Genomic DNA, 60,988 nt, shown 5'->3' with positions numbered 1-60,988 from the left:
TTAGAAAAGAAATAAAACGCGTCGCAAAAAGTATGCGATGTCGGCAGGATTCGAACCTGCGCGGGAAGATCCCAAAAGATTTCTGGACTATCGCCTTAACCACTAGGCCACGACAACTTCACATCAGTGCAACCTTAAACTAGATATCCATAAGTAAACAGGTAAAAAGGCTCGTCGCTCTTTGAAGAAATTGCGAAATCGTTTTTTCAGATAATAATTGGATCAAAGTCAATATTTATAGTGAAAATAATATATTCTAAATGAATTAGGTAAACACATATCAAAATTCAAAGTTTGAAAAAAATAAAATGCATCTCTCGAAAATAACCGATCATTAAGATCGGCAATGATCGTAAAATAAATCGCGGGAAATCATTAGAGGTGCGCTACCTTAAATCATACTAAATATCAAGGGCTTTGTTATGCCACAATTCTTTGCTTGCTTCCCTGGATTATCTTAAGTGCTTGTTTTACTTTGTTTTCTGTAATTGAGGGGTTGAACTCATTGAAATTAAATGCTTCTATCATGTGCAATAATAACATCGAAGCATCGATAAAGAAATCATATTCCCTTGATTTTTATGCTCCCCAAAATATTTTTTGAGGGAGCATATAGCCGCCGCTTCGTCTGTCCGTGTGTCCTTCCGTCCATGCACATTTTTGTCCGGGCTATTTCTCAGCAACTAATGACCAGAATTCAATAAAACTTTATGGGAAGCTTCACTACCATAAGGAGATGTGCATTTTATCAGCGGGTTCTGGTCGGATGATTTTTCACAGAGTTATGGCCCTTTGAAATTTTCCATTAACTGTACATATAGTGCAATTCTTGTCCCCCCAACTACTAGACATTCCTTTATCTGAATACATAGTGCAATATTGTGCCAAAAAAACCTTTGGGGAGCATCACCCGTCTCCAACAGTTTCTTGTTTTTTAATGAAATGAAGTAGCTTTTTAAGTATGTTTACTGCATATGTCCAGCCTATAAGTGGGTAAGGTAGGATGAGTGATATTTATTTTGCTGCAGTTACTACAATTTGCAATGAAGCACAACACAAAATATAAAATGTTCAAGATAAGACATTTTAAAAATAAAAATTGTATTTTAAAAACCTTTCAGCCCAAGGGGATTCTGGAACCTGACCGTATGAAAGCCCCTCCTGACCTTACCATGCTGCCAGGTGCCCCGGAGAAGCCGGTTGTTAGCGACCTCATGGAAACCAGTATGCGGTTGTCATGGCAGTTGACCCGCATAACTGATAACACCCCGATCCTCGGTTACCAAGTGGAATACTTTGCCTATGGCTCCACAAAGGTGCTTTTCCTTGTGTTATATGAGCTGCGCTTTGGGAAAACTGGGCTTAATGCATATGCGTAAAGTGTCAGTTAAGCGCACAGGATGACACTTTTCCGCATTTATGGACTTTTTTGTTTAAAGAAAGTCTCTTCTGAACAAAAATCCAGTTTAAGCAGAAAATGCCCTTCTGGATTAGCCTGTGCAGACTACACAGGCTAAATCTGGGACGACACTTTATGCACATGCATTAAGTCCAGTATCCATGAACAAGGATCATATGCCTTGCACAAGGGTTATAAACCCATTTTATGCCTTGTGGACTCTCCCATCCTTCTAAATTGGATCAATTTATTTCAAAATTAGGGATGTCTAGTATATTTATTTCTATATTTAGAATATTTCTTACAAACATTCCTTTAAGCAAATAGCGCAGACCCTGATGAGGCGCGGCATCATGCAGCGTCTCATCTGGGTCTACGCTGTTTGCCAAGGCCTTTTTTCTAGACCCTAGGCATAAATGGGTTAAGCAGAGTGAGACTACCCTCAAACTTAAATAGGAACCAATGAGAATGTTAAATCTTAGTGTTAAGTGTTAATTTCCATTGATTGATAATAGATAAAAACTAAATTTTAACTTTTGCATGTTTTCAATATAAAACCAAGTTGTTCACTAATGTCACCCTTGGTATGCAATAGTGGTTTATACATATAAATTTATCATTTTCCAAACTAGTTCTATACATTTCAGCCTTATTGCAAATTTCATCCCATATTTATATACTCATCCCATATTTATATTTATATTCATCCCATATTTATGTATTCATCCCATATTTATATATTCATCCCATATTTCATCCCTTCTTTAGCCTCGTTCTGGGAATACGGGGCTTAATACTTGTGCGTAAAGTGGCGTCTCAGTTTAGCTTGTGCAGTCCACACAGGCGAATAAGGGACAACACTTTCCACCTACACTTAATTTTTGTAGGAGGACTACCTGTAAACAAAAACCCCCGGAAAAAAGCGGAAAGTTTTGTACCTGATTAGCTAAACAGGCTAGTCTGAGACAATCCTAAACGCGCAAGCACGAAGCCCAGTGATCCCACCACAAGACTCAATTATGGTTTATTGAACTAACAGTTAACCCATGTATGCCTAGCGTCTAGAAAAAGGCCTTGGCAAACAGCGTAGACCCAGATGAGACGCCACATGATGCGGGGTCTCATCAGGGTCTGCGCTGTTTGCTTAAAGGAATTTCTGTAAGAGATATTCTAAATATAGAAATAAATATACTAGACATCCCTAATTTTGCAAATAAATTGATCCAATTTAGAAGGATGGGAGAGTCCACTAGGCATAAATGGGTTAAATGTTTTAACAACTGGATCTAAAACTTGTATAAAAACCTCCATTGCAGTCATGGCAAGTGAGTGGGCTCCTGTACACAAAGACAGATGTAACCATCATGGACTTGGCCCCAGACACGACGTACGTGTTCCTTGTGCGTGCTGTCAACATGTACGGCATGGGCGGACCCAGTCCTTTGTCAGACAAGATTCGCACTCTCGGTACACTTATTATTTTTCTCTTTGTATACTTATAATTTTTTATCTTGGTACACTTATAATTTTTCTTTGGTACACTCATTAATTTTGTTTTGGTACAATTATTATTTTTTTATAATTGTGTTATACATGGGTCCACAAACAGAGTTTGACTAGGATGTGTGATATTTGTGTAACTCTGTCAGTTGGTTTGTAAGAAGTCAGTCCGCATAAAAATCTGTAAAGTTTGTGAAGGTAACTTCTTCTTTATTTTGCGAGTGATTAATCATAAATATTTTGTCACCATGGGGTGTAAGATGCAAAAGGAAACATAAATTAATGTAATATTCTTTGTAAGTGTGAATATTATAGAAAACATAAAGTAAACAAGAATGGGTATGCCCCAAAAATAGTTTGACGTTTTTTATTTCAAAATTAACAACCAAAGAAGTAAAATGAATTAAAAGAGACCAGAACAAGTAGGCTGATAGTCAACAAATGATGTCAGTTACAAAGTGTATAAAATATCTAGCGAGCTTGGTGGTGAGCAACTGAGTAGAATTTGTGCCAAGCGACCAGAGTAGCATATTTCCAATATTTTACTGAACTTGCAGTGTTCGCAGAGGCCGCAAAATTTGTATTAATCTTATAATTTGTACAACTGTCGCCAAAAAATGGTCAAGTTGTGATTTATGGCAAAATGTATTCTATTGATAAAGAGTGCTTCATGTTAAGATTGACTTGTTCTATTGATAAGTGTTAAGACATATACGGTTATATTTTTTAACTAAACCTCTTGCCCTTTACTTAGCTTAATTACGCGCTTGAATGTTTTTCCCGTATCAGTGTTCTGTGTTGTTGTGTGCATGTGTTCGATCAGTTGATTATTGTTCAATGATTTCAAAACAGAACATATATTGCAATAAGCTTAAATCAATTAATCTTATTTTCATACCTTTTTCTACATCATGTTGCTATAAAATTCAAGTATAAAGTTATGTGAGGTCAAAGTTGACAAGCTGTAATCCAATCAAATTGTCACCTTCGATTCCAGCAAAAGGTGAGGCGTCGTTATCTGTCCCACCGATCGTTAATCTCCCAGAAGACATGGTCGATGAGAGGCTGAAGTCGGTCGGGGATTCGTCTGCTGCGTGGAGAGGCGGTCAACGATAGCGCCATACGCATCAGCTGGACTGTGAGTTAACGATAGCGCCAAACACATCAGCTGGACAGTGAAATGATATGGGCCATGTTCTAGGAAAACAGGCATTAATGCATGTGCGAAAAGTGTCGTCCCAGATTAGCCTGTGCATTCTGCTTTTATGGAATTTTTGGTTTAAAAGAAAATCCAGTTTATTAAAAAAGTGTTGTCCCTTCTAAGCCTGTGTGGACTTCACATGCTTATCTGGAATGACACTTTATGCACATGCATGATGAACAGTTGTTTCAGGAATTAGGCTCATACTCAGGTCATGTGTTTGACTTATAAATGGTTATTGGCCTTAAATGGCAATTTTACTCGTCCATGAAGGCTCCATTTTAAGTGACATCAATGATATTAAAAGTTTTTCAGGAATTAGGCTCATACTCTGGTCATGTGTTTGCCTTTTAAATGGTTATTGGCCTTAACCCTTTGCATGCTGCTAAAATGTTGTCTGCTGAATGTCTAAAATTACCATTTTTTTCATGGTTTTCATAGAATACTATCAGAATAGCAAAAAGAATGGATCCTGATGAGACGCCACTTACTGTGGCTTCTCATCTGGATCCAAACTGTTGGCAAAGGCCTTTAAAATTCGGTTCCAGCACTGAAAGGGTTAAATGGCAATTTTACTCGTCCATGAAGGTTCCATTTTAAGTGACATCAATGTAAACATTGGTGGCATTTTATTTATTTTTATGTCAACATGGCTGGTGAATTGTCTGTAAAAATCCATGGATCTAACTTCCCAGGGGTCGCTTATGAGATTGATATTAATCCAAGGAGAAAAAAATGGGGCTTGAGTTATGTTGACGATTGGTTAAGTTACATTGACAGTGTTATCTATAATTATAAGATGGTGACAACTAACACCCAACGGATTATCAGCTGAGTTTTGAAGCGTTTATTCATGTTGTTGATCTAATAAGGTTTGTTTCTTAAGATGCCTTCATTGTTGTCCGTTAGTTGATGTTGATTTTCATTTTTGACATTGATTTTGGTTGTGAACACCACAAAAATTAATGGCAACTATGAAAATCAAGTTGAAATAAAATGAAATGATCAATGTATCATATGAATGTTTTGTGTTGTTGCGTTTTCTTTGTTATATTGCCAATATAAAGATGAGCGGTATAATAGAATCACCATGGATGTATTTCCTGAGACACAAACGTGTCTCACAAAGTACTCCTTCAATCAAAAATATGTACTGAAACCTTCAATTTTGAAACATACCAATATTTGTTTAAAAAAAAGGGGCATTCACAAGTTCCTTTTATATACATAATTAATATTTTGAGCATTCTTGTAACTCTTCCACTGCTGGAACAGAATTTTGAAGGCCTTTGCAATCAGTTTGGATCCAGATGAGATGCCACAGAAAGTGGCGTCTCATCAGGATCCAAACTGTTTGCTATTCTGATAGTATTCTTTGAAAAAAAATCGAAGAAAATGCTAATTTTAGAAATTCAGCAGACAACATTTTAGCAGACGACAAATTTTCCAGCATGCAAAGGGTTAAAGTTGAGAGCCATTATTGTCCTTCTGCAGGTGGACAATGACATGGGTGTGGTCACAGGCTTCCTGGTCGTGTACAAGCCCATCCTCAACATGGGTAACCGTGACAACCTGCAGTACGGCCCCACCCATAAGCACCGCATTGCATACCGACCCCTCACCCACACCATCACGGGGCTGGACAGTTACACGTACTATGAGATCTGTGTATCGGCAGAGAGTGGTGTCAAAACATCCTCTTGCAGTCAGCCGATGAAAATACAGACCGGTGAATCAGGTAGGATTTTCTGTGTTATAAAAATTGCAAACATAATTATTAAATTTTATGTAATTTTACTTACGACGGATTTTATGCTTTTTTAAGTCTTCATCTCACTAATTCTGAGAAAAATTGCACAGTCTTTGGTATATTTTGGTTGAATGTGCCATTATTTTGTGCATTATGGCAGGTATTTTAGGTATGGGCAAATGTTTTTGTATCACTGATCACTCGTAATGTGGGTATTAACAAATATTAATTTACAATATCAATCATGTAGGGGCCTTAGACTTTTTGTTTATAAATATGGTCAGTTGGTATTGTTCTACTATAAATTGAATTGTATACTTAAGCGTTATTAAAGTAACAGAAATGATAAATTAAAAAAACAGCAAACTCTAGGTTTGATACCTGTGATAGGAGGTTTTAAGTGCACTCATTTGTAACTTATTCAAACTATTTTTTTTCTTCATGCCTACTTTTTAGTGATTTTTACAATTTAGAAAATCTTTCCAAATAGAATTTGCTAATTAAACACAGGTAAAATGGTCATTTAAAGACCTATATTATTTGTTAATTGATGATTGCTTCATTTAATATTTTCACCTCTTGCATAGTAAACAATCATTATTAGAAGATCCGTAAGAAGAATTATAATGTTTTTAAAGATGAGCTATGTGCTGTGAGAAAACCCAGCTTATTGAATGTGTTGAGAGCATCGTCTCAGATCAGCCTGTGCATTTTTCGCAGGCCTATCAGGGACGACACTGTTATGGTGATTTTGATTTTTTTTTAATCTCTTCTAAACAAAAATTCAGTTTAGGCACAGGCTAATTCGGATTATTTTTTTTACACAAATGCATTAAGCCTGTTCATTGTTCAGAGACCAACTCAAATCTCTTGAAGCAACTCCTGTGGTATTTGAAATTTCAAAATAGGTCTACATTAAAAGAGCGACTTTAGAAGTTTGATGTTAATACAATTTAACAAAATCAATTAACTGTATGATGTGTTTTCCAGTTCCATCCAGTGCGCCACTGAACCTTGTCATAAATCGCGAGGGTGACACCACCATCCTGGTCACATGGTCAGCACCAGACGTGTCAAAAAGAAACGGAGAGATCATTGGATATATGGTGAGGTTATCCTCTGGATACTCCAGTTATATTCCATTATGCAAAGACCACACCAAATGTGGATATAAGCTGTGCTATGTGAAAACAGAGCTTAAGGCATGGGTGTAGAAAGTATCGTCCCAAAGTCTGCTTAGACTAATCTGGGATGATACTTTCTGCTTTCATACTCAGTGACAAGGAAGTCTCTTGTAATAAAAAATCTAGTCTTGATGGAGAAGTCCTCTCCTGGTAGATACTTTCTGCTTTCATACTCAGTGACAAGGAAGTCTCTTGTTAACAAAAATCTAGTCTTGATGGAAGAGTCGTCTCCTAGTAACCAATACATACATGCATTAAGCCCAGTTTCCCCAGAGACAGACTCATGTATTGTTTTGGTAAAACTAGGTTACTGTGATGGGATTGGAGAATCAAAATGCTCCCAGACTTCTTATGAGTCAATTGATGTTGATCCTTTCCCGCTTAGAAGCAAAGTGAAAATGGCTATGTGCAAACTTTTCTTGCAGATCAAATGCCTCAGCGAGGACGGTCAACACAACTGTAGCCGCAGCGTGAATGGTTCTACCCACAGCTTAAGACTCGAGAACCTTGTTGCTGGTATGAACTACAACATTGAGATGGCTGCTGTAACTAGTCAGGGCACTGGGAAATGGAGCTCCGTCTTTGCCATTGGTTAGTGGATGATATCATCATTTGGGTCGTGTTCTGAGAAAACTGGGCATAATGCATGTGGGTAAAGTATCGTCCCAGATTAGCCTGTGCAGTCTGCAGGGACAACATTTTCCGATTGTATGGTATTTTTAGTTTCAAGGAAGTCGCTACTCAAGTTTAGGCAGAAAGTGTCGTCCCTGATTAGCCTGTGCAGACCCGATGACACTTCGCACATGAATTAAGCCCAGTTTTCTCAGAACACGGCTCATTTATATTACCAACTTTTAGGAAATGACACCACATCTGATGCATTTTAGTGTATTTCAAACTCTTGTTTCCCAAAGGTCCTAATTATTCGGCATCAAAACTGAACCATGGTTAATCAATATGAATTAAGATAAAACATATATTGTGAATGTATTCTCTTAAAATGACCCATTGAATGGTTTCCACGTCCTCAAACTTTTTTTGTGTGTCTCCCCTCATCAGTCCGGATTATTTTGTTATCACATAGGAGGTTTGGAGTATCTTATGAACTTTGCAATCAGAACAATTAGATGTTAAAGTAAAATTGAGCCGCACTATGATAAAAACGGGGGTTAATGTGTGCATAAAGTGTCATCCCTGATTGTCCAGTTCGCACAGTCTGATCATGGACCACACTTTCAACCTACGGTGGATTTGCTTTAAGAAGAGAATTCCTTTAATGAAAGCGGAATGTGTTGTCCATGATTAGCCAGTGAAGGCTGATTTAGGACAACCCTTTATGCACATGCACTAAGCCATGTTTTCCCAGGGGGAAGCCTTATTATATTTTGCCCCCTTGGTGCAAAATGGTACCATGTGACATTGAAATTAGAAGGAACATGGTACCTTTTTGCACCAATGTAGCGATTTCATAAATGCAGTCTTGTTTCTAAAAATAATATGATGATTTCTTTATGTGTCTGATCTCAAAGGTCCTGATAATTCCGGAATCACAAAGGAGCCGTGGTTTATTGGAATGATCGGCGCTCTGGGCGGCATTGTGTGGCTGGGACTCTGTATCTTCACTGTGTGGCTGTGCCGGAACCGACAGCGCCGAAAGAAGCTAAAAGAGACGTGGTACAACGCTGGTGGTCAGAACGGCACAGATAAAGTGAACGAAAGGTATAGATTTGTTGATTATAGGAGTTGGTAAATGTTGGTCCTCACTATGGCTTCATGTAGGATAAGATGACATACCATTATACCCCCACAAATGAAGTTTAGGGGGGTATATAGGAGTGAGCTTGTCTGTTGGTCTGTCGGTCGATCTGTCTGTCGGTCCGTATTAAGTGTCCGCTCTCTTATTCAAGTTGTTTGCATCCGATCTTTACCAAACTTGGTCAGATGTTGTATCTAGATGATGTCTAGGTCAAGTTCGAATATGGGTCATGCCGGGTCAAAAACTAGGTTACAGGATCCCTTAGTGCGTTTTAAACATTTAGCATGGTGTCCGCTCTCTTATTTATTTAGTTTTTATCTGAGCTTCACCAAACTTGGGTAGAAGTTGTATCTAGATGATGTCTAGGCCAACTTCGGACATATTCTTTGCAGGTCAAAAACTAGTCATGGGGTCATGCGTTTTAAACATTGCGCATGGTGTCTGCTCTCTAATTCAAGTAGTTTTCATTGCATCTTCACCAAACTTAGTCAGAAGTTGTATCTAGATGATGTCTCGGTCAAGTTTGAATATGGGTCATGCCGATTAAAAACTAGGTCATTGGGTCACTAAGTGGGCTTTAAACATTCAGCATGGTGTCCGGTCTCTAATTCAAGTAGTTTTCATCCGATCTTCACCAAACTTGGTCAGAAGTTTTATCTAGATGATCTTATGGCCAAGTTTGAATATGTGCCATGCCAGATCAAAAACTAGGTCACTGAGTCACTAAGTACATTTTACACATTCATCATGGTGTCCGCTCTCTGATTCAAGTAGTTTTTATCCTATCTTCACCACACTGGGTCAGAAGTTGGGCCATGGGCCATGCCGGGTAAAAAACTAGGTCACGGGGTCACTTAGTGCGTTTTTTACATTGAGCATAGTGTCCGCTGTTTTTTGTGAAGACAACATGCAAAATATTCTGTGTCAATGCAGCATGTGGGGGTATTCGTCACGTCTGTGACAAAGCTCTAGTTGTGCTTGTTTCTATTCAAAACCTATATTCATGAATGATATTAAAATGATAGCCAAAAGCCAAAAAATAGCTGGTACAACTGTTCAGGTCAGAGAGAAAGTAAATGAAAGGTATGCACTTGTTTAATGAAGGAGTCATATTAAAATGATTGCCAAAAGCCAAAAAATAGCTGGTACAACTCTTCAGGTCAGAGAGAAAGTAAATGAAAAGGTTTGCTATTGATGATTGTAGGAGTCGTCAAATGTTGGTCCTTACTATGCATCGTTGTCATGGAGATGTCTTGAAATGGTTCTTTAAACCATCAGTTTTCCAAGAATGAGGCTCAATAGGCCTCTTAAACCATAATTTAACCCATTTATGCCTAGCGTCTTGAAAAAAGGCCTTGGCAAACAGCGCAGACCCAGATGTGACACCGCATGATGCAGCATCTCATCAGGGTCTGCGCTGTTTGCTTAAAGGAATTTCTGTAAGAAATATTCTAAATATAGAAATAAATATACTAGACATCCCTAATTTTGGAAATAAATTGATCCAATTTAGAAGGATGGGAGAGTCCACTAGTCATAAATGGGTTAAGGGAACCCATGTTCAATGGATTGTTTCAGGAATGGCAGTGTAGCAAGGAAAGGCTATGGGAAGAAGGAGGAAGGTGATGGTGAGTGCACCCTTTCTCGCTCAAAAACAAAAGTGATAGAACATAGCTTTAGGCATACAGCATTAAACCAGAACAGCCTGCAAGAAACTTGCACACTGTTCAGGTTTTATGATGTTTGTTGCTGGTCTTTATCTTAGGGTTGGAAATGAAGCCTTTAATACTTGAATCTAGTAGGCAAGGTCTTTAATTGTATTTGATTTCTAAGGGACTACAAACACCTCAAAATGGGTGTTTAAGTGGTGAAGGGTTGAATGGTTGCAGAATATTTTTAACTTTCTATACCTTTCCTTGGCAGAACTGTTTGCTTATAGAATAGACAAAGAAAAATGTTGATAAACAGTCTAAATACTGTAGAAAAAATGCCCCTTTAACTCTTTATTTGCTTTATATTTGGAAGCATTTCAATAAAATATTTTAATTCAAATTGTTCATCTAATCTTATTACAATTTTGCGTAAAAAATAACATGGCTTGAAAACAAAACACTACGTTGTATTATGAGTTTGGTAGCATTTATTTATTTATTAATGCTGTTTTCTTTAAAGAGATTTCATCGCAGACATTGTTTTCATTTACAATTAACATGTTAAAAAATTTGCATTTAGATCTACCAACAGTAAAGATCAGCAAAACTGTTCAGTTTGCATAAATTGAAATTGTTTTTATCTTCGTTAGATTCAGGATTCCTGACATGTTTTTATCTTTGTTAGCTATGACAAATTCAGGATTCCCAACATGTTTTTATCTTTGTTAACTATGGCAGATTCCGGATTTCCGACGGAGTTGAACACACTGCTGCAGCTGTCCCGTAAAGAGGCAGACGGGCTCCACGACCCTTACCCCCAGGGCGGGGCAGGGCCACACCCTGAAATGAAGACGTTTTATCAGCAGTCAGGGCCTGTAACTCCGTATGCAACAACTGCACTGCTACAAGCCCAGGCGCTGGCACAGGCTAGAAAACAGGTGGGTTAACCCTTTGCATGCTGGGAAATTTGTTTTCTGCTAAAATGTTGTCTGCTGAATTTCTAAAATTATTATTCTCTTTGATTTTTTATGCCCCCGGATCTAATGATCGGGGGCATATTGTTTTTGGCCTGTCTGTCATTCCGTCATTCTGTCATTTTGTCCCAAAACTTGAACATTACAGTAAAGTTTTGCAATAACTTTAGAAATATTGAACATAGCAACTTGATATTTGGCATGCATGTGTATCTCATGGAGCTGCACATTTTGAGTGGTGAAAGGTCAAGGTTTCCTTCAAGGTCAAAGGTCAACCCAAAAAAAAGTGGCACATTAGGAGGCATTGTGTTTCTGACAAACACATCTCTTGTTTTCAAAGAATACTATCAGAATAGCAAACAGTGTGGATCCTGATGAGACACCACGTTCTGTTGCGTCTCATCTGGATCCAAACTGTTTGCAAAGGCCTTCAAAATTTGGTTCCAGCACTGAAAGAGTTAATAATTATAGCGGTAGGGTGGGGGAGGAGAACAGGTTGGTGGGGTACGATAGCTGGTGGGTGTGGTATATCATTTTGGTGTCAAAATGATAAGAGTTGGATCGGGAATAATATCAGGTGGGTGGGGTATGATAACAGGTAAGTTGGTCTTAATAACAGATGAATGGCAATGATAACAGAGGGTGGGGAGTGGTAACATGTGAGTTGGGTATAATAATAAGTTGGTGGGGAACTGTATACCAGATGAGTGAGGAATTATAAAGAATTAAAAAGATCTTTGTGTATTTTAGTGTTGTTATATGATTGTTTATATAGATTGATCTTACCATATTTATTCCATAATACATAAGCGTTCTTTCTACCTAAACAAGCTGTTATCCTAAAATAAAGTATTTAGCAAACTGGGTCATATAAAAACAATTGGGTTCTGTTTTCTTAAATTTACAAACAATTCAAATTGCTCTATAAAGCAACAAATATATTTGTAAATCTGAAAATCATTTGTGAAGATCTTTTGTAAGGGTTTTTAACTAGGCTCTTTTAATACACTTATTTTTTCACTTTATGAAAACTCATGAGAGTTATCTTGATTTAATGTCTAAAGGCGATTCACAATTCGTTACTAACAGACTATGTACCTGACCTTTAGTTTTTAACCTTAACAGGGTGGAGACCAGATGTTTCAGCCAATCGGTGGAGGTTGTGTTCAGCACAGCCATAGCGGAGGTTCTTGCGAGTCGAACACAGACAAGTCCATAACCACAGGTCTGTTGGGGGGATAGTGATCAAATTAAGCCTCAGTCAAGGAAAACTAGGCTCCATGCATGTGCGTAAAGTGTCGTTCTAGAATAGACTGTGCAGGCTGCATAGGCTAATCAGGGTTGACACTTTCCGCCTCATTTTTTATTTTCGCTAAGGTGAGACTTCTGTTTAAACCAAAAATACCTTAAAAGCCAAGTGTAGTCCCTGATTAGCATGTGCAGACTGCACAGTCTCATCTTGGATGACAATTTTTGTGCATGCATTAAGCCCAGTTTTCTCAGAAAATTGCACAATATTATACAAGTTTCGAGGCTAAACAAGCCTGTGTTGCTTGAGGGCAAAACATTATTTATTTGAGAATCTATACAATAAAGCCTTGTACTGAAAAAAAGTTTTGATTTATAGCAGCCAAGTTTATTGCATTGTTGGAATTTTTGCCATTTGTAGACTGTATGAAATGGTGAAAATTCCAGAAAAGAAAATTAGCCATTCTTATTTTATATTCATAAATGCAGGGCTAAAAGACTTTAGATAATTTACATCACTCAGGTAATGTGGTAAGAGATTAGTTACCCCATTTATGCCTAGTGGACTCTCCCATCCTTCTAAATTGGATTAATTTATTTCCAAAATTAGGGATGTCTAGTATAATTATTTCTATATTTAGAATATTTTTTACAGAATTTCCTTTAAGAAAACAGGGCAGACCCTGATGAGACGCCGCATCATGTGGCATCTCATCAGGGTCTAGGCTGTTTGCCAAGGCCTTTTTTCTAGACGCTATGCATAAATGGGTAAACAGTTTGGATTGGAGTAGCGCTGATGTAAATTCAGTGAATGGATGGTGATAAAGGGGATACATTCAATCATAGTTTTTTAACTGGCGTTCCGTACCACCATCACATATTTTCCTAAAAAGGAGGTACTTGAAATTGAGGAAGTCACATTCAAGAACATTGTCTTATTTGCCAATCCGAAGTGAAAGTAAAATTCTTTTTAAAATAATAGGGTCAGGTTTTTAACAATCTTTTCAAGTCAGTCAATACTTTATTTTTTGTTTAAGAGATCAAATTATGAAAAATTCAAATAGTTTTGTCTGTAAATCAGAAGTTTATAATATTTTGTAATAAGTTAACTTCATAAATTTGTAAATGAAAGATAAAAGTACCGATTCATTTTGTTTATGTTTTTACTGTTTGCCCAAGTGTATACTATTATAAAAAAATAAAATTGAATGTACTATAAAATATGTAAGCACGGATTGAATAAAAACACTAGGTGTCATGTATCCTTGAATCTCTATATCCAGATGTATCCGTTGAAATGCACGAGGGCAACAAAAGTAATAAAAGTTCCGCATGTGATAGCGGCAATCTTTCAGGTACACAATGTATACACACACCCTGCCTGTATTTACCTGCTAAAACGCTGCATTTTCCTGTTGAAACACCCCCACTGTCCTGTTGAAACACTGCATTTTCCTGTTGAAATGCTGTATACTATACTTTCCTATTGAAGCTCTGCATTTTCCTGTTATACCACTGCATTTTCCTGTTGAAACGCTTCATTTTTGGATTGATCTGCTGCATTTTCCTGTTGAAACATAGTTTTTTCCTGTGTGTACTCATCAACTTTTAAAGTAGCCAGCGTTCTGGTATATATGCACTGCCTTAACCAGTATTTTAAGTGGCATTGCCTCATATACACTTTATTATATTTACGATTTCACCTAGATATCTGACACTTTGTACAGCAGACTTTCAGTAGATTGCCATTTGTTGCTTATACTATTTGCACCTTGGATTTTTACCTGTTTGTATCATGGATTTACCTCTTTAGACAATGGATTTAATTATTTAGTATCATGGTTTGTACCATGGAATTACCTGTAAGGATCATGGATTTACCTGTTTGTACCATTGAATTACCTGTTAGCATCATGGATTTACCTATTTTTTCCATGGATTTATCTGATGGTATCATGGAGTTACTTATTTAATCGATGGATTTACCTGTTAGTATTTACTGTGCCTGTTTGTTCCATGGAATTATCAGTGGGTATCATTCATGTATTAACCTTTTTATCATGGAATAACTTGTTGGTAACATTCATGGATTAATGTTATTATCATGGAATTTCTTGTTGGTTATCATTTAATTTACCTGTTTGTACTCTGGATTTACCTGATAGTATCATCAATTTGCCTGTTTGTTCCATTACCAAAACAAATTCCTGCAAATTTAATTAATTTACTTATCTAAATCATATATTTAACTGTGTTAATGTATAGAAACTTCTTTTATGTATATCTGCTTTTGCTTCATGTATGATTAGTAGTATAGCAAATAAGGAACTAGTTTATAAAAAAAATCAATTATTTATTCAATGTTTTCTTATGTATACAAATTAAACTAAAAATTTCCACAAGTAGTGAAATTTGACAGTCTTGATTTTTAATTTTATGATAATTTTTTACTTAATTATTTATATTAATTAAGGGAACTGTAAAGCGTGACAATAGTCAAAAAACAATTATGCCATTTTTGTTGTACATGCATTTTGACAGTCATTTTGAAATCACTCTACTAAGCAAGTATTTTTTACTTTGATTTTATTTTAAGACAGAAATTAAATATTAAGCAATGTTTTTTTGCACATTAAAATGTTTGAGGCACAATGTAATTATTTGTTGGTTTCATGACATGTTTGAATTGGAATGATTAGAACAACCAACTGGCTGTGCATGTGCAGAAGTGTGATTGGCACTGCTTGGGATTGGTGATTGAATGGATTTGTGATTTGGATTGTGATTCATATGGTTGTGATTGGATTTTGTGAATAGATGTCGTGAGGAACAAACGTTTGACTGTTATAAGTTGTTGTTAAAAAAATTGAAAAATAAGTAAATATATTTTTTTTATGTGCAATATCTTTGCGGGGATAATATTTAAAACAAAATATTTTTGACTTAGTATGATAGACAATAACGTGACCAAATGAGGAATAAATCTGAGTTATTTAGTTAAATGGCAAATTGCCATAAATAATAATGTTGTAAAACTCAAATTTCCAGATGAGAACGGGATGCTGTTAAAACAGGGCCGAAAGCCTAGCGGTTTTCGTCTCGGGCAGTCCCAGAATCCTGGAGTGGTGAATTGGAATGACGTCCTCCCTCCCCCACCTACTCACCCGCCAACCGACGGGGAATACCTACAGGATGAGGGACTGTACTCAGAAATCCCGGAGGATCGATCCCGTAGTGTAAAATCTCCTGCCCAGATATCTGCTTGTTCTTGCCCCACCCCTCACGGCCCGGTTTGTTCCCCAGGTCCTTACTGTGCAGCATACTTGGACAGCTGTAACCGATGTCAGTCTCTACGGAGTTTCGATAATCGCCCATATTCACCGCAGCAGTTAATACAGCTGCATCGCCAGCACGCGCCGCTTCAAGGCGTCACCCCTACCCACACGGCGCGGGTTCCCGGAATGCAGCGCCCGGGCGGGACTCCCGTGTACATGCATGGGTATTCCCAGCCCTGGGATAGTCAGCCCTTTGCCCGGGGTCAGTATGAGTATGAGTTTGCCAATGACCCGAGGGATGGTGGGTATAAGTACACTGAGCCGGTTCAGGATGGTTTGATTCAGCATCCACATGCCGCTACAATGAATCCAACAAGGGGCATGCAAAGGCGGGCTCCAACACACATTGATTATAACGATAGACAGTTTCATTACCCGAATTCGGGTTCCGATGGTGGTAACATTCCTGGTGGGCCACCAGGCAACTATTGTGAAGGACCCTGTAGGGGGCAGACGGAAGCTGCAAATGTTATGAATGCTATGAGCATGAGTGCGAGTTACCATAGAAACTCTAGTGAAGAGAATTCTCGCAATCCGTATCTGGAGGGCTACAAGATTGAATCTCCGCCCAGCAGCGGTGGTGACAGTGCGTACAGGGTGTGTAACAGTGGGGGTAGTCTGGCAGGAAGTGGGGGGGATTCTGGGAGGTCAAGGTTGTCTGGAAATCCAGGGAGACTACTCCAAGACGGGAAGAGTGTGCCGGAAGGCAAATTTGATATTAACTACAGACATCCAGGCTTTCATTCTCGGTAAGTTGCATTAAATAGCCTTTTGTAAAACTCATTATTGCATAAACTCTATCTATAATGCCCTCTGGCGGGGTGCAGAAACTTGGCAAAAGGAGGGCTTGTACGGGAGAAATCGTGTATTAACAAGGCGATTCACGTGCTGTTCAAGTCCTGTTATGTGTTTTTCATATCCATAATCTGGTCCACGCGCAGTTACTTCCCTTCTCCAGCCTTCGACGACTTTCCAAGCATAAATGGGGAACTGAATAAGCACCAGTTTCCTCATGCATGCAGGGATATTGGCAATGACTATTTCAATGCACTTTTGAAATTATACGATCTGCACTCTCTTGACAACAGCTTTATTTTATTGGCAATGTTAATGAAGTTAATGTTATTTACTCAACACTTTCAAAAGACTATGCTATAAATGTAGGTGTTTATGTACCTTAAACGCTACTGCTGTAAATTCCAAAATAATTCCTCATTTCTTACTTTGCGCGGCTGCATTTCAACTTTGCATTAATCCACTGTTTAAACAAATAAGTCAAATTCTTGATTTCTTTGAAACAAGGCCAAAATCATTACCTTGATGCTATCAAGGCAGCAGGGGTTTTCAGCCTTATCTATAAACAGGGGCCTATTAAAGACCCCTTCCCAATTGAAAATTTCTTTGAAATCATGCAGTTTTCCCAAAAATCCTAACTCACACCAGCTTTTTCATTTCCCAAAGCAGTAATTTTAGCGAGAATTCTTCCCAAAATGAGCAGTTTCTTCCCAAAATCCATAGGCTAGGGCCTCTTCCCAATGAAGTGAGGAAAATCCCTGGGCAGAGTCCAAATAAAGATCAAATTAATCAAAACAACCCATTGTAGCATTGTAGAAACCATATGTATGGCTCAATCAGAATGAAACATGATCATAATCTTAGTCTTGACAATATCAAAGCCATGTCATGACCTCTAAATTGGTGTCAAAAACTAGGTCACCAGGTCAAGTTTCCCTCCATTAGGGTGCCTTGAACTCGGGTGAGTGCTTCATGGCGGTCATGGCCCTCTTGTTCAAGAGGACTGGGCCTTTGACTGTCTGCTCAATAAAAATCCTAATTATAACGGTACTATTGCTGGCAAAGAAATGCAAGGACCAATCTCATTATGGCATGATGAAGATGCAGACATGACTATATAGACATTATGAGGCCTGTCTTAAATTATGTATATTCAAAAGATTGCCATGGTCAAGTGGGTATGGTGTCTTCCCCAAAGGTAGCAAGTACTGATTCTACCCAGGAAACAAACTCAAGAGTGTTTCAATAAGCCTTAGGCAATCTAGCTTACATATATATATTAATGCAAATTAAGGATAATATGTGCGGCGTTTTGAGAAAACTGGGCTTAATACATATGGGTAAAGTGTCATCCCAGATTAGCCCGTTTGTCTCTTGAATCGGCGCAGATTTAAAAAACATAAACAAAAAAACTTCGTTCATTTTCGTTCATATAAGATGTAATATCAAGCAAACAAAGAATATATATACCGGTACATGTATTTCTTATTATAAGCTTTAGTAGCCTTCCACCCGAAAAAAAAAAAAATTATAAAAATAATAAATAATCCCTACCTACCCACCCTGTTTTTTTCCCAAGGAGACCAGAAACAGACCGATTTTGTTTTTTTTCCAATAGATCTGATAGTGGCGGCCCTCGTCCATGCATGATTGACGAGGGGTACACCAGGAATGCAGACTCTCCCGTTTCGGCGGATGACCATTATTATAACGACGGGTCAGATCCAGGAACAGACGGGGGCAGCCAGAGAGGTGGGTGGGGGAAATGTTCTTTTACAAAAATGTGTCTTGAATATAAATTATTCACAGCGATGTTGGCATTGTTTTTTAATTCTCTTGTGTATTTTTATGTACTTTTATTGCATCTTTTACACTTAAATACTGGGCTTTATAATGCATGTGCGAAAAGTGTCATCCCAGATTAGCCTAAGCAGTCTACACAGGTCAATCAGGAACAACACTGTCAGCTTATATTGAATGTTTTATTTAAAGGAAGTCTCTTCATAGTGCAAATTCAATTCAGGCACATGCATTAAACCCGGTTTTCCTAGATCGAGGCTCGAATGTAATCGTAAACTTTACTCCACTCGTAGACTCGCTGGTTGCAAACTGGGAGAGTATGGACGACTGTAGCGGGGAACATTCCAGTTCTAATGAGGACGATGATGCTGACGCAGACAGCGCGGACGCCGACGAGGATAGCCAGTTCCTGAACGAGGAGGACTTTGCTAGCGCCGTAGCCCGCGCTGCGCAGGAGTCTGGGCTCACTGTGGTCGGGTCAACTATCAGTGAAGCCAAGGCCTCCAAATCGGGTGAGTTGCATTTATCTTGAGCCTCACTCTGTGAAAACGGGGCTTAATGCATGTGCACATAGTGTCTTCTAAGATTATCCTGTGTAGCCTGCACAGGCTAATCAGGGAGGACACATTCAAGTCTCTTTTAAATCGAAATCCAGTCTAGACAGAAAGTGTTGTCCCTGATAAGCCTGTGAGGACTACACAGGTTAATCTGGGAAGACAATTTAGGAACATACATACAGCCCAAATTTTCCAAACCAGGTGAGCCACATTTGTTTTGGTTTCTGTTGCTTAGCAAAGATTTTTAACCAGGTTTTCCAAAGGAAAAAACTGGTTATTAGATTGGCGAATGTCGGCGGATGGGCTGGCGGGCGGGCGGAACAAGCTTGTCCGGGCCATAACTTTGTTGTTCATTGTGAGATTTTAAAATCATTTGGCACATTTGTTCACCATCATTGGACGGTGTGTCGCACAAAATAATTACGTCAATATCTCCAAGGTCAAGGTCGCCACAACTAAAAACAGATTTATTTTTAAACAAAGGGGGTTAATTATAAACAATCAGCTGAGTTTGAGCTGTCTCCCTTTATCAGTCTTTTTTCAATTGAAAACCTGGTTTTGTGACAATTTTGTCTCTTGTTGTTTCGAAAATTAACAACATGGATCAGTAAAATAACATGGTTAGTAACGCATTTCGACTAAAGAAAATATCCTTATCGAATGTTCTAGTATCTGCATTGCATGATCAGTCAAATTCCATGTTTAAACCATTTATGCCTTGTGGACTCTCCCTTCCATCTAAATTGTATGAATTTATTTCCAAAATTAGGGATGTCTAGTATATTTATTTCTATATTTAGAACATTTCTTACAGAAGTTCCTTTAAACAAACAGCACAGACCCTGATGAGACGCCGCATCATGCGGTGTCTCATCTGGTTCTATGCTGTTTGCCAAGGCCTTTTTTCTAGACGCTCGGCATAAATGGTTAAATTTCACATAAGTCTGGCCTGCATGCAGTCAATCTCCTCTACCAATGCAATTTAAATGATCAGACCAATCTATTGCTCAAAGTGATTTTGTTTATTTTGTAAATGAGAAAACTCGTCTATATTATTATCTTTCTGTTTCTTATACTTTTACTTATTATGCCCCAGGAAGGGTGGCAAATAGCATTTGAACTGACTGTCTGTCTGTCTGTCCGTCCGTCTGTCCGAAAACTTTAACATTGGCCATAACTTTTGCAATATTGAAGATAGTAACTTAATATTTGGCTTGCATATGTATCTCATGAAGCTGCACATTTTGAACAATAAAAGGTCATGGTTAAGGTCATCCTTCAAGGTCAAAGGTCAAAAAACAAAATCCAAGGGAAGTAACAAGCTTTAAAGGGAGATAATTTCTATTTTATTTCATTTGGCAGGTACAGATAATTTTCACAAGGGAAGTAAAATTATTTTAAAGAATATAATCGAAAACAAATTTTAAGGTCAATATCATCCTTCACGGTCATAAGTAAAAAAATACAATCCAAGGGAAGTAATAAGCTATAAAAGGGAGATAATTTCTAAACCTGCCAAATGATATATTGAAATTTAATTTCAAAGCGGCGCAATAGGGGGCAATGTGTTTCTGACAAACGCATCTCTTGTAGTTGTTAAAATCGAATGACATGTTATTATTTTTCTATAACTTTAAGTGATGTTTATTTGTAGCTCAAATGACAATATAATAGTGTTGTTTATTTTTTCTATAATTTAAAGAGATGCTTATTTGTAACTCAATGTTATTCAGTGTTGTTTATTTTTCTATAACTTAAACTGATGCTTATTTGTAGCTCAATCTAATACAGTGTTGTTTATTTTTCTATATCTTAAAATGACACTTATTTGCAGCACAACTTTATGCAGCAGTGTTTATTTTTTCTATAACTTAAAGAGATGCTTATTTGTAGCTCAACGTAACACAGTGCTGTTTATTTCTATAATTCTATGTGATGCTTATGTGTAGCTGAACCTAACACAGTGCTGTTTATTTTTATATAACTTTAAGTTATGCTCATTTGTAGCTCAACATAATGCATCGATGTTTATTTTGTAGCAAAGAAAACCCGTCGTCACAGACAGCAAGCCCGTCCACCAAGCCCCGGCTACAGCACGGACAGTAACTACGGCACCGTTGACATACCTCGCAATCCGTACCCTAAATCCCAGCGCAGGCGGCAGATCGAAAAAAATGGTAAACTGAGGCGCAAGGGAGACAACTCTGAGAGTACTCAAAGCAAAGATGAGAGCCGTAAAAATTGTCTCCCCTCCAGTATTAGCCAGCAGCCTTTAAAGAATGCTGGTTAGTTTAATTATTTTGCCTCTCTGGCTTAAGCCCTTTTCTGTGAATATTCAATTTTAAGATTTTAAACAATTGTCGATTTTTTTATAGTGAAAATACTTAACCCATTTATGCCTAGTGGACTCTCCAATCCTTCTAAATTGGATCAATTTATTTCCAAAATTAGGGATGTCTAGTATATTTATTTCTATATTTCTTACATAAATTCCTTGAAGCAAACAGCGCAGCCCCTGATGAGACGCCGCATCATCTGGGTCTACGCTGCTTGCCAAGGCCTTTTTTCTAGACGCTAGGCATGAATGGGTTAAGTTGTGAGTAAGAAATGTACACCAATCCAGGTTTGAACTTTTTAATTGATGTTCAAAGTGTAACACAAAGAAGAATTATGAAAATGTAACAGGTTGTGTCGACATCTGGGAATGTTGTGCCAAAGTCAGACCAGTAATCCTATTTAGTTCCTTTCCTTTTTTAACTATCTGAATCTTAACATTTCCCGCGTAGATTGAATGTAGTGCATTTAAAAATACAGATTTGTTCCTGCCTTGGTTTCTACCTGGTTCCTTATATTTCCCTTATATATGTTAAAAAAAATCCAGGGTCAGCCATATAACTGATCAGCTGATCAACAGGGTTATTATGTATGAACACTATTCCTGTACTCTTAACATCCTTACAATTTTCTTAACTGGTTATAGACTAATAAATTAAATATTTCATAAGAAAGGTTTCTTACTTGACCTGACTGCAAATAAAATATGTGACATGAATTTCACAAACATTTCAGCAGTTTTTTGTTCTGAATGCATGTATAATACCTGTACTGCCTATGGAAGTAGTATGTTGAATCCCAAAGAACTCACCATCCAATCTACATTTACCCAATATCAATGTTTTGTATATGAGCCATATTCTGACAAAAAATGGGGCTAAATGCATGTGCATAAAGTGTTGTCCCAGATTAGCCTGTGCAGTCAGCACTGGCTAATCTGGGAAGACACTACACTTGAATGTAATTTTGCGTTCAGAGGAATTCTCTGCAAAACCAACATCCAGTTTTGGTGGAAAGTATCTTCCCTCATTAATCTGGTATGGTACTTTGCGAAAATGCATTATACGTTAGGTTTACCCAGAACAAGGCTGATAGTGTAACTAATGTATGTGCCCTTCAATACCACAAAACTCTATTCCAGGTGGTGCCACTGAAGCCCTGTTTACCCGTCCCCCTTGCCCCCCTCAGACAAGCCCCGCCCCCTCATCCTATAAGACCCTGCCACCCTCCTTGTATCGACACAAGACACCCCTAGAACCTCCCACCACCACCAACAACAACAAACCTCCGACGGGAAGCAGGCCTGTCTTTCAGTTCTCTGATGATGTATGTATATTGTGTATCTTTTGGTTAACCCATTTATACCTAGTGGACCCTCCCAACCTTCTACATTGGATCAATATATTTCCAAAATTAGGGATGTCTAGTATATATTTAGAAAATTTCTTACAGAAATTATTTTAAGCAAACAGCGCAGATCCAAATGAGACGCTGCATCATGCTGCGTCTCATCTGGGTCTACGCTAGGCATAAATGGGTTGACTGTTTTGTATCTTATAAAGCCTAGTCAGTCAAAAATAATAAATTGTTTGTGAAAATGTAACTTCCGTAAGTTGGGATTTAAAATATTTTTTGATAATCATAAAAGGTCTATTTGGACAAGTCAGTTTAGAAAATAATTGTTACACTGTAGATATTTTTCATTGAATAAAACAAAGAGTAAAATAAATGTCTACTTTCTATTGTTATATTGTATATGTATATTTAGTTCAGTTCTTCATCATGATGCAGTATATATCATGAACTGATGATTGTTAAACTAAGGTTTGCCAGGGCCAAGAAGTACTGATAATAATGTAATTTTTTTGCAGATTCCGGTTGTTTGACGATGACAGGGAAATTTACTGAAAATACTCCATGCGTTTCAACGTTTGAGATTAAACTGCGCACCGGTGCAGCATTTTGACCTCTGTAAGAGAATGGGACATCAGCTGTGTGTAACCTTGATGAATGTTGAGTGTCACCTACTTGAAGCTCGAGTGGAGCTTACATGAATGTGGAGTGTAGCCTATTTGAATGTGGAGTGCAGCCTACATCCATCGGGCCATGTGTCCATAGTCTGCTACCACTTAGGCAATGTTGCACGAAAGCCATGTTACTGTGTTATAGTGCTTTGTAGCCTAAACATTAATGTAATTTACAACATCCCAGATGTTTTGTTTTAATATTCAGTGCTTTAACACATAACACTTTAAATACTGTAATTTGGTTCGACCAAATCTGTTTACAGTTATTTCTATATAAACTTTTCTGTCTTCAGATGTTCAAAAGAAATCTGCTTGGCAGTTGTTCTAAATGTTTGCTTAAGAAGAAAAACCAAAGAACCAATGTTCATGCTATTATTTTCATGCTTTTTCGTGATATATTGGTAAGATTTTTCATAGCCAACATTTACCTTGTTAAAAATGTATAACCTACAGATGGACAAAGTTATTGAGGAAAGATCTGTATTAATATCTCAGAAAATACTTATTCAACTGTTTGCCAGAAAGTAAATATTGTTTCATATATTGTACATCGTCTCTAAGTATTACGTTTGATTTGGGTGTATACTTTCTGTATTCCTAAAAGAAATCCGAGCAACAAATGCGACTGTCAGATTGAAAGTTTCCCTCAAATCATAGAGGGCAAAAATTGCTTGAAACTGAATGTCCTTCAAATAATCGTTGCTCTGCGAAAATGGAGCTTAATGCATGTGATAAAAAAATAGCCTGTCTATGCATTAACCCAATTTCCACATATCACGGCTGAAATATATTTAATCAAATCTTGTCTTTTGGCTTACCTTTCATACTTCTTTTAATTTGAAGCTATTTTTTAAACATTACTTTTCATAATTTTTTGGTCAACATATCTTTGCTATTAAAATACAAATAGTTAAGTGAGAGAACAATTGTATATTTTAACGTAATAATCCTTAAAACAGAGCTAATGTTCTCCATTATGATATATTTAAACATGTAGCTTAAGATTTCATCGTATACTGATCAGTGTGATCATATATATATGTTTATCATTCTTGATACCAAAGTTGTGCATAAAAACTTTTCTTATAAATATATAAAATATATTAAAATGTTGAATTAAATGTTGTAAATTAAGTTCAGATTTACAATCTGACATTTGATGATGGGTCTATAAAACCAAAACAAAACTTTAGTATTATTAGGTCTCTATGAAATCCAGTAACTGTTCCAGCTTTATGTTAACTTGTTTATACGGTCTTCAACAGTTACATAGAGTTAAATATCTGGTTACTTTGATTTTCACACACACCTTTCATAGATATAAAAGTTAAACTTTTCCGTAATTAGAATTTGTTTTATGCAAATATTGTTTTCCCTGTATGGCCGTAAACTGCAGTAAATGTTAATATGCTTTCATCAACATTAACTTTGATATAAGGGACTGTACACTTCTAAAGGAAAAAAGTCTGCCGGCACATAATTTGGCATTGTCATATGTCATTCATTCGCAATGGATATTTTACATGATTTTTAAAATTGTAATTTTGAGCATAATTTATATCAAAAATCATATACATTTATACGCATTTCAAAGAAACTAAATATTTGTGTGCGCTTTTTTATGGGATGACTAAATACTGCAAGGTTTCAGATACTGAACTATTCATATACATGTACATGTATATGTATCGATTATTTCTTTTTTGTATTGTCCCTCTGTATCATTTACTACCGATCAAGCTGTATTAAATTGAGTCTTTTATTTAACATATTTTGTTAATTTTGTTGATAAGAAGTGTAATTTTCAGACACAAGAGAAGTGTAAAAATTATCTGTACCTGCCAAATGATAAAAAAAAAGCAGCGCAGTAGGGGGCATAGTGTTTCTGACAAACACATCTCTTGTTTCCTTACAAAATATTTGAAAAAGTGCTACCTATATATGATTTCTTCATTCTGAAAAGACTGAACTGCAATTCATTGTTTAAATGTTAATTTTGAAAATATTAATGCTAATGTTTATTTTTTGAAATAAAAGGTGATTAAAAAGACAATTAAAAGCATTATATGCATGATAAAATAACATATTATTTGATACAGAGCTGGCTTGATATTGTTGGGGTTTTCTTTTGCAAAAATTATGGGTGGTTGCTGTTATTGTGATTTTTTTATGATGACTTTAATTAAAGCACTTTCTTGTGGAACCAAACAAAACTTAATTTTTTATTAAAAATAAGACACTACGTAGACATGTGAGTCCCTTAACCCATGTATGCCTAGAGTCTAGATATAAAACCTTGGCAAACAGCGTAGATCCAGATGAGACGCTGCATGATGCGGCGTCTCATCAGTGTCTGCGCTGTTTGCTTAAAGGAATTTTTGTAAGAAATATTGTAATATAGAAATAAATGTACTAAACATCGCTATTTTTGGAAATAAATTGATCCAATTTATAAGGATGGGAGAGTCCACTAGGCATAAATGGGTTAAAATATGATGTGTGGTGATATTTGACCGTCTGAACTGTAGTTAGGAATAGATTATGGTCTTCATTATAGTGCCAATAACATTGCTGTTACACTTGTGATTATATTTGAAACTCCATTTATGTCATGTTGTGTTTTTCTTTTGAAGTTGAGGAAAATTACTGACAGTGCAATATGTATGTATATTTAGAAAACATATGTATAAACCGTATGTATATGTGTTTAAAGATGATATCTATGTGTTATGCTATGTATGTGTAAATGACTGCTACTATTATTATTGGGTGACTGCATGATTAATGACTACTTTTGTTATCAGTCTGTATAAAGCTTATCTGAATATTTGTCACAAAAATAAAATATACATGTAAATAAAAAATAAATGTTATACCATTTAGCATTAGTCATATTGAATGACTGGTATAATCAATTCTTTATCTCAATTAATACACCATGTAACAAAATGTAATAATAACAACCTAGAAATAATGTTTTTAATTATAAATTATGTCATTTTGTTTAATAATATTATCATTTAAAATGTAAGCGTATAGTCAATTCTCTGTTTGAGCTTTACTTGTTTACATCGATCAATACTTAATGATGTAAATAACATAAATTCAAGTTGTATGCAAAAAAAAGCAGAGAAATGAAGGTTTTACTTTACCATGTTTTATTAACCCATTTATGCCTAGCGTCTAGAAAAAAGGCCTTGGCATCAGCGTAGACCCAGATGAGACGCTGCATGATGCGGCGTCTCATCAGGGTCTGCGTTGTTAGCTTAAAAGAATTTCTGTAAGAAATTATTCTAAATATAGAAATAAATATACTAGACATCCCTAATTTTGGAAATAAATTGATCCAATTTAGAAGGATGGGAGAGTCCACTAGGCATAAATAGGTTAAGTCTATTCTATCTTGCCACCAATGTGCTATGAGTGATTTTTATACAGGTATAAAAGAAAAGTATGTTATATAATTATGTTCTTATTATGTGCGAGTGTACTGTATTGTTTTCTATGTTATTTACTAAGTTATTTATAATATGTGTTGAAAACCAAATGCATAATCACTTTCAGTTGCAAAACTAGATGTCTATTGATATAATAAAATGTGAATTTACATAAATTAAATGTGTTGTTTTATTTGTGTATTAACTATAACCATCAGTGTACATGTATTTGTATACCAGCCTCCGAGTGATGAACTAATTGTTTGTTCAAATCTGTTCGGCTGTCATAAGATGCCTTTCTCTGAGAAAACGGGGCTCAATGCATGTGCGCCCAGTGTCGTCCAGATTAGCCTGTGCAGTCCACACGGGCTAAACCCTTTTCTGCCTAGACTGGATTTTCGTATATAAGAGACTTTCTTTAAACGCACAATTTTCAATAAAAAAGGAAGTTATCGTCACTGATTTGACTGTGCGAACTGCAATTTACAACACTGCGCACATGCATTAAGGCCTGTTTTCCCAGCACTTTACGCACATGCATTAAGGCCTGTTTTCCCAGCACTTTACGACACTGCGCACATGCATTAAGGCCTGTTTTCCCAGCACACTACGCACATGCATTAAGGCCTGTTTTCCCAGCACTTTACAACACTGCGCACATGCATTAAGGCCTGTTTTCCCGACACTACGCACATGCATTAAGGCCTGTTTTCCCGACACTACGCACGTGCATTAAGGCCTGTTTTCCCAGCACACTACGCACATGCATTAAGGCCTACGCACAAGCATTAAGGCCTGTTTTCCCAGCACACTACGCACAAGCATTAAGGCCTGTTTTCCCGACACTATGCACATGCATTAAGGCCTGTTTTCCCAGCACACTACGCACATGCATAAAGGCCTGTTTTCCCAGCACACTACGCACAAGCATTAAGGCCTGTTTTCCCAGCACACTACGCACATGCATAAAGGCCTGTTTTCCCAGCACTTTACGACACTACGCACATACATTAAGGCCTGTTTTCCCAGCACACTACGCACATGCATTAAGGCCTGTTTTCCCAGCACACTACGCACATGCATTAAGGCCTGTTTTCCCAGCACACTACGCACATGCATTAAGGCCTGTTTTCCCGACACTACGCACATGCATTAAGGCCTGTTTTCCCAGCACACTACGCACATGCATTAAGGCCTGTTTTCCAAGCACTTTACGACACTACGCACATGCATTAAGGTCTGTAATCCCAGCACAGTACGCACATGCATTAAGGCCTGTTTTCCCAGAACTTTACGACACTACGCACATGTATTAAGGCCTGTTTTCCCAGCACACTACGCACATGCATTAAGGCCTGTTTTCCCAGAACTTTACGACACTACGCACATGTATTAAGGCCTGTTTTCCCAGCACACTACGCACATGCATTAAGGCCTGTTTTCCCAGCACTTTACGACACTACGCACATGCATTAAGGCCTGTTTTCCCAGCACACTACGCACATGCATTAAGGCCTGTTTTCCCGACACTACGCACATGCATTAAGGCCTGTTTTCCCAGCACACTATGCACATGCATTAAGGCCTGTTTTCCCAGCACACTACGCACATGCATTAAGGCCTGTTTTCTCGACACTACGCACATGCATTAAGGCCTGTTTTCCCGACACTACGCACATGCATTAAGGCCTGTTTTCCCAGCACACTACGCACAAGCATTAAGGCCTGTTTTCCCAGCACACTACGCACAAGCATTAAGGCCTGTTTTCCCAGCACACTGTGCACAAGCATTAAGGCCTGTTTTCCCAGCACACTACGCACATGCATTAAGGCTTGTTTTCTCAGAGCGAGATTCAATTTAATCTTTAGATTGGTAACAAGTATGGTAAATCTTTGGATTCAGCCAAGAAAAAAAACACGGCAATATTAATTGAAAATCTTTATTATGCCTAAGATTAAATCGTGTGACACAGACACAGTCTGACTAGGCACTATGCTTTAAGTATCATTGGAGATCGAAGAACGTATTCACCAGTCATTGCGTTGACTTAAGAAAAAAATGAATATTTTTCAAAATATTTTGTCCTCATAGTGTCAAACAGTTTAATATTACACGAATTTAATGCCTCTAACTACGCAATTTTTTATTTAAACTATGAGCGGACTCGTGTAGCTTATGAAGTCCTGATATGATATTTCGTCGCATAGTTACGGAATACGCCTATTATGGTTAATATAGTGGAGAGTTATTTTGTATTAGAACACTACAACTTTTTGATAATACATGTATTATCATCGTGTTCCCGCAATAAAAAGTCCCGTCGCGCTGGGTAACGGACACAACGTAGCATTGTAATAGATTGGACTGGTTGGTTCCTTTCTCATTGGAATGTGCGCTGGATAATACAACACAGATGTCTTTGGTGACAAGTGGCAGTGTCACATGTCATGTCTCTCGGCGACCACATTTTTAAATGTTGAAATTGCGTCCTTCCAGTTGGAAGTGCCGATGGCGATGAACCAGCCATCAGACTTGTCTTATCGACAAAGGAGAATACATTCAATACAAGATCATCTGACTGGTCCAAATGCTAGCTGCAACCCACTTACGTTTGAATGAAAGTTGTTCATGATTTTTCTTTCTGAAAGAACGTTTAGGGAAGTTGAGAACATGTGGATGATTTCGTGCATTTATATTGAACGCGAGTGGACGTGAATATTTTGATATATTGAATTTGTTAAGTAAATTTAAATAATAGCTATTATATCTGGAATCAAAAGCGTTCTTTTCAACTCTTTCTTTAAACTCGCAATCAAATGCATATTCCGGTTATTAGTTATAACACCTTTTTAACAAATTGTATTAAATGTCCAATCATGCAGGCGCTAATCGGCGTCGCTGATTATTATCGCAGTCATGATTTATGAGACATGGGTCGTTTGTTGCCGCGGAGTATGATGGTTCAGGATAGTGGATGATCAATCAACTGATACAGGGACTTATACAAACACTCGTATGTTTGTGTAAGTCCCTAACTTATGCGGCACGACGATTTACTTTAAACAACAGAGGAGGCGCGATTTTCTTATTTCAGATAAGAATATTTTCTACAAGTCGATTAATTGCGGCCCCAATGCCGACGTACACTTGCAACGCATGGTAATTCAGTAGGACGTAGTATGAGCCATTATATATGCGAATCAACTCCTTTAAACTATACCGTGAATTGCGAACACTTGTAAGGCAAAAACGTGTGTTTTGTAAATATTTGTGTTAACTATTTATGCCTAGCCTCTAGAAAAAGGCCTTGGCATGATGCGGCGTCTCATCAGGGTCTGCGCTGTTCGCTTAAAGGACTTTCTGTAAGAAATATTCTAAATATAGAAATAAATATACTAGACATCCCTAATTTTGGAAATAAATTGATCCAATTTAGAATGATGGCAGAGTCCACTAGGCATACATGGGTTGAAACAGTGTTGTGCACAGGCTCATCAGAAAAAAATATGCATGAAAAATTAACTGACTACCTGCATAAATGGCAACATATATTAAAGCCACAACAAAATATGCAACAAATCTCTTAAAATATTAGCTATTATCTACATTTATGCGTTCCACATGTAGTTGATTGATTAATTGATATAGTGCATGAACAAAAAAATACAGTTAAAAGGACATATATCTTTCTGTTTTCATTAAATTTACAAACATAAATACATAAATGTAGCATCACGGATGATCATATGAGTCGCGTTCTAAGAAAACGGGACTTAATGCGTGTGCGTAAAGTGTCATTCCATATTAATTAGGGGCGACACTTTCCGCCTAAATTGGATTTTTGCTAAGAAGATCCTTCATTTAAACGATAAATTGGATAAAAGCGGAAAGTGTCGTCCCTGATAAGCCTGTGCGGACTGCTCTGGCTAATCTGCGACGACACTTTACGCACATGCATTTTGCCCAATTTTCACAGAACAAGACACATATGTCTGGGATTTGAAATATTGGTACACTCGGTATACATGTACTTAGTGTTAAATATATACAAGCTTCATATGTATATGTAAGCTAACTAGCACTTAATACTACTGAACGATAAATCAACAAATCAAACAAATACAATGCCCCTCCTCGTTACGTGTCCGGTCCCTTCAAAACTGCTGAAGTCACTGCTAACGTCACTGGCTATTGTCTCAAATTCACATCTGTCCATGGTGCCGTCACATAACTCGCGCATGTATCTACAGACGAATCCACCATTGGCGCCGGCAGTGTATTCTCCATTAATTGTCCCGTCAAGTTCGTCGGAAACGTGAGCGCTCGCAGTGCAACCACCGTCGACGGGAGACCTGCATTCGAGCTTTGGTGCATTTGAATAAACCTCGGTGCTCAACCTCGTGAAGCATCTTTTCGAAATGGTTTCGTCGGACAGGACAAGGCTGCCGTCGACAGCAATATACCCAATGTTTAAGACGTCAACGATGGAGCGACGCCTGTCGTCAAAGATGCGGCTTTCATGCTGCAGAAAACCTTTGTCTAGGATAGAATTATGTGTGTCGATCGCAAAGACATCCGATTCTTCCGATATGTCCTTCTGCCAACTTGGTCGGTGCCGGTCAGATCGTGGATTGGAAGTTTGCCTTCTCAAGCAGGATCTTTGGCGACAGCAACACGATCTTGACCTTTGTCTGTGTTTTGTATGCGGGGTCTTCCTGATTTTGATGCCGACGAGGGTGATGTTCGAGTTCCCACTCCGGCGTTTGGTGGTAGAATGCGACTGTTTTATCTTTACATCTGAATAACCGTCGGCTTGTCGGCATCTGATAGATCCACGTCGCTCCGTCGGCGTTCCCATGTCATAGCATATAATCCGACGACACGTCGTCTTCGTTGGGCGTTTCGGCGTCGCCGTATTGAAGTCCGACATAATGATTCCGGTCGTGACGTCACCAATTGCTGTATCGGTTTTATGCTCGCTTTGTGTATAAGAATTCTGGTGCATTTTCGGACTGCTTTCTGTACATGCAGAAATTTTATCAGCGTTTATTTCAGTGTCTGTTTCCAATCGTTTAAAGGGATTTTCGTATCGTCGGTGAGATTTTTTTCTCTTTAAAGTATCAGCAAGAAATTTCTTTAGGATCGCTAATTTTCCATCTTTTGGTTCCAATAGCTGTTCAGATCCACTTGCATTTGCGGTTTGCTGTCTTCGAATCTTTCGTATAGTTTTATGCACAGATCTTCTGATTTTCTTTGCTACATTCATGTTTGCAACAGTGATATAGCTTACAACGACTGTATGAATGGTGATCCTGGAAACATTACTGAGTTAAATACATGTAATCGAACGGAAATTTAAATCAAAATTGAATTCGCACATTTTTATCTTGACGATCAAATCGCGTGGTTATTATTAACCATAAACGTGTTAAATCAGAGCGAATCTGTTTATTATTATCGTCACGTTTTGTGACAATTATGCAGGACCAGTTGACACGTGTGATATAGATCAGATTGTTGGAACCACAGGTGGTTAGCGTGTGGCTATGCTATTAATTAGTGAAAACATCATTTTGAATGATAAATAATCATATAATAACGAAAAATTAACTTTTCTGAAAAAAAATATTTCACTATCAAATATATATATATTTGATAGTGAAATATTTTTTTTCAGAAAAGTTAATTTTTCGTTATAATATGATTATTTATCATTCAAAATGATGTTTTCACTAATTAATATTATAGCCACACGCTAACCACCTGTGGTTGGAACGATAATCTCTTTCTTTTTTCATTTGCTCGAGCGTGTATGTCATTTAATTAATTAAATACTGACAGTACCAGCGCGATAAGCGCGTTAAGACACTACCTGAATTGAAACATTTTCCGTTGGCATGTTCTGTGAAGGAAAATCCGTTCATACAATTTGAATTACTAGAATTTCAGAAAATATTGAAAAAGTGCAGATCTTTGTTACCATTGGTTTTGTTTTTTAAACTACGCCAGGAATAGAAAATGCTCGAACTAATTTAAATAAAAAACACAATCATTTTATGAATTGTATTTAAAGAGATGGTAGGCTTGAGTATATGTAAAACAATCTAAGCTTCACAAAAAATATTAATAACATAAAAAAAATACATTTTTGGAGAATGCAGGACTCGTTTTAGTGCATACTCTATTCAAACAAAAGCTATATATCTAATAACCACATGACCAAAAGATTGATTTTAATCTTACAATGTATTTAAACATTATAGTATAGCTTCGTTGGAAAACTATTAATTTTACGTTTCTCTAATTAAACATTACCAGCATTTTATGTCCCCCAGTCTATACTGGGGGACATATTGTTTTTGCCCTGTCTGTTTTTTGGCTTGTTGGTTTGTTTGTTTGCGCCTAACTTTAACAATGGCCATAACTTTTGCAATATTGAAGATAGCAACTTGATATTTGGCATGCATGTGTATCTCATGAAGCTGCACATTTTGAGTGGTGAAAGGTCAATGTCATCCTTCAAGGTCAAAGGTCAAATATATGGGGGGATATAGTGTTTCACAACACATCTTGTATGTTTATATTTTCATTGAGTTCTAATGTGCGTGCAAAGTGTATACTTGTTGTGTTGTTTGTTGTTGTTGCAAAATCATATTTTGCCTCTAGAAGGCTTTCAATGATAGAATAGCGCATGCTTCAACTTCTATAATTGCGCACATTGTTGGGGATGTATAAGCTAGCCTACAGCTTTATAATAGCTAGAATACCTTTAAAATCAGAAAACGGCTATAGTGCTAGACATTCATATAGCCTGTATTGCTAAAATAGAATACGCACGTTACTTTTAGAAAGTGACTGACCACAGGAGTACATTAAGCATTACCTTTGTATGAGTACAGAATCAACATAACTACACTTGCATTACGGTAATTATTTTCGTTTAAAGGAAGTCCCTTTTTACCGAAAATCTAGTTTAAGCGGAAAGTGTCGTCCTTGATTAGCCTGTGCGGACTGCACAGGCTAATCTGGGACGACACTTTACGCACATGCATTGATACCCAGTTTTCTCAGAACAAGACACTAAATGTGTTGCTGCGGCTGTTATTGTTGCACTGAAATAAGCTGTTAACAGGACCTCTTTACAGATCAAATTGACTTTCTTCCTTAAGTTTTGGAGAATATCCTACTGAAAAAAGACAAAGCACATCAACGCGATTTCCTCTTTAATTAGAATCTCGTTAATTATGAAAACACGTCCGTAAACATGACTTTCAAAATGCACGACAATATTATTTTAAGTTTGCACATTTTATATACCATGATCATCACATTCTTAAAGTAGCCGTTTACAGCAGTTTGAATTCAAATCTGTTGTTTGTTGTGTTTTTAAGTCAAATTCGCAGCTTTCGCTTTCGCAGATATAATAATAATACACAAAATACCTCATTTATGTCATGAACAAAAATGCAATAAAAAGAAGAAAATACATATATTTGTTATTTGATATCGCAACATCGAAAATGGCGTCAAAAGGTCTGCCCATTCACTTTCGTAAGTGATCCTCGTGTGAAGTATCATTTTAACCCATTTATGCTTAGTGGACTCTCCCATCCTTCTAAATTGGATCAATTTATTCCCAAAATTAGGGATGTCTAGTATATTTATTTCTATATTTAGAATATTTCTTACAGAAATTCCTTTACGCAAACAGCGCAGACCCTGATGAGACGCCGCATGATGCGGCGTCTCATCTGGGTCTACGCTGTTTGCCAGGGCCTTTTTTCTAGACGCTAGGCATAAATGGGTTAATTTCTTCAGTTATTTTAGAGTTGGATTCGGACAGACGGACGTTCGATTATGTTACTTAATATGATATACATCGAAGTTTATTTCGTTGGAGATACGAATTCTACCAGACGGACTAATCGTTAGACTGGGTGACATGATACACATACAGTATAACGAAAGGATAGTCGGAGGGGCGGGGGACTAAACAGTGTAAACACGATTTCATTACATAACATTTGATTGATGACTATTATCATAATATATTTAAATCACTTTCTGTAAAGCTGCAAATTAATGTATGTAAAATAAATTGCGTATCACTTTGTGAAGAATTCGACTGGGACTTACCTTATTCACTCGTGTAAAAAGGATATCGTTTAAATGTGTGAAACATATTAATTGCGCAAAATAGGACAATTATAAGTGAAATTGAATATTCTAACAATTCGTGGTTGCATATTTGTGTGTGAGAAAAAAACCGTAGGTAATGCATATCTAACGTTAGGAGTTCGTTTCAAGTATTAAGAGGTTGGCTCTAAAAACCCGTTTTTGTAAAGCAACACACATGTTAATTAAGGCTATAGTTTTCTTCCATTTATTTAACGAATAATACAATATAACAGTGTTTCAAACTTTCCAACGAATGTACATGTTAATGGTTAACAAATAAAATATCCCTTCTTTCCTCTTGTCATCGCACAGCACAACTGCTTCGGACGTTAATGTCCTACTCGTCGACGTAACATTGATTTAACGTGACGTGCTAGAACGTGCTTGACACTGAATCGTTCTTTCTCGTCGGCAATGTCTTTTTCACACTTTATCGGCAACGTTAGAATCCACATGGAAGTCGCCGCCGGCTTGCAGACTAGCTCGCGAGTAAATCCCAATAGAAAATTATTTAAAAAACAGTGAAAATATGTTTGTCAATGATGGAGACACAGCATTGCGTCGGGAGAAATACGAATGTTTCTTCAGAAGATATGCATCCGAGTACGATAGCAATTGAGCGCCGTTTGTCAAACAATCCGCTGTCGACAGGGCAGAATGTTTTGTCCCACCAATTCTTGCCAGTCTGAATCAGCAAACGATTTACGGAGGAGTCCGGAGATAGCCGATGTATCACGATTGCAATTCTTCCATTAGAATCGTCGGCTGGTTATTTCATATTCTTTTCGGCGACGGTCATATGTTGGAAGTTCTTATTGACAACAGAAAATATAACGTCGTCTACACTTAGGGGCTGATTCACGTATATCCTCTTGGTTATTTGTACTGTCTACTAGTGTCATACGTGAGTTTTCATTTCTCCCTAGTCGCGCGCTGAAGGAATAAGCTCTCTGTCTTTTTCCATCACTGTCGGCGGCCTGACTGCATCTAGTAGATTGACGTCTATCCGTACGAATGACTCGGTCGCTGTAGAGTTGTCGGCGACCAGGCGTCATTACAAACAGCGTTGGGGTCTCAGATCCACTGTCCGACATTTTTATGCTGGATGTGACGTCATCACGTGGTTCATCATGCCAATTGCAATTTGCGTTGCTCTGCGTTGGTCGATTGGATTTCGTTTGATATATATGCTCATTAACTTTTACCGTGTAAATTTCATTAACTAGTCGCTCGTCTGTTAATTTCACGTGTTTAAATGGGTTTTCGAACTTCCTACGAGATTGTTTTATTTTCACTTTATCCGCCAGAAATTTCTTTACTCCAGTTAGTTTTCTGTGTTTTGGTTCGAGCAGATCTCTATTACCACTTGTGCATCCGGTTTTTTGTTTTCGAATTTTGCGCATAGCTTTTGTTACCGAATCATTAATTATGTTTGCAATCCCCATTTTTACTGATTTGCCAGTTTAATTTGATTTCTAATAACGTTTTTGTGTGTGGACTTTTCTGGATTATATACGGTTTCTTTTCTGACACGTTTCCGTTATTTAGATTGCATATTTTTATCATAGCGTTCACATCGCGTATCGCAAATTACACAAGATTGGTGGAGCGATATCCGTGTAACACTATTGGCGAGGGATGTGACAATTGTCTGGGGCTGTTGGCACGTGCGTTGCATATCAGATCACGCGTCACGTCGCAATATTGTTTGATAGTATCTTTGGTTCTTACTGGAACGTGTGAAAGGAACTGGTGCATAGGAATTTATGGTCATTTATGGTCGATTTGTTGAACAGCTTCGTACCTTAAAAAATTCAAGTTGATTTTGGCGTTCAAAATAAAAATCAGGACGCATTTTTTCTTTCGCAACTATAACACAGCTCTGTCAGAACCTAATGTATTGAATGGAAACTTCACAAATAATATCGGGATCATCATCCAAGATCACTGACCAGTTACCATACATCTGGCTTCCAATTTAGCAGAATTATGTCCCTTTTTGTACACGTAAAATAAATGTTAGCCTTTGAGTGCAATCACTCCTTTTCTGTTTCTATTACACTCCTAAAGTTGAAACTTCGCACATGTTATCGGCATTATTAAGTGATGTCACTTAACCAGGCTTTTAATATGAGCCGCGTTCTCGGAAAAAAAAATGGTTTAACCCTTTGCATGCTGGGAAATTTGTCGTCTGCTAAAATGTTGTCTGCTGAATTTCTAAAATTAGCATTTTCTTTGAATTTTTTCAAAGAATACTATCAGAATAGCAAACAGTTTGGATCCTGATGAGACGCCACATTCTGTTTGCAAAGGCCTTCAAAATTCGGTTCCAGCACTGAAAGAGTTAATGTTAAAAACTGGTTTAATGCATGTGAGTATAGTGTCATCTCAGATAAGCCTGTGCAGTCTACACATGCTAATCAGGGACGACACTTTCCACTTTCCGCTTAAATACTATTTTTCGCGTTAATAGAATCTCTTCTTAATCAAAATCCAGCTTCGATTGGAAAGTGTCTTTTCTGATTAGCCTGTTCGGATTGCACAGGCGCATCCGAGATGACACTTTACGCACATGTATTAAACCAGTTTTTCTTCCACAGCGCTAATCAATATATCAAGCTTGCAAGGAGGACATAGCATGGCATTGATGTATGCCCCAGCTGGCTCAAGGCCAATGCCGCTGTTACTAAAAACTGTTTCCGCTTGCTTGAGGATGCTCAATTAGATACATTAAATAAATTGGCTAAACGTTGCAAACCTGGTTTCGCGACGTTGCAACTTTTTTGCTGTAATTGAATAATTTAAGTTCGAAGCTTACACATATATCGATTACTTCTACGTGTATTAAACACCAAATAGAACATAGAATGCGGGATACTATCGATGCAGAAGAAAAAGTTAGCGTGATAAGGTATGACAGCTCTAGTTTTAGAAATCTGTTTTGCATAGTGAACTAATTATTTAAATTATTTTACTCACATTATATAAAGTTCTAAAACTCATAACTAAATATATTCGATGTGAATAGCAATCTTTTTAAAGCATTCACACTAATTCGACCCAGGATATAAAACAGTAATATAAGTTAAACAGTTCGAGAAGGTTTGTCAAAAACCTGTTAAGTGCAATACAATTTTACGTTCATAAAATACACGCTTATAAAAAGGCCAAATGTGCATGTTTTGCTCGAGATGCATATCGCCTCATATGCGACTTTTCCATTTCAAGAGAATATTTACATCCTTTTTTCCTCATTGTGTCACACCGGGTGACAATAACGTAGTGACGTCACCATCTATGTATAGAATGGTTTTTCGTGGTATAAATGTCTACGTAACGGACACAGTTTAAAAAAATATATATATTAAAAACAATAAAACCAGACTGGCGTCTTCAACATTTTTATAAACAAATATTTCTCCAATAAATAAACCATTAATCAATACAGTTTCAAAATAACAAAAAACAATTCCAATTTAATCACGTCACCTCTTTCTTCACCAACACTGCTGACGTCACTAGTTAACGTGTTTACCTCTATTCAACCTGACGTAATATAAGTCGCTCAAGCACCCCACGCATGGTGCCGTCTGATTGGTGTATAAAAGCGATGTATTCGCCGACAACGAAGATACTAGCCAGGAAGTAAATCCCATTAGCCTCTGCCTTTGCGCAATTAATGAGAATCATCACGTCTGAAATTGAGTCGTGTTCTGAGAAAACTGGGCATAAAGCGTAAAGCGTCGTCCCAGATTAGCCTGTGCAGTCCGCACAGGCTAATTAGGGACGCCACTTTCCTCCTTAATTGGATTATTGCTAAGAAGAGACTTCATTTAAACGAAAAATGTCATAAAAGCGGAAAGAGTCGTCCCAAATTAGCCTGTGCGGACTGCACAGGCTAATCTGGGACGACACTTTACGCATAAGCATTACGTCCAGTTTTCTCAGAACACGACTCAATTCCCAATTGATAAGCTCATCGTCGTCATTTTGTCTGGGAGGACTATTACAATCCATTCTTCACATGTTCGTTAATGATATCACCTTTGTCTATCAACAGGTCATATAGCGTGTTCCTGGTACAAGTGTATGGTGGAGCGATATCCTTTAAAAACTTTTTCCCGATGTGGCGCAATTATATTACGGAGAAGTTGACAAATGTGTTACATATGAAATCACGCGTGGGATAAGCGCATATCGATGCCTTGTTGAGTTGCATCTTTCATCTAACTGAACGTGGTAAGGGGGTGGGAAATACAGGTCTATGCTCAATTAGTAACCGTTGGCCATTTCAGGTAGTGGTACGTATGCAAACATATACAAACAGTATATGTCCCTGGACATTTTAAGATGGAGTTCTGGAGTTACATATTGGTACATCTATTGTTACTCTCTACCTGAAGGCACTTAAGCATCCCACGCTTAATCCCTCGACGTCGCTGTTCATGTAAGCTTTATTCATGGTGCCGTCGTTTAGCTGCGAACTCGCGTTGTTCTCGTATTCGGCGAGAAGACTTGCCCGGAAGTCAATCCCATCACCGTCGGTCACAGTGCAAACACTTAGAATTACTGAATCCACAGTTGAAAAGCACATTGTCGGCATACCCACGTTCAGGACGAGAGTGCCGTTGGCAGCGATGTACCCGATATTAAGTACGTCGACAATGGAGCGACGTTTGTCAAACAGACTGCTGTCGACTCGCATGAACGCTGAGTTTTTAGCGGTGTAAAGTCTCGCATCCGAAGCGATCGTTGTGTCTAAATGTATTGGTCGGCACCGAACTCTACTTGGAACAGGAGACCGCCTTTTACATGTCGTTTCACGACAACTACACGACATTGCTCATGTCCGCCTTTTGGTGGTTTACCAATAACCATGCCGTCGGTTATTTGAAATGTGGCCTGTTGTTAAATATGCATTTCCACTTTGCCGTTGTCCTCCGCTACAAGAAGTAGCTCTTTTTCGCTTTACACCATCGACATCGTCGGTCTTTCGGCATCGGATAGATCGCTGTTTTTCAGTCCGAATTCTTTTGACGCTACAGATTCGTCGGCGATATGTTGTCGTTACTGAACGCTTTGGGGTCTCTGATCCACTTCCCAACATTCCTCTTCCGGTTATGACGTCAACATGCTGTGAATCACGAGAATATTCTTTGTCCTCAGTTGTTTTGTTAGATGTTGTTGGTTTTACGTGATTGTGAACTTTGACTGTGTACGTTTCGTTAATCAGTCGCTCATCGATGAGTTTCGAGTGTTTAAATGGTTTTTCGCGCTTCCTGTGAGATTTCTGTCTCTTCAGACTGTCCGCAATAATTTTTTTTAATTTCGGTTAATTTGCTATCTTTCGGCTCCAATAGCCTTTCATAACCACTTGTACTTCCATGTTTCTGTTTTCGAAATTTGCGCATAGTCACGTATTTGCTTATTTTATTTGCAATGTCCATTTTGCTATCAGTAAGTGAATGCTATGCTTTTTCTGACTTTCCTGGTTTATATACTGGTTTTTAATCAGTAACAATGTCGTTAATTTCTCGTGTCGCTAATTACGCTTGTATTGTGGAACTACTTATGTGGAAAACAATAGTCACGAGGTGTGACAATTATATTGGGATGTTGACACACGTGCTATATCTCAGATCGCTTGTATCGCAATCTTCTTGTTCGTGATGTTATCGTTTATGCTTGCTCAAACGTGCAAGGGAGAGCGGAATGGGCGTCCAATTAACAAGTTTATTGTTAGGTGAATTTAAGAAAGATTGCGCAATATCACAGATTTATACCCGTATAAAAATATTGCTATTGTGTGATCGATTGAGGTGTTTTCTATGAAGAAAGAATATTATTATGTCACTATTTAGTTTGCTGTCACACTACTTCAATGTGGAAATCACTGAAATATTATGTTTGAATAGGTCCCTGTGTTATTTGAAAGATCACTCTTTAGACGGAAACATTACCAGTATTGCTGTGTTATATTTTTAAAGAAATACTCGTGTATGCCCCGATAATATAACAACTTGTTAATAACCATATATATTAAATCATATTAAATTTAGAACATCGTTTAATTTGATAAAGAGGGAACGTTTAAACAGTATTTTTTGTGTAAGCTTTGTCGGTTTTGTTTTGTACACCAATTTAAGTGTGATTTGTTTGTTATGAAACATTCTTGCGGAACGGCGGTTAATTATATGCTTGTTATAAATGTACATACAGCGTAGAAATATAAAAACGACAATATTGATTTAGGAAAATCGAATGAGTATTATTTTGAAAATGGTTGGATGGCTTAGAAGGACGATGGACTTCGTTAATTCATTGACTTGTAATAAATGTACATGCAGCGTAGAAATATAAAAACGATAGTCTTGATTTAGGAAAATCGAATGAGTATTATTTTGAAAATGGTTGGATGACTTAGAAGGAAGATGGACTTTGAATCTGCTCGATTCCCAGCCCCACCAAATAACTTGTGTGCGGATTGACCATAGTTTTATGTTGACGGCCTATCTCCCGTACCATTAAAACAAATATCTCTTTAGTTATTTTTGTGGGAAAAGCAATCGTACGAGAGCTTATCCCACAAATGTGTGAGTTAGTTAACTTACTGGAGATGTATGAGTATAAACGTTGCTGACGCTTGTTTCTAATCCAGTTTGAATTATTTATGGCATAGTAAGGACATGTCATGTTACAATTGTTATTTTAACTGCTTACATTTAAACTTATTAGCCACCGCTATTTAATATACCGTACCTTTGAAACACGTTTGAAAACGGCGAAAGAATTAAATAAAAATTCAAATGAACGACCGAACGAAAAAAGCAAAGCATAGCCAACCCAAGAGAAGAGACCAAGCAAGCAGACAAACCTGATTTAAGAAAGACTCATTTAGAACGTGAAAACGGTTTTGATTGGCATGTCACGAAGATTTGAGCTACATGGAAAACCTATCAAACATAAACGTTATGTATTTTATTTTCGGAGTATATATCTATACGGCCGTTAATCTCTGGAGCCACCTCCTTTTGAAGACGCAATAAAAAGAAGAGTCTGTAATACCTGTAATTAAAAGGAGTAGTTATGAACAGGTAGTTTTCGAAAATGTTGCAGAAATTTACAGATAAGTATCCTTCCTAATTCAACCATGTGAACAATTATTTACGTACTAAATTGGGTTGTGATTGTAGGCTTCTGAACAGTTGTGTATGAATTCATCTTTTAAGTAAGATAAAATAAATATCCCTAGAAAGAGCTGTCTATGCTGGCCATGGGTCATGTTTAAAGACAGGAAGTTTTCGAAAATGTTTCAGAAATCTGCTGCGTGTCTATGCTGGCATTGGACCCATATATTTCGCGATAATTTATTCAGTAAGAACAATAGACGGACATTCAATTGGGCAAGTGTTCTAAAGATATGTTTAGGGAACTTACATGCAATTTTCTATTTGCCTCAGACATTTGTAATTCTCATTTGAATATTAATTTATTCAATAGTTAAATTTCATTTAAATAATTTTTTTTTATTCTCACTGTATGGTTTTGTCATTTGAATAACCTTGCAATTATGCTTATGTTTGCTTACACGCGTGTGTTTTGTGATAAATACGGTGAGATTTTGGCATGCTTTTCAGTCGGTTTTACTCTTCACTACACACAGCGCTTTTGATTAACCTTTTGAAGGCGACGACACTTTTAAAAATATTGTGTATGTATGTTTCATGTTGTATGTATAAAACCTGAATGAAACCTAAATTACAAAAACAGTTCGTCACGTGCCTGAAGAAAAAGACCAGCGGGTTCAACACGATTTTTTTCCCTTGTAATGTTTTCGGAGTTTTATTAATTTCATTTATTTGTTCATAAGGTTCGTGTTAATTTTCGGGACTCTATTATATGTGAGATTGAATGCTTAAATTCTATAACTTACACTATTTAAAGATTTTAAGGACATGAAGTAATACCATATGAACAAAGTGTATAATGATTCAGTAAAGCAACTTATGAAGCATCAATTAGATAACAGAACACGTTTTTGAATCGGGCTAATGCAAAATAATGAGTTTAACAGGTCAGGGACGGAACGATACATGTCAAAATACAAGGGTTTTAGGAAATATGTTAATTATAACGCAATTTAACCTGGATTTTTTACAAAGGCCTTTTACCTGAGCATGATTTACCATATGTTGCATATGATATGCGTTTGATATGCGACGTTCTTTTTTTACAAGAAACATGTTTACCAAAGATCTTTAAATAAACACGTATTGATGGATCTTTGATGTTTACATATGTACATAATATTATTGTTATAAATATCTGCTTATCGGACACAGTTTTAATAAAAAAATCATTTAAAACAACAAAAACTTGTTTTGTTGACATTTTAATAAACAAACATCGCTTCTATGATATTAACAATAATCAATAAAATTTCGTTTTAAACAAAATCACAACCCCTTTTGATCACGTGACCGCTCTTATCAATGCCGCTGCTGACCACACTGACCGACGTGTCAACTTAGCCTCGATTCAATGTGACGTCAGAGAAGGCACTTAAGCATCCCACGCTTAATCCCTCGACGTCGCCGTCAATGTAGGCTTTATTCATAGTTCCATCGGTTAGCTGCGAACTTCCGATGTTATCGCATTCGGCTAAAAGACTTCCATGGAAATCAATCTCATCAGCGTCGTTCACAGAGCAATCACTTATAATCGCTGAATTCAAAGTTGAGAAGCACATCGTCGGCATGTCCTCGTTGAGGACTAGAGTGCCGTCGGAAGCGATGTACCCGATATTAAGTACGTCGATAAACGAGCGACGCTTGTCAAACAGACTGCTGTCGAATCGCATGAACGCTCTGTCTAAGGCAGAGTTTTCAGCGTTGTCAAGTCGCGCATCCGAAGCGCTCGTTGTGTTTAAATGTATCGGTCGGCACCGACAACTCCTTTGAACAAGAGACCGCCCTTTACATGTCGTTCCACGACAACAACACGAAATTGCTCTTGTTCGCCTTTTGGTAGTTGACCTAGAACCATGCCGTCGGTTATTTGAATTGTGGTCTGTTGTTATATATGCATGTCCACTTCGCCGCTCTCTTCCGCTACAAGAAGTAGCTCTTTTTCGTTTGACACCATCGACGTCGTCGGTATTTCGGCATCGGCTATAAGGCTGTTTTTCAGTCCGAATTTCTCTGTCGCTACAGATTCGTCGGCGACATGTTGTCGTTACCGAACGCTTTGGGGTCTCTGATCCACTTCCTAACATTCCTCTTCCGGTTGTGACGTCAACACGCTGTGAATTACGATGATATCCTTTGTTCTCAGCTGGTTTGTTAGATGCTGATGGTTTTAAGTGATAATGAACGCTGACTGTGTAAGTTTCGTTAATCAGTCGCTCAGCGATGAGTTTCGCGTGTTTAAATGGTTTTTCGTGCTTCCTGCGAAATTTCTGTCTATTCAGACTGCCCGCAAGAAATTTCTTCACTTCGGTTAATTTGCTATCTTTCGGCTCCAATAGCCTTTCATAACCACTTGTACTTCCATTTTTATGTTTTCTAATTTTGCGCATAGTTTTTGTCACGTATTTGCTTATTTTATTTGCAATGTCCATTTTGCCGTCAGTAAGTGAATGATATGCTTTTCGGACTTATCTGGTTTATATACTGGTTTATAATCAGTAACATTTTCGTTAATTAGATTACATATGATTATCAACGCGATCATATCGCGTGTCGCTAATTACGCTTGTATGGTGGAGCTAGTATGTGGAAAACAATTGTCACGAGGTGTGACAATTATATGGGGATGTTGACACACGTTTTAATCTTAGATCGCTTATAAGATAAGCTTGTATCGCGATCTTGTTCGCGATGTTATCGTTTATTCCTGCTCAAACGTGGTTAGGAGAGCAGAATGGGCGTCCAATTAACAAGTTTATTGTTAGGTGAATTTAAGAAAGATTGCGCAATATCACAGATTTATACCAGTATAAACAATATTGATATTGTGTGATCTATTGAGGTGATTTCTATTACGACAGGACATTATTGTGTCAGTATTTATTTTACCGTCACACTTCATCAATGTGGAAATCACTGAAATATTATATTACTTAAGAGATCATTCTTTAAACGGAAAATTTACCAGAATTGCAGTGTTATATTTATTAAAAAATACTCGTTTAAGCCCCGTTAATATAACAGCTTGTTATTAACCATTATATATTAAATCATATTGAATTGAGAACATCGTTAAATTTGATATAGAGGGAGCGTTTTAAAAATTATTTTTTGTGTAAGATTTGTATTGTTTTGCGTTTTTGTTTTGTACATTATTTAAGTGTGATTTTTTGTTATTTTACAATCTTGTGGAACGGCGATTAATTCATTAACATGTAATAAATGTACATGCAGCGTAGAAACATATAACGATAATCTTGATTTATGGAAAATCGTATGAGTATTATTTTGAAAATGGTTGGATGGCTTAGAAGCATGGACTTTGAATCTGCTCGATCCCCAGCCCCACCAAATAACTTGTGTGCGGATTGACCATAGTTGTATGTCGAAGGCCTTTCTCCCGTACCATTTTTTTCAAATATCTGTTTAGTTATTTTGTTGAAAAAGCCATTGTACGCGAGCTTATCCCACAAATGTGTGATTTGGATAACTTATTGGAGATGTATTAGTATAAACGTTGCTGACGCTTGTTTCTAATCCAGTTTGAATTGTGCACGGTATAGGAACGATATGGCATGTTACAATTGATATTTTAACTGCTTACATTTAAACTTTTTGGCCACCGCTATACGTTTGAAACACTTTTGAATACGGTGAAATAATTACACAAAAATGCAAATGAACGAACGATTGAAAAAATCCAAGCTTAGCAAAGCCAAGAGAGCAGACCAAGCAAGTAAACCTGATTTGAGACACAGTAAAACGTGAAAACGGTTTTGATTGGCATGTCACGAACGATTTGAGCTACCTGAAAACATAGCAAACAGAATTGTTATATTTTTGTTTACGACGTATATGTCTCCACGGCTTTTGCGCCACCTCCTTTGGAAGACGCCATAATAAAAAGAGCCTGTATTACATGTATTTCGAAGGAGTAGTTAAGGACAGTAAGTTTTCAAAAATGTTGTACAAATCTACAGACTAGTAGGCTTCGTAATTCAACCATGTCAACAATTATTAACGTCCTAAAGTGGGTTGTGACTGTACAGTTGTGTATAAATTAAATATCCATAAAAAGAGCTGACTATGCTGGCCTTGGGCCTATACGTTTAGCAATAATTTATGCATTAAGAACAATAGACTGAAATCGAATTGGGCAAATGCTCTAATGATATGGTTAGGGAACTTACGTGCCTCAGAAAGTTGTAATTCTCATTTGAATATTAAATTATTCAATAGTTAAATTTTATTTAAATCATTTTTTTGTATTCTCCTGATTGTTTTGTCATTTGAATAACCTTGCAATTAGGCTTATGTTTGTTTACACGCGTGTGTTTTGTGATAAATACGGTGAGATTTTGGCATGCTTTTCAGTCGGTTTTACTCTTCACTACCCACAGCGCTTTTGATTAACCTTTTGAAGGCGACGACACATTTTAAAAATATTGTGTATGTATGTTGCATGTTGTATGTATAAAACCTGAATGAAACCTAAATTACAAAAACAGTTGGTAACGTGCCTGAAGTAAAAGACCAGCGGGTTTAATTTTTTTCCCTAGTAATGATTTTGGAGTTTTATTTATTTTATTGATTTGTTCATAAGGTTCGTCTTAATTTTCGGGACTCTTATATATGTGATATTGAATGCTTAAGTTCTAAAGTTTACACTTTTTAAAGATTTAAAGTACATGAAGTTTTACCATATGAACAGACTATATAATGCTTCAGTAAAGCAACTAAGGAAGCATCAATTAGATAACAGAACACGTAGTTGAACCGGGCTATAGGGCCAAATTATGAGTTTAACAGGTCAGCAACGAAACGATATTTCTAAAAAAACTAAGGTCGTAGGAAATATGTTAAATATAACGCAATTTTACCTGGAAAAGCAAGCTTCTTTTTCAAAGGCCTGTACCTGAGCATTAGTTACCACATGTTGCATATCGTTTGATATGCGACGTTCTTTTTTTACAGGAACGTATTTCCCAAAGATCTTTAAATAGACATTTGTTGATAGATCATGGACTTTTACTTATGTACATAATATTATTGTTATAAATATCTGCTTATCGGACACAGTTTCGAATAAAAAAATTTATTTACAACAACAAAAACTTGCATTGTTGACATTTTAATAAACAAACATCGCTCCAAATATATTTACAATAAACAATACTTTTTTTTTCAAATAAAATCAGAACCCCTCTTGGGCACGTGACCTCTCTAGTCACTTCCGCTGAACGACGTGCCAACGAAGCCTCGATTCAATGTGACGTCAGAGAAGGCACTTAATCATCCCACGCTTAATCCCTCGACGTCGCCGTCAATGTAGGCTTTATTCATAGTTCCGTCGGTTAGCTGCGAACTCCCGATGTTATCGCAATCAACTAAAAGACTTTGAAGGAAGTCAATCCCATCAGCGTCGTTCACAGAGCAATCACTTATAATCGCTGAATTCAAAGTTGAGAAGCACATCGTCGGCATGTCCTCGTTGAGGACTAGAGTGCCGTCGAAAGCGATGTATCCGATATTAAGTACGTCGACAATAGAGCGACGCTTGTCAAACAGACTGCTGTCGACTCGCATGAACGCTTTGTCTAGGGCAGAGTTTTCAGCGGTGTCAAGTCTCGCATCCGAATCACTCGTAGCATCTAAATGTATCGGTCGGCACCGGCTACTCCTTCGAACCGGAGACCGCCTTTTACATGTCGTTGCACGACAACAACACGACATTGCTCTTGTTCGCCTGTTGGTGGTTGACCCAGAACCATGTCGTCGGTAATTTAAATTGTGGTCTGTTTTAAAATAGACATATTCACTTCGCCGTTGTCCTCCGCTACAAGAAGTAGCTCTTTTTCGTTTTACACCATCGACGTCGTCGGTCTTTCGGCATCGGCTAGATGGCTGTTGTTCAGTCTGAATTACTCTGTCGCTACTGATTCGCCGGCGACATGTTGTCGTTACTGAACGCTTTGGGGTCTCTGATCCACTTCCCAACATTCCTCTTCCGGTTATGACGTGAACATGCTGTGAATTACGATGATATTCTTTGTTCTCAGCTGGTTTGTTAGATACTGTTGGTTTTAGGTGATTATGAACTTTGACTGTGTAAGTTTCGTTAAACAGTCGCTCAGCGATGAGTTTTGCATGTTTAAATGATTTTTCGTGCTTCCTGCAAGATTTCTGTCTCTTCAGACTGTCCGCAAGAAATTTCTTCACTTCGGTTAATTTGCTATCTTTCGGCTCCAATAGCTTTTCATAACCACTTGTGCTTCCATTTTTTTGTCTTCGAATTTTGCGCATAGTTTTTGTCACGCATTTTCTAATTTTAATTGCAATGTCCATTTTGCCGTCAGTAAGTGAATGATATGCTTTTTCGGACTTTTCTGGTTTATATACTGGTTTATAATCAGTAACATTGTCTTTAATTAGATTATATATGATTATCAACGCGATCATTTCGCGTGTCGCTAATTACGCTTTTATTGTGGAGCGATATATGTGGAAAACAATTGTCACGAGGTGTGACAATTATATGGGGATGTTGACACACGTGTTATATCTCAGATCGCTTGTAAGATAGCTTGTATCGCGATCTTGTTCGCTATGTTATCGTTTATTCCTGCTTAAACGTGTTAAGGAGAGCAAAATGGGCGTCCAATAAGCAATTTTATTGTTAGGTAAATTTAAGATAGACTGCTCAACATCACAGATTTATACCAGTATAAAAATATTGATATTGTGTGATCTATTGAGGTGATTTCTATAACGAAATATTATTTTATGTCACCATTTATTTTACTGTCACACCACATCAACGTGGGTATCACTAAAATATTATGTTACTTGAGAGATCACTCTTTAGACTGAAAATTTATCAGTATTGCCGTGTTATAGTTATTATGAAATAATCGTTTATGCCCCGACCATATAACAACTTGTAATTAACCATTACATATCAAATCACGTTGAATTAAGAACCTAGTTTAATTTGATATAGAGGGAACGTTTAAACAGTAAGCTTTTGTGCAAGCTTTGTATTGTTTGGCGTTTTTGTTTTGTACATCAATTTAAGTGTGATGTTTTTCTGTTATGAAACATTCTTGTGGAACGGTGGTTAATTCATCTGCTTGTTATAAATGTAATAACAGCGTTGAAATATAAAAACGACAATCATGATTTAGGGAAATCAAATGATTTTTATTTTGAAATGGTTGGCTGACGTAATGGGACAATTGACTACAAATCCAAGGATCGTCTTCTCGATTCCCAGCCCCATAAAATAACTTGTGAGCGGATTGACCATCTTTTCATGTAGACGGCCATTCTCCCGTACCATTGTTGTACATATCTCTTAAGTAATTTTGTGGAAAAGGCAATTGTACGCGAGCTTATCCCACAAATGTGTGATTTGGTTAACTAACTGGAGATGTATTAGTATAAGGGTTGCTGACGCTTGTTTCTAATCCAGATTGAAATATTTATGGCATAGTAACGACATGTCATGTTACAATTGTTATTTTAACTGCTTACATTTAAACTTATTGGTCACCGCTATACGTTGGAAAGACGTTTGAAAACGATGAAAGAATTAAACAAAAATGCAAATGAACGAACGATGGAAAAAAGCCAAGCACAGCACAGCCAAGAGAGCAGACCAAGCAAGCAAACAAACTTAATTTGAGACACAGTTAGAACGTGCAAACGGTTTTGATTGGCATGCCACGAACGATTTGAGCTACATGGAAACCTATCAAACATAACCGTTATGTATTTTATTTTCGTTATTGACCTTTTTAAGGCGACTACACTTTGTAAAAATATTGTTGGTCTAATGTCACGTTGTATGTATAAAACCTGCATTACAAAGACAGTTGGTCACGGGCATAACATAAACAGAACAGAACAGAATGTTCCATAAACATAATCATGTCGTATTTTTATCAAGCGCCTTTAAAGCCCAGAGTGTACCCGATGTTCTGAATATCCAGCTCGGATAGGAAGATTTGTAGAGACCAGCAGTAAGCTTGCTATTATCTACATGTACCAATTAGTTAAAGATACCGCAACACACTATCGTGTACACGTATAAGTATTTAACTCTTTCTGTGCTGGGACCGAATTTTGAAGGCCTTTGCAAACAGTTTGGATCCAGATGAGACGCCCCAAAACGTGGCGTCTCATCAGGATCCAAACTGTTTGCTATTCTGATAGTATTCTTTGAAATAAATCGAAGACAAAGCTAATTTTAAAAATTCTGCAGACATCATTTTAGCAGACGACAAATTTCCCAGCATGCAAAGGGTTACAAGTTTATGAGGCAGCATTTTGTGCGGACCCGGACTGAGTCCCAGCACTCCAACATTATTAACCCATTTAGGCATAGTGGACTCTCCCATCCTTCTTACTTGGATCAATTTATTTTCAAAATTATGGATGTCTGGTATATTTATTTCTATATTTAGAATATTTCTTACAGAAATTCCTTTAAGCAAACAGCGCAGACCCAGATGAGACGCCGCATCATGCGGCGTCTCATCTGGGTCTACGCTGTTTGCAAAGGCCTTTTTTTTCTAGACGTTAGGCATATATGGGTTAACTAGTTGAGTCACGAACTTTGGGACGAGTTTTGAATTATAGCTGCAATTTTCAGCCATATGTTTTTAACTGAAATATGTTTATTTTTTATTTTTTGATGTGACTGTAACTGAAGCCGTCTCGCCAAAGTGAGAAGAGCCCACGAGACCCCAAAGCCGGTATCGAAAATTTGGCGGCAAGAGATTGCAGTGGTTCGAACTCTGATGTTAAGCGCTAATCTTAAAACCCACCACATTTACAATTCTCTTGCGATTATTCGGTAACGTAAAACAGAATACATCTGACGTAAAACGTGTGTACGTAGATAAAACGGATACACGTAAAGATATACCTGTATATAAACTTCTTAAAAAGGACATGGAAATAATAGAATAAACTTCACGAAAGAGTTCAGGCAGCTTGACGAATGCGAAATTTTAAGATCATTTTATCTCTACCGAAAACCGTGTTTATTGATTCCCGAGCTATGTGCTCAAAATTGGGACAGGCGGTTATCATTGAAAGAGTCAAGTATTAAACTTTGATGTTTCGTGACTATTTATTTTACGTTTTTGAACACAAGACTGAGGAGTGAGAAGGTCCTCTTACAAATGTTTTTGACAGGTAAATCAAGTTTTATATTTATATGTTAATAATAATAATAATAATAATAATAATAATAATAACAACAATAATAATAATAATGATAATAATAATAATAATAATAATAATAATAATTATAATAATAATAATAAGAATAATAAGTAATAATAATAATAATAATAATAATAATTATAATACTAATAATAATATAATATAAATAATAATAATAATGATAATAATAATGAATAATAATAATAATAAAATAATAATAATAATAATAATAATAATAATAATAATAATAATAATAATAATAATAATAATAATAATAATAATACTTATAATAATAATAATAATAATAATAATAATAATAATAATAATAATAATAATAATAATAATAATGAGCATAATGAGGAGGAGGATGATGATGATGATGATGATGATGATGCAAATGATGATGATGATGATGATCATGATGCTAATGATGGAATACTGATGATGGCGCTGATGATGATGCTGATTCTGGTGCTGGTGCTGCTGCTCCTGCTGCTCCTGCTGCTCCTGCTGCTGCTGATTACGACGTCGTCTACGAGGACTACGACGAGGACGATGATGCCCTCTATCTTATCCAACAGCAGATATGTGTATTGGTGTGTACTTATAACTTATGTTATTATATATCTTATATTCTGTGTACCCTTCACATCAAGAACTCCTATTTGGTCCTCTACAGTTCTTCCTGCGTTGCTCGTGGCATGCATGTCAGCGTCGGTGCGGGGTAAGTACGGCAACATTTCAACGACTCTAACTGTATAATAATATTATAGGTTTACAAGTAAACTGTTATTTGTTTGTTTCCTTTCGTGGTAAAGCGTGATAATTTTCTTGTTAACTGAGCGTATATGTATGTCACTTTTGAGCTTCCTTTAACCAGTGACCTCTTTCATACAAAACGTAGCTGCGTAGATCAATAAGCAAGTGCATTGTTTTAAAGCGAGCAAGTCCATAGAATCAATGGCACGAATGAGCATAATTTTACTCTGATATTGTGCTTTTTATCCAGTTTCGTTTTATCTTAGAGAAATGTAGAGATCGCCATATAATTACAAAAATGGTTTATAAAACTTATGATCTATTGTGTTTATGTTAAGAAATTACAGTTTGCGCATGTACAACTACAATTTCCGACAATAAATAACATTACATTGAAACAATTTACGTTTAAGCCGCGCTCTGATAAAACGGGGTTTTATCTATGCACGTAAAGTGTCGTCCCAGATTAGCCTGTGCAGTCTACACAGGCTTATCTGGGACGACAACTTCCGCTTTAATGATATTTGAAAAGGAAGTCTCTTCTTAGCAAAAAGTGCTGTGACTGATTATATTTTGCGTACTGCACAGGCTTATTTTTGGGACGACACTTTACGCACATTCATTAAGCCAATTTTCCCAGATCAAGGCTTATTTATCTTACAGGGTTTGTTGTGCCAGGTGGCCTGGGTATGTATGTCGTTCCAGCTAGGTATATATCTCGTTGCTGCTATTTATGTACATGTATGTAATTGATGCTAATTCGTTCAATTAAATTTGTCATAGTGGCTTTCCTTTCCTAAAGTACAATATTTATTAAAAGACCCACCAGGAAGAAATAGTTATCAATTAAGTTGATATTTTCTTGACGTAAACAAATATTAAATAACGTATAAGTTAAAGAAGTTAAAATACTCGTATGTTATCTGTTTTGAATTCTGCGAATGAATGGAAAATAAACTTGTTTCCTCACTCAGAACACTGCCTGCATTTATATAGCTTATAGTGCTATCGAAACATATTAAGGCATGATTACTTTACGGAATAATCATATAGCGACATGAAATCTTCTTGCGCACCAAATATTTCGTAAAGAGTTGTTTTCTTCCATGTTTTGTTGTTGTAAGTGACAGGCTCCGGTAGTGCCGTGGTTTTCCACGCCCACGGACCCTCAAACACTAGTCCGGCCTCTGGTAAGATCATAGAGTACACGGTCGTGGAGGTTAACGAAGGTCAAGGATACAACGCGAGCAATGGCGTCTTCATGGCACCAGCTGGCGGAATGTACATGTTCAGCACACAAACTTGTATCTGGTAACACGTATACCAAACATATTCAGATAATAACATTTCTTCAATTGGATATATTTGTTTAAATGTCCCTGTTGTGACTCATATATGTCTATATCCCCGTCATGTCCGTATTTATTTCACAAAACTACTACTGAAGTATTCATACTGTTTACTACTTAATAAATCTTACACCATGTTATTTGTGTGGTATTATGTGCATTGTTAAATGAGGTACAGCGAAAATTTATATCTGTATGGTAAAGTGATCACTAAATCTAACATGCATACGGCGGCAATAGAATGCGTGGATATTCGAGTAGGATTTAGGCGGGGTAAACTAGCTGCAGCGCTTAATCGACCTATCTTTATAAACAAAAAAGTCTTATTTAGATAACTCCTTCAAAGTCTGTTTAGCCCAGTTTGTTTGTCTTAGGACTTCGAGTTAATCGGAATGATCAACCAACACGTGCTTTTATTTAAATATGTAAAATTAAACTTTTACCAAACTTGGTCATGGATCGACGATAATCTTTTGCTCAATCGTTAACCCGAATTGCATTTCTATTCAATTGTTAGTGTTGTTTTCTTGAACAAAATTAAATTTTCGAAAACTATCTCTCCTCGCTCCAGGTCGAACACGTTCGTCCTGATCGCCATCATAAAAGAGGGCGTGGTGGTGCAGCCTAGCGCCCTCTACGACACCTCCCCTGGCTACGCGCCCTGCTTTAGCTCACAGGCGTTCGTCCGTCTGTCCGCGGGGCAGCGTGTGTGGGTTGAGAGCAGGCGGACGAACAACGGAAACATGCTATTCGAGGACGAGGGACGCTGGACGAGTTTTTCCGGAGTTCTGCTTTAGGCGTTGTGTTACGTCGTCTGCTTCACAATAATAAAAGCGCGTTACTTTACATATATTTTAATCATTAAAAAACCCTAGCAAAAAGTAAAGGTATTTATTTGTTATTCAGTCCGTATGTTCATGTGCAGTATAATTGTACTGGATTACTTTTTACCTAAAGTTTCGGACACTGTCATTATGTTATTATAAATTTTATATGCCAATAACTGTTCGTGATCGTTTCTGCCTTTCGATTTTTTATATATGATTATCAAGTCTTGATTTAAAGATTTAAACCAACTTGTCATAACTGTTTTGAAACACTTTATTTTGTGGTTTACGACAGAGAAAATATTTTAATTACAACATTTCAACGAGTGTTGTGCATCAGCGATTTCGCGTGTGTATGGAATTTACAAAATGCATAAAATAAATAACGACAATACACGATTTAAATGCATAGGCTTTTCTACACATGCAGCTGAAATAAGTACAGAATGAACTAGGATATATTTGATTTTTTTACATAATTAAAAAAATGAAACGAAATGCGGCGAAAGCCTGTTACTAGAATAACAATAATATTTCTTTCTTAATAGAAAAATAGTTTTTTACGTAAACATTTGCTATGTTAATAGAAACATGCTTCCGTTTTAAATGTCATGAACATATGATATATATTTTATGCTTTTTCAAAAGTACGTAATTCTACAACTTTATTGAACAGCCCGCGTTAATATTGTTCCTTCGTTCTTTCGTGTACTTGAAAAAACACACACACACAACGAAACAGTAAAAATCTGTCAACCAGGGGGGGGGGGGGGGACATTCTTTGTACGGTGGCTTTCAGGGTTTACGTGAGGTTAGTTTCTAAATTTCTTCCAAAATGGCGTCGTTTTCGTGTTTTTCGTAAAGGAGTAGCAAATATTTTCACCCGGTAAGCCCCTGTCAACCTGTTAAACTAAACAGTTAAACAGTCCGTGGTAAGCCCCTGTCAACTTGCTAAACTAAACAGTTAAACTAAACAGTTAAACAGTCCGCACAGGCTAATCAGGACGACCCTTTCCGCCTAAACTGGATTTTTGCTAAGAAAAAACTTTCTGTAAACTCTATCTACATATATCAAGCTATGAAAGAATATTAAATTGTTTGTGTTTCCCTCCGATTGCGAATTAGAACAATTATCTTAAGAACAGTACGATAAACACTTATCTAGTCATCAATCTGATCTGTATCGCACGTGTCAACAGGTCCCGTACAGTTTTCACACCACGTGACAATAAACACGTTCTTTTATCGGTCCAATATAACACGTGCATCAGTTATTATCGCCACACGATACGATCGCCAAAATAAATAGCTGCGAATTTGATTATTTGAAATGTTAATTACAATTATGGCATAGGTATATAACACGCGAAACAATTCCCGAATCTGCATTCAAGGTTTCTCTTACATTAAGCAATATTCCTGAAGCAATATGGATATTGCGAGCAGGATTGGGAAATCCGTCTCTAAAGCTATCCACAAAATTCGAAAACAACCGAAATTAAATAAAAGCGGAAATGGTGCGCGTTTAGAACAAAAAGCTAAGAAAATGTCTGTTCTGAAGAAATTTCTCATACATGCATTGAAAAGAGAAAAAAGACAAGAGAAAAGCCTCGGATTTTATAATTTACAAAGTAAGCGTTGCCATGGCAATGAAACGTATACAAATGAGCGGACAATGTTAGCGAAGGAATCGAAGTCAAATACACAAAATGGCGACGAAAAATCAGCAATGAGAATCGCTGACCACACGAACAGAAATAAAATATCTACCGACGGAATGGAGACGCCTAAACGCTCAATCAGGACAAACTGTCGACGTCGGATATGCTCCGAACCAGACACATTTCAAGAGAGACCCAAATTGCGTCGTAGCCGACGTGCCGACGAAAGAATCGTCGTCGGCGATAGCAGCCATTGTGAAAGTTGCCGACGAGCGCGTCTAAGAAGTTATTGTATGGCGACGAACCATCAAGTTACTCAACAAACATCATTATCCGAAATCGAACGAATCTTGGACTCACAACTAAGAGGGGAAGTGAAAAGGAAATTTCGCCACGAGCGTTCACAGAGCAGCAAAGGATACACTTCCGTCGGCATGTTCGACAGACGTCGACGGCCCTTGCAAGTTGACGACATTGAATTCTGGGAGCTGGAAAATGACGTGGGTCATGGATTCAGTCTTAGCAGAACGTCGCTTGGTGTTGAAAGGGGACGTCCCGACGGAAGTAGCCCTTTTGTCGACGTTTTAAATCTCGGGTATATCGACGCTGACACGTCAAAAGCACGTCAACACGACAACGCCAGTTTTTACGTAAATATTGATTCGTTCATTAGCAAAGATGCCAATGACACTGACGTCACGAATTGGGGGCAACTTACTTTGGATGATATCGAGTATTGGTCGAGATTTCTTTGGGCAGACGAGAAAGCGATTTCAACTTGCTACCCTGAAGGCGACGGGAGAACTAACGTCGGGTACCTGCGCGAGTTTGATGACGTCATATTAAACAGGGCGTACGTCGATACGTCGTCAGGAAGTGAAGTCAGCAGCAACATTGAAATTGAACAAGTTTCTTACGTATAATTTGCACTTAGTAACAATTTTTTGACATGCCATGTTTGTAAATACACGTTTTATTTGTTTTTATTCTAACAAAGCTTTATATCTATTGTTAAACTTGAGATTTTATGTAAACAAAGATATACTTACAAACGTTGCTGTTTTTGTTTTCTTTTTTATAAAGCTATTGTGTTTAAATATTCAAAAGTAGTTTCTTAGTATAAATTGATATGGATATAAAACGAATTCGTATAGATCTAATGATCTATAATATTGACTAACTGTCCAAAAAGGAAAAAAAAATATATGAAAAGATTGTGAATATACTTTTATAAATACTAATAATCTTATTAGCAGTATGAACTCACATTTCTTATCCATTTATAATAATATCTCAATCACACGTGCCATAGTTCCCGTAGAGTTGTCACACCACGTGACACTGATCATTACCGGTAACCGATATCGCTTCGATCTAGCACGTGTATAGGTAGCAAATTGCACGATCTTCAAGAAACAATGCTAAATTGTATTTTTCATTACTTCATTATAAATATGACCATACTATATTAAGCGTGGATCTCTTTCACAATTTCATTCAATATGTCTTTTTCGGTTAACAAAATTATTGAAGCGACATTAATATTGCGAACATAATTTTGCAAAAAACATATCTAAATGCACATAATTCGAAAGCAACCGAAACTTCATGTAGTTAAACCGGATATAACGCGCATTTAGAGCAGAAAGCTACGAAATATTACTTTCTGATGAAATTCCCCATCGACGCTTTGAAAAGAGATAAATCGCAAGCGGAGAACTATAATTAAATTTAAAAAAAACAATGATTATAAAGAAGCATACAAAATCGAGAGGAGCGTGGTGGTAAAATAATCCAACTCATATATACAAGATTGCAGCTGACATCAATACCGGAAGTAGATAATCCACCCACGAAATTGAGACGCCGAAAAGCTCTATCAGTACCAATTGTTGGTGCCATATATGCTATGAGTCAGAAACGTACCAAGAGAGGCGCTAATGGCGCCGCAATCGACATACCGACCCAAGAATTATCGTCAATGAAAGCGACCACTGTCAACGTTGCCACTGGCATCATCGGAGAAGCTGTTATACGGAGACGTACCATCACGTGACTCAAGAGGTACAGCAAAAGGGATACGTGGTCGGGAAATGTTGCCGCGAACGTTCACATTGCAGCAAAAGTATTGCTTTCGTTGTAATTTCCGATAGGCGACGAATTCTGGACGCTGCAATACGGTATATGTAGCTACTCATTTGAGCCGCGCTTTTCGAAAACGCGTCTTAATGTATGTGCGTAAAGTGTCGTCCCAGATTAGCCAGTGTACTCCGCAAAGGCCTTTCAGGGGCGACACTTCACGCTTTCATGTAACTCATTGTTTACCGAAGGTATCTTGTTAGCGAACATTAGGCGGAAATTGTCGTCCCTGATAAGCCCGTGCGGTTTACACTGGCTGAAACGAGACGACACATTACGCACATGCCTAAAGCACGCGTTTTCCTTGAGCAAGACTCACTGGCTTTCAGCAGAACGTCGCTAAACATTAAAAGGGGACTTCCCAACGGTCGCCGTTGACGTTGTAGATATTGACGGTGACACCTCAAAATGTATACCACAACGATACTTCTAGCTTCTACGTAAAAGTAGACTCTATGATTTGCAAATATTCAAGTTGAACACACGCTTTAAATTGCGGGACGTTTATTTTGTGTTTCAAAAATATATTCAGCTGCATTTGAACGAAGGGTTTTACAATTTTACTGCTGGTATCGACATTTTAGATCGAAATTTAAAACGCATTTTTTATAACCTATTTATGCCTAGCGTCTAGAAAAAAGGCCTTGGCAAACAGCAAAGACCCAGATGAGACACCGCATCCTTCTAAATCGGATCAATTTATTTCCAAAATTAGGGATGTCTAGTATATTTATTTCTATATTTAGCATATTTCTTACAGAAATTCCTTTAATCAAACAGCGCAGACCCTGATGAGACGCCGCATTATGCGGCGTCTCATCTGGGTCTACGCTGTTTGCGCAGGCCTTTTTTTAGACGCTAGGCATAAATGGGTTAAACTGTTGCCTTACCACTTTTAATTATTCTTTTTTTTGTGTATTACAAATAAACGTAAAGTGTTCTTTTATGTTATCCTGTTTATTCTCATATTTTAAAATCTTTATTTTAAATAATATACTACGATTTAATGATCATGATTAGATGCACCGAATATCTATATTTTGGTACTCAAGCGTCTTAAAGCATAACGATTATTACATGCATTTCTAATCAACGTTAAACATGTTTTGCGGTATTGTTTAATTGAAGTTAGAGCAACAAACAATAGTTCGAATTCACAATGAAACATTTTTTAACCCATTTATGCCTAGCGTCTAGAAAAAAGGCCTTTGCAAACAGCGTAAACCCAGATGAGACGCCGCATGATGCGGCGTCTCATCAAGGTCTGCGCTGTTTGCTGAAAGGAATTTCTGTAAGTTATATTCTAAATATAGAAATAAATATACTAGACATCCCTAATTTTGGAAATAAATTGATCCGATTTAGAAGGATGGGAGAGTCCATTAGGCATAAATGCGTTAAGTCAAGGCAATGACGCATGTCCGCTGTTTAAAAAACACTCAAGTTACACTTATTGTTATTACTGGACACTAAGACAATGGAAATCCAATATCTGATAGATATGCATCATTACCAGTCTATTGACGAAAACGACAGTGGTATTGTATAAAACCCCATTGCAGACAAAACACTTCACCTAAAACATTAGAAATAGATACACCAATCCACTGTACACTTTATGCATTGAATCAAGAGCTCACGATAAAGAATATGACGAATATATATGTTTTATTGTGGATATTATTTGTGATTTCCAGAGGTATTTGTATGTTTGTATATTTCAGCCTCGCACTAAAAAGGGGCTTAATGCATGTGCGGAAAGTGTCGTCCCTTGGGGCCGTTCATAAACGATCCTTTGGCAATTTTAACTTACGAGAGTGTAATCTTAATAAGTAGACGAACTAACTCGCTATGCTTGTCAAAAATATGCGGCGCTTGAGATACCAATGTAAGTAATTAAGTACTGAAAATTTATAAAACATATGATATGGACTTAAGCGATTATGCATCTTCTAAAAATGTATCATATCGTAAATGTGTATTACGATGTTTATTGAAACGGTCCCCTGATAAGTAAAGTCCGCAAAGGCTTATCAGGGACGACTCTTTCCGTCAAGACTGGATTGCCGTTTAGAAGAGAGGTTCCTGTGAGCGTTCATGATTAGCATGTGCAGTCCACAAAGGCTAATCAGGGATGACACTTTCCGCCAAGACTGGATTACCGCTTAGAAGGGCGTTCCTGTAAACGAAAATGTCCATATAAGCATTAAGTGGCTTACCTGATTAGTATGTGCGGAATGCACTGGCTAATCTGGGATAATACTTTGCACACATGTATTAAAGCCACACACCTTGAAATGAAAGTCAATTTAAGTATAAATAAGAAACAAATTTTATCAATGCCAATTAAAATATATCTGGTGGTTACAAGGCAGAAATCCGTCTTTTTTTGCGCGTTAAAACTTAAAAATAATCGCGTTTGTCGTAATGGACGTAAACGTATAGAAATCCTTCAGTCAGTTTAAAGTTAAAAATAAATAAATAAATTACTTGCTAACTAGGCTATAGATTTAATGCAAATTTTGCACACTTTCAAATTGAATCTATATGTATTGATTAACATGTATTTCATTTCAATGTGTGTGGCTTTAATCTCCGTTCTTCAGGAACCCTTCTAATTTGTTTTTCTTAAGCGATGAAAGCTACTATGAAAATTTTAATTCGACGCCTGGCTATAAGCAGAACCGGGTTTCTGGATATATCTTAA

At 37.2% G+C, this 60,988-nt stretch overlaps 2 protein-coding genes across 6 annotated transcripts; both read left to right on the top strand.

Annotated features, from left to right (window-relative positions):
• Nucleotides 1–1,156: 1,156 nt before the first annotated feature.
• Nucleotides 1,157–25,343, top strand: LOC127833919 (uncharacterized). 4 transcript variants are annotated; one of them, XM_052359429.1, is made up of 17 exons: nt 1,157–1,316; nt 2,716–2,866; nt 3,897–4,037; nt 5,595–5,838; nt 6,841–6,956; nt 7,460–7,625; nt 8,564–8,753; nt 10,369–10,418; nt 11,181–11,380; nt 12,542–12,641; nt 13,948–14,019; nt 15,713–16,748; nt 18,413–18,546; nt 18,888–19,106; nt 21,191–21,328; nt 22,627–22,811; nt 23,357–25,343. In XM_052359429.1, exons 4-17 carry the CDS (start codon nt 5,607–5,609, stop codon nt 23,369–23,371), a joined length of 2,853 nt encoding a protein of 950 aa, XP_052215389.1. In that variant the 5' UTR covers nt 1,157–1,316; nt 2,716–2,866; nt 3,897–4,037; nt 5,595–5,606; the 3' UTR covers nt 23,372–25,343. The 4 variants fall into 4 exon arrangements, with proteins under 4 accessions (XP_052215389.1, XP_052215386.1, XP_052215387.1 ...); XM_052359426.1 differs by having other exon boundaries at nt 21,191–21,436; nt 23,357–25,342; XM_052359427.1 differs by lacking the exon at nt 13,948–14,019 and having other exon boundaries at nt 21,191–21,436; nt 23,357–25,342.
• A 25,928-nt stretch (nt 25,344–51,271) lies between these two features.
• LOC127835244 (collagen alpha-2(VIII) chain-like) lies at nt 51,272–54,671 on the top strand. Of its 2 annotated transcripts, none has more exons than XM_052361577.1 (5): nt 51,272–51,516; nt 52,226–52,270; nt 52,969–52,992; nt 53,436–53,616; nt 54,226–54,671. In XM_052361577.1, the coding sequence occupies exons 1-5, from the start codon at nt 51,504–51,506 to the stop codon at nt 54,449–54,451; spliced, it is 489 nt and encodes a 162-aa protein (XP_052217537.1). In that variant the 5' UTR covers nt 51,272–51,503; the 3' UTR covers nt 54,452–54,671. The 2 variants fall into 2 exon arrangements, with proteins under 2 accessions (XP_052217537.1, XP_052217536.1); XM_052361576.1 differs by having other exon boundaries at nt 51,273–51,516; nt 53,430–53,616.
• Nucleotides 54,672–60,988: the final 6,317 nt, after the last annotated feature.

The sequence above is a fragment of the Dreissena polymorpha genome, chromosome 6 (genome assembly GCF_020536995.1).
Source record: "Dreissena polymorpha isolate Duluth1 chromosome 6, UMN_Dpol_1.0, whole genome shotgun sequence".
Taxonomy (NCBI): Eukaryota; Metazoa; Mollusca; class Bivalvia; order Myida; family Dreissenidae; genus Dreissena; species Dreissena polymorpha.
The sequence above is the reverse complement of the archived record's forward strand: the minus strand, read 5'-3'. Positions and strand labels throughout refer to the sequence as shown.

Excerpts from the sequence above, each read along its gene's own strand:
- LOC127835244 (XM_052361576.1), top strand. Across the intron at positions 52,271-52,968 it reads CATGTCAGCGTCGGTGCGGG|GGTTTGTTGTGCCAGGTGGC; the intron begins GTAAGTACGGCA and ends TTTATCTTACAG. Across the intron at positions 53,617-54,225 it reads AGCACACAAACTTGTATCTG|GTCGAACACGTTCGTCCTGA; the intron begins GTAACACGTATA and ends TCCTCGCTCCAG.
- LOC127833919 (XM_052359426.1), top strand. The coding sequence starts at position 5,607 with ATGGGTGTGGTCACAGGCTTCCTGGTCGTGTACAAGCCCATCCTCAAC. Across the intron at positions 7,626-8,563 it reads GAGCTCCGTCTTTGCCATTG|GTCCTGATAATTCCGGAATC; the intron begins GTTAGTGGATGA and ends CTGATCTCAAAG. Across the intron at positions 21,437-22,626 it reads GCAGCCTTTAAAGAATGCTG|GTGGTGCCACTGAAGCCCTG; the intron begins GTTAGTTTAATT and ends ACTCTATTCCAG.